This window comes from Amborella trichopoda, chromosome 12 (genome assembly GCF_054954075.1).
Source record: "Amborella trichopoda isolate Santa Cruz 75 chromosome 12, AtrichopodaSantaCruz75HAP2 v2.0, whole genome shotgun sequence".
In the NCBI taxonomy this organism is placed as follows: Eukaryota; Viridiplantae; Streptophyta; class Magnoliopsida; order Amborellales; family Amborellaceae; genus Amborella; species Amborella trichopoda.
The window spans coordinates 14,478,502-14,550,590 of NC_142347.1; the positions used below are offsets into that span (position 1 = coordinate 14,478,502).

The 72,089-nt window shown below is 35.9% G+C and overlaps 2 long non-coding RNA genes across 3 annotated transcripts; both read left to right on the plus strand.

Moving 5' to 3' along the window:
- Window positions 1-3,320: 3,320 nt before the first annotated feature.
- LOC148779456 (uncharacterized) lies at window positions 3,321-20,653 on the plus strand. Its single transcript, XR_016046036.1, has 2 exons — window positions 3,321-3,469; window positions 20,218-20,653. It is a non-coding gene; the product is annotated as an uncharacterized LOC148779456 (long non-coding RNA).
- A 12,771-nt stretch (window positions 20,654-33,424) lies between these two features.
- LOC110008554 (uncharacterized) lies at window positions 33,425-34,416 on the plus strand. Of its 2 annotated transcripts, none has more exons than XR_016046035.1 (3): window positions 33,425-33,536; window positions 33,613-33,701; window positions 34,345-34,416. It is a non-coding gene; the product is annotated as an uncharacterized LOC110008554 (long non-coding RNA). The 2 variants fall into 2 exon arrangements; XR_016046034.1 differs by having other exon boundaries at window positions 34,349-34,416.
- Window positions 34,417-72,089: the final 37,673 nt, after the last annotated feature.

A 72,089-nucleotide genomic window follows, 5' to 3' on the forward strand; every position in this document is an offset into this window, starting at 1 on the left:
CTTGTATATTTTCTAAATTTGATCTAAATTTAGGATACTGGCAAATACAAATCTCTGAAAAAGATAGATATCAGACTGTTTTCAATGTCCCATTCGGACAATACGAATGGAATGTGATGCCCTTTGGACTTAAAAACGCTCCTTCCGAATTTCAAAATATTATGAATGATGTTTTTAATCCTTATATAAAATTTATGATTGTATATATAGATGATATTTTGATATTTTCAGACTCTTTTGAACAACATATTAACTATATAAATATTTTCATAAATGCAATCAAAGCAGCAGGTTTGGTAGTCTCTGCTAAAAAGATTAGCCTGTGCCAAACCAAGATAAGATTTTTGGGTCACAATATATTCCAAGGAAGTATTATTCCAATAGATAGAGTTATAGAATTTGCTAGTAAATTTCCAGATATTATTTTGGATAAAATTGAACCGCAAAGGTTTTTTGGTTGTTTGAATTATATCTTAGATTTTTATGAAAATTTAGCCATTGATGCTAAACCCTTATTTGAAAGGTTAAAAAAGAATCCACCAAAATGGGCTGATGAACATACTTCAGCAGTTCGAAAAATAAACAATAAAGTTAGAGAACTACCTTGTCTCTCACTTTCCAATCCTGATGCTTTTAAAATTATTGAATGCGATACTTTCGAAATTGGATTAAGAGGTATATTAAAACAAAAAATAGATAAAACAGAACATTTAGTTCGATTCACCTCCAAAGCCTGGAATAAAACACAGAAAAATTGTTCTACAGTTAAAAAAGAGATTTTGGCAATAGTACACTGTGTTACAAACAGAGATAGACGAATAGTACTGAATACAAATACGAGTAAAGGAAAAGAAATAGTTTCATCCTCGTCTGGAAGCCCCCTAATACATTCCCCAATAACTCCAAACCAATTGTTAACAAGGCAAGTGCAAAATCTTGTCTCTTCTCCTTGCCCAGTTAAAATCTCAGCATTAGAAAAATCACTATGTATAGAAACTACTTTCATTTCTGATATAATATTAGAGGATGAACACATAGACATGGATCCAATTGATTTGGCCAATCTATATTTAATAAACCATTTAAACCTTTCCAATATCAATAAGACTAGGGAATGGTATGAGGCCATTCTTCTAGAAACCGACTCTATAACCCTAGTACATTTTTGCCTAAAGAATACAAATACAATTGCCTATTCCAAATTCCAGATAAGAAAGATAATTACTTATAAAGAATGGGGAATGGATCCCACAAGGAGCAGAAAGCTTAATGCATCATAATTTAATAATAACTATTACAGGTATTCTGAATATATAGATGCCTGGCATAAAGTCTTCTCTCTTCAAAATAATACCAATTCCCACACTTGGTTTATATAGATAAAACTACCAGTAGTAACTGGATTTCCAAATTTGTTTAAATATGGTTCCACGTTTGGGGATCTGGATCTGAGATGTTGCCACAAAAGATAAACCTTTCTCAACAAAAGTTCGCTGAATATAATAATAAAAACCCCAAAATAGATCCACACTTATATTTTATGGCTTATTATCAGATTCCATGGATCATGAAATGGTTCTATGCAATAACAGATGACTACACCCACAATTGGGAATACATCTCGAAATTGGGAAAACAAGTCTATATTAAATGGTGGGATATCTATGAAAATAAAGCAATAGACCTTGAAAATATAAAATTGAGAAAAATTCTTACCCGAGTACAAGAGAAAAAAGAGGACCACTTTGCTGATTGTATAAGTAAAATGTAGCAGCAGAACCCAACTGCTACTAAATTAGAATTGAAGAAAAAATTATTACAAATGTTCGAAGAACAAGAAGAAGCAATGTCAACCTCAACAGCAAATGAAGAAGAAGATTATGCAATAGAAAATGAAGACTGTGAGTTGATATAGCCAAGGATCGAATTTACCCGAAGCACCCAAAAAAGCCCGACATAAAAGCCCAATAAAGCCATCAATAATGATAAGCCATCGCTATTAGTAGATTCTCTTTGTCTGCCACCTGTTCGGCAATAGAGTCCATTTGTTGCCACTAACCACTACAAGACAAGCCACCGACACATCTTACTATTCCTGGATACGACCGTACCACCACCTGTCAAGATTTGCCTACAGCTGTTATTGTTCGACACACCTACCGACAACCATCGACAAACTTTTACTGTGCTGAGATGCTATTGTACGCCTTTTGATCACCTTCGACCACTATGCTACCCTCTTTTAGTCATTTCATCAGTCATGAGCTGGCATCTACCTTTAGGCCAGAAATAATTAGGACTTGAGGTCCGGAGGCCATAAAAGGGGACCTCGTCTATGCAAAGGGCATCCGAAGTTGGCTCTCTTCTGCTTTCTTCTCTCTGTTATGCAAATATACTGTTCTTCTCTCTGTTCTGCAAATATACTGTTCTTTTCTCTGTGATACAAATATTCTGTTTTTCTCTCTGTTTTACAAATATACTGTTCTTCTGTCTGTTATGCAAATATACTGTTCTTCTCTCTATTCTGCAAATATACTGTTCTTCTCTCTGTTCTGAAAACACTATTCCCTTCTCTGTTTTAATCCTCCCGATTGAACTGTTCTCTTCTATCTACCACTCTATTCTCTTCCCTAAAGCTAATCTCTTTTCCTTTCTAATCTTCTATATTCTCTTCTCTAAGCTCACTATCTTCTCTGAAAAGCTATTCTCTGTTTAAATACTGTATATCGGGTGGTGTGTCTATAACCACTCCGAATTTGAGTGTTTGATAGTTTATATGTGTGATTGTAATCTCAATAATTTGCCGAGTCATTATCCTGAGGAGTGGAAGCTCTTCACCAGTTTCTGTATCTGTAAAATGTAAGTACTCTTCTGTATTTTAATGAAAATTTTACCCCTATGCAATAAAGTTTATTGTTAGTATAAAAATTAGATCTATTACTTATATAAATTGGGTTGTTGTTGATATTTCTCCTTCATTATGGTTTACTCTGATAATTGCTTTCTTTTATATCAGATATAGTAGATATATGCTCAATTGATATTGTTATTGGATTTCATTCTAAGTATTGTAAAAATAGACCTAGAATTAGGCTTCAGAATAGATCTTGGGTAGTTTGGTATATATATATATATATATATATATATATTATAGATATATGTATATAGGTTTCAGCAAAGACTTTATTCAGATTATTTATGTACATTCAAAATTCTGTTTTATAAAACAGGCCCTAAGTAATTCATTAGGGTATTCTCAAATTTTGGTAGTCCTCTTTTCAAGGTCTTAACTTATGTTTTATTTTTAATAAATGTTGCAGATGAGATTTGCTAAGCCAAATAACTTTTTTCAAAAGTTTTTGGAGAGCAACAAGATTGCACAGTGGTGATTGCTTGGATTAGATGTCGGGCACCGATATGTTGGAGTGGCTATTTCTGATCCAGATAATAAGATTGCTTCACCTTTGAGGTATGGGAGGTTTCTTGCATTAAGTAAACTACGTTTTATATAGGAAGTAACTTCTTGGTTCTCCCATTTCCCACATGTGGGGCTTGTTTCTAATAAATTTTACTAATTTAAGGTTCTCTTGTTTCTTAAATTTCTTAAACAAAAAGTGAAGATTATGAAAGGGATAATATCAAAGCAATATGGGTGATCATGAGTCAGAAATGCTATTGAGACTCAAAATCAACAGCTTGCTAGTGGATATTCTTCCATTAGCTTATAGAATCCAAATCCTAGATCGCGGAACCCATAAATGTAATAAAGTGTTTGTTATATGGTACACTAGCTCAACATGTTTTTGTTGTTTATATTCAGCATTATATGTTTTACGTGTTGCAATTTGGATTTTTGATGATCTATGTGATGAAGAGAGGCTTTTAATCTCAGTCCACTAATCCCTAAATTAGCCATGACGATTAAGGAAAAATAAAGAAGATTTGTAGAAGCTAAATAGGTTGGGTTTTTGTGGCCTTTAAAGGCCTAGAGAGCTTGTAAGAAAAATGTTGTATAGTGAAATATGGTTTCAATGGGAGTGTGTGTTGACTGACCAAGAGTTGGGCGGTTTATGGTCCTGGTCATCTCTAAAATCCTTAACCCTGGGTATGTGGCACATCTGAAAAGGGTTTGAAGTAGGTCATCCCTTGTTGAGGTCGGAGAGATGCCAATGGATCATGTTTGTAGGCCAGGAGAATTGTATGGTCTCCTGTGTGCGATTGTAGGCCTGTGAGACTAATGCCCAAATCCTCAACAAACTTCCACATATTATGTACATATGACAGCCGCATGGGAATCAATTTTTTTTACAGGGACACGTGTACATGTGCATTGAGAGAGCCCATTTTACACTGTAGTGACAAGTGCTCGACTTTCTCTTAAAGGGGAAACTGTAATCCGCATTCCATGATCATAATCTCATTGTTTTATTATCCAACTTTGATAAGCCAATCATGAGCCCTTGCAAAGAGATTGTGCAAAGAGAATATTTGTGGATTATGGTTTCTGGGGCGAGTGGAGCGCCCTTTACTGTCGCTTATTTTGACCCTAGTATATTTTATTTTAGTATTATAAATGTTTTTTTGATTTTTATTTTTCTGCATTTTAAGATATTGTCTCTATTGTAAATTTTCATAAAAGGGTATTTCTGAAAATTTTTGAACTTTAAAAGAAAACATGTGGCACCAAAGATCCAGTCTCACATGTGACACTCCGTGCACCTTAGGGACCACACCCTATTTTTGTACAACAATATTTGGCACACCCTATTTTATTGCAATTTTTGGGAAAGGGTGGCCTGCCCAAATATGGACGCACGCCACTTTTAGTGGAATAGGCATACCCTATTCAATTTGATTTGTTTCAAATTTAAATTTGCTACGTTTGAAATCTAATGAGATATGGTTTCCCAAATATTGTGGGAAATGTAGATTAGTTTTATTTAGAATGTATTTGAATTTGATTGTAAATCTAAAAGGATAAAGTTGAAATTGGATTGGTTTTATTTTAAATAGGAGTGGATTGGATGAAAGTATAAGGAGATAATGTTCCTAATTTATTCACCCAAAGTCATGATAGCTGGTTTTTGAGATGGATGGTCCTGATTAATTTCTAACCCCATAGATTTCCTAATTATCTTAAAAGGTTTTGCTGAAAATTAGATGGAATTTGAACTTATTTGAGATCTAATCACTAGATCTTATTTCTCTCTCTCTCCAAAAGATCTCTTTCTCCCTCACACGCTAATTTGGGGAGATCTCTCTCCCCATCACGCGCCAATTTGGGGTGATCTCTCTCCCCCTCACGCACCAATTTGGGGAGATCTCTCTCTGCCCCACATGCACCAATTGGGGGACCTCTTTTTCTCTCTTTCACGCCACCTTCTATCTTGCTCTCTGTCAACCAAAAGAGAGGCACGTCACATCTTTCGCCCTCTTCCCTCTATTTTTATTTATTTATTGTCTTGGAAAGAAAAAATAGAGGTGACATATTTTTCTTGGAGAAACCCTAAACTAGGGTTTGCTGTATTTTTCAAAGGAAGAAGAGAGAAACTTAACTTAGAGAGATATCAACCACAAGATCAGCCTTATTTGGTTTCCATAGGATTTGTATAAACCTTAAGTTATTTTTGAGCTCGCTTAAACCTTAGAGAAAGAAAGATAGCCTACAAAGCTTTTCTATTTAAGAATTTCCAGCAACACTTTAAGGAGGAAAAATGTGCCATTGGTCAGCGAATCGAGTGTGGGGTGTACAAAGTCCTGGCTGGATAACTCTAGGCATTTTTTAGTAAGTATTTCCATTAGTTTTTGTTTTTTTTTTAAATTTTTTTTATTTTTAATTTTCTATTTTTTTTGTAATTTTTCAAAAATTTATATTGCCTTAAAAATTGTTAAAGCTAGTTTAAAGTTCATGGATGGTTTCTATTTCTCTTGACAGTAAAATAAAGATCTCACGTTGTATTTAGGGCAATTTTCTGGCACGTGTAAGTGGAATTCAAGTATTTTGAATAAAAGTAAAAAGAAATTTTTGAATTTAATACCGTGAGTTCCACATAGCCACACCTTTCATTGGTATCAGAGCTTCTATTATTTACTGTCATACTTTAGGATTTTGTTTTTTTTTTTGGTCAAAGAAACATGACTTCAAAAGGTTTCTTGGCTGAATTTTTTAAGACTGAAAATTTTGATGGCAAAAACTGTTTTTGTTGGCAAAGAAAAATTGTCCATGTCCTCTTTGGAGAAGGACTTAGCCTAATGCTTACTGAAGCACTCCCATCTGTCCCAAGAGGAAATGCTTACAAGAGGCAAGTCGTAAGAGATGCTCATGCTTAGTGGGGGCACAAAAACACTCTAGCAAGATGTGCTACTTATGGCCATGGATGACCCTCATCCTCTTGAGTATGAGCACCTAAAGTCTGCATAGGAGATCCATGAACGACTTGAGATTGATTATGCCTCACTGTCTTTCACAAGAAAGGCGATGGCTATGATGCAATATTCAGATTTGAAGATGAAGAAACGAGGCGAGTTAACTGAGCATATGCAATAGTTCAGAGCCTTAGTTCGTGAACTCGAAGCTGCACAAGTCAAGCTAGATGAAAATATGCAGATCTGCCAGTTGCTGAATTCTATGCTGAGCTCATGGGAAAACTTCATTTCAGGCCTTACGGCAAGGGAGAGCATGTCGAAGTTGGATGAGATCATCACCAAACTCAAAGCTGAGGAAGAAAGGAGATTTTCTCATGATTCTTCAGCCTTGAATGACTCCGTCAATGTGGTGAACCTTAAACCCAATTTTGGTTCATTTAAGAAGAAGAAAGGCAAAGGAAAGAATAGGAACAAAATGAATGAGGATCAAGAGGGAAATAATTGGCCAAAGAAAAAGAAGGAGTTTAAGAATACCCAATGCCATAATTGTAAGAAATTTGGGCACATTGCAAAGCCCCCAAGAATACGAATCCCGAGGGCGATAAGAAGCCTGCTTGAGTAGTCCTCCTAGAGTCTATGCTAGTTGACCCTAAAATAGGGTCGTGATGTTTTGATTCAGGGTCCACTGCCCATGTGTCAAATACCAGGGATGGATATAGAAATTTTCAGGCTGTTGCCCTAAGGGATCAATATATCTATATGGGTGGGAATCAAAAGACTGAAATTCTGGGTATTGGAGATTCCATCCTTCAATTTGAGATTGGCAAAAGCATGGTCCTAAAGGAAACTCTTTATGCTCTTGAGATGATGAAGAGTTTGGTTTCGGTCATTAAATTGGCTAAGGCAGGTTACTTCACCATTTTTACTGTTAACAAGGTGGAGGTCAAATATGGAGATGCATTAGTTATGATTGGTCATTTTGTAGAAGGTTTCTTTTCAGTTGCAATAAAGAAATCTATTTCTTATGTCTTGAGTTATGATGATAAGTATGTTGTATGTATATGGCACATGAAATTAAGGCACATAAACCCTACAAGAATGGAGAGATTAAAGAGAGGGATTATTGAGTAATCTAAATGGAGACTTAGCCAGAGTCTGTGAATCATGTGTTCAAGGAAAGCTGGTTAAGAAATCCTTTGTGAAAATGCAGAAAGCTACTGGCATATTAGAAGTTGTCCATAATTTTTTTTGTGGACCTATGATTGTGGCCACTAACAGCTGCAAAAGGTACTTTATCACTTTATCACTTATCACATTAAAAGATGATCACTTATCACATTAAAAGATGATCACTCTCATTTAGGCCATGTCTATCTATTAAGTGAAAAACTTCTAAAGCCCTAGATCGATTCAAAGAGTATAAAACTGAGATAAAACCCCAAACCAGCAGAGCTATTGTATATATGTCAAGATCAGTGGAAATAACATGTTTTTCCATCTCTTTATATGTGGATGACATGTTGTTAGTACTTCGATTGGAAACAAAAGTTTTCTTGTCACATAATTTTTAATATGAAGGACCTTTGAGAAGCCATGCAGAAAATTCCATACAGAAGTGCAACTGGGTCACTAATGCCTGGTATGCCAGAGACAAGACCAGTTTTATCTTCTGCCATGAGTTACGATTAGCAGGTCCCAGAATAATATAGGCATGAAGCACTGGAAGGCCATCAAATGAGTACTGTGACATTTGAAGGGAATCGTTAATTACACACTCAATTATGGAAGAGGCTCAGACATACATATATGAGGATATTCAGATGCGGACTATCAGAGCGATCCAGATGAGAGTAAGTCCATATTCAGATATATCTTCACGCTTGCAGGTGGAGTTGTTTATTGGTGCTCAAAGAAATAAGATATAGTTGCATTCTTGACTATGGAGTCAAGTATGTGGCAATTTGTTTTGCGGCTAAAACAAGCAGTCTGGTTAAAGAAGTTCTTGAATCAACTCAAATTTGATCCAATGAAGTGCCCGTGCGTGAGAATTTTCTGCGACAACCAGACAGCTATTTGCGATCAAAAGAGCCGAAGTTACTACTACATTCGCAAAGAAATTCGAGCAGGAGAGATTCTGGTTGCATATCTCCCGAGTGAGACCATGTTAACAGATCCTTTGATAAAAGGATTGGTGGCAAAAGTTTTTGCCAAACATGTCCATGGGATGGGCTTGAGAGAAATTGAGAGGGAGTGATTGTATGGCCTTCAAAGGCCAAGTGGGAGATATTGGATTTTTGTGCCCTTTAAAGGCCTCGAGAGCTTGTAAGAAAAATGATGTATGGTGGAATATGCACTTCAATGGGAGTGTGTGTTGATTGACCAAGGGTTGGGCGGTTTATTGCTCTGGTCATGTCTAAAACCCTTGGCCTTGGGCATGTGGCTCATCCGAAAAAAGTTTGAAGTGGGTCATCCCTTGTTGAGGTCGGAGAGATGCCCATGGATAATGTTTGTAGGCCAGGAGAACTGTATAGTCTCCTCTGTGCGGCTGTGGGCCTGTGAGAACACGAGCCAAATCTTCAACAAACTTTCGCATATCATGTACATATGACAGCCGCATGGGAAACGGGTCTTTTCAAAGGGACAGGTGTACATGTGTATTGAGAGAGCCCCTTTTACACTATCGAGACAAGTGCTAGACTTGCTCTTAGAGGGAAAAATTATAATCTATAGATCATAATCCCACTGTTTTATTATCGAACTTTGACAAGTCAATCATGAGTTTCTGTAAAGAGACTGTGGATCATGAGACTTTGTTGGGTTGGATAAGAGAACATTTGTGGATCATGGTTAATGAGGCAAGTGGAGCGCCCTTTAGTGTCACTTATTTTGACCTATTGGTGCCAGTCCACTCTTAGTATATTTTATTTTAGTATTATAAATGTTTCTTTTGATTTTTAAATATTTTTCTGTATTTTAAAATATTGTTTCAACTGCAAATTTTCTAAAAAGGTATTTTTGAAAATTTTCGAACTTTAAAAATAAAACATGTGGGACCAAGGATCCAACCCCATATGTGACACTCCGTGCAACCTAGGGATCACACCCTATTTTTGTAGAGCAATATTTTGCACACCCTATTTTATTGCCGAAGGCGGTGTCACGCCACATATTCTTATAGGGGGGGGCACTTTTTTTTTATGGAAAAAAGGGAGGCACGCCACTTTTTGTGGCACAAATATGGAGCAATGCCACTTTTAGAGGAATAGGCACACCCCATTCAATTTGATTTATTTCAAATTTAAATTTGAAATCTAATCAGATATGGTTTCCCAAATATTATTGGAAATCTAGATTAGTTTTATCTAGAATATATTTTAATTTGATTTCAAATTGAAAAGGATAAAGTTTAAATTTGATTGGTTTTATTTTAAATAGGAGTGGATTAGATGAAAGTGTAAGGGTCATCTTCATCAAAACTAAAATTTCTAAAACATAAATAAACCCAATTAAAAGAGAAATGAATCCATAGAGTTAGGAATATGCAATTACTAAGGCACTCCACTTATGTTAGTTCCCATCATCCTCGGTCTATCTTCTCAAACAACCCAACGGAATCCATCACCCAGTGTATCTTGCAGGGGCTTATGCTTGGTCCGTCAAATCTGGCCAATAAATGGAGGGACTACGGTCAAGTGCTTGGATTGCAGGTTCTAACTCAAGCACAAATCTGGTTTCCCTAGATATCTCACTATCGCACAAATCTGGTTTCCCTGGATATCTCACTATCGCAATGGGACATGGGGGTCTTCTCTTTAGCAGATGTACATGTCTTATCCCAATGAGCTGCTTCCCATAGATGCAGCCATTATATTTATATGCTGTGCGATGATAGTATTAAGTTTTTGGCCCTTGTCCTTATAAGCATTAAAAAACATACAAAAGAGTTTGTCTCCCTCCTGGCTAAACCACCACCAAGCATATCTCCGACCACAACTTTGAAAACCCTCAAAGGTTGTAATTTATGCCCAAGGCTAAGGGGAGTTTGGACCCCACTCCCCGGCCTAGACTGCCCATCCTAGGTGAGTCAATGCCTCAATGGAACAAACCATGTCTCCCTAGTCCCACATGGACCACACTCCTACGAGTAGAATATCATGCTCTCAAGCCCTTTAAAGCTACAACACCAACATGAAAACTCACTTAGTAGTTAAGGGATATACTCGAGAAGGCTTGAATTATAAGGAAATGTTTAGTCTCAAAGTTAAAATGGGCACTATTTGAATTGTCCTCTCCTTAGCCATCACTTATGGGTGGGATGTTCAACAACTTGATGTTAAAGATGCCTTTCTTCATGGTAATATTAAGGAAAATTTATATGGAACAACCACTTGGTTACTCATAGTTGACCTAAAACTTATGATCGTCAGGGCGATATACGTATTTAAGTGGGGGCTTCATGAGCATGATTTGAGAGTGTTTACAATGAAATAAACTCGTGATTTTTGGTGCAGTCTAGTGGACTACTCATTGTTCATCTGCACTTGGTCTACAAGGTATCACCGTCTTACCAATTTATGTTAGTGATCTTGTTATTATGGAAAGCTCGAGTGACCATATTCAAACCATAAAGGAGCTCTTAAATGCCAAATTTTTGATTACTTCGCTTCACTGGGGCGATGGATCACAAAAATATTTTCTTGGTGTTGAAGTGAACATAACCAATGTTGTCTAAATCAGACTGGATTGGTCGGTCTCTGCTGAAAGGCAGTGGTTGGTGGTTGTTTCGCCCTGGTTTGTCCCCATAGTGTAGAATGTCCACCGAACCTGTCATCAACCAAATTGCCTTTATTTTAAAAAATTGCCTTTGTTAATTTTTTTTGAATTTTGGGTCAATTTTCAGTTTTTTTTGTATTTAAGGCTTTTTGATTTTTTGTAAGGGCTTTTTGGCTTTTTTTTTCCAAAAGGGTGGGTTTTAGGGTTTTATAAAGCTTTTTTAAGAGAAAAACTTTGGCGGTTCTCCCGCCCCCCCACCCACACACCCCCCACCAAAAAAAAGCATCCCAACCCTTGCCCTATTTTCTGGCAACTTCCATGGAAGATTCTGACCATCATCACACCTGATTTGAAGCCCTAATAATGATTGTCTTGTTTTGTTTTTGTTTAATATTTAGAAAACTAGAAAACTTTTGGTTTTTTCTAGGGTTCCTATTGTAAACAATTCCTTTTCCATACCAATGCAATGAATTGTTTCTTTTGTTGAATGCAATGGTTGTTTTATCACTAAGTTTAACGTTGTATGTTTTTGCTTTTTAGGAGCCTTATATGGGTTTTTTTCTAAATAAATGCTATGTTTTTTCTTAAGGTGCGGTTTGTATAGAGCCGAGGCTCTAAACAATCAAAGTAGAACGCACCTTCAAAGTGTCGAGAAATATGGTTTCACTATTGGAAATCTTTGTAATAGCTTTAAAATATATTTTGATCTTTAATTATAAAATTTAAAGCTTCAAAAATAGTATAGATCGAGAAAATATATGAAACTTGAAAATCTTGAAAATTGGCAGTCCAAAAATGCATTATATTATTCCCAAAACTTGAAATCTATTTTTTCTTTCATGCCTGTGCATCTTGAAGTCGAGATGATCAATTTGAGGATATTTGGGCATCAAAACAACCTCTTCTAATGAAATTTTTGTGGTGCACTCAAATTTGATTGTTTAGAGCCTCACACTTATATAAACTTTTTTTTCTTTTTTAAATTAAATTTTTATAGCACTTCAACAGTTAAATTGCTAAAATAATGCCTAGTTTGATGAAGTTATGTAGCATGAAAAACATTTATACTAGGTCTATATTACTTTATTTTAGGTTTCTTTATCATGTGTTTTATATTTTCGGTTTAATCTATTTTCAACTGAATTTTTGTCTTTATGCATTTATTTGTTCCATTGATACTTAAAAGGCTAATATGGCACTATGGAAGTTGTTGAATTTACTTGTCATGAAAGTATCTGACTATTATTTTATTGCTTTAATACGAAAAGAATGGTCATGGATGCTGCCCACATGCTGTAAGAAATAGGGCAGTAGGAAACGCCTTACTGCTGTACACCAGTATACTACAGCAAACTAGTATAGTGCTGCAGACCACTATTGGAAGCAAAGCAATACAACGCTCTTGTACAAAATGACAAAATGAGACCAGGGTTCCTTTTTTTTGTTTTTTTTAGTGTGGGGCGGGCGAGAGAGAGAAAGAGGAAAGTGGTTAAGAGATTAGAGGGAGAGAGGAGGGACAAGGAGATTGCATTCCAGGTCGGCTTGCTGCCCCTTCTTTCACCAACACATCAGCTATAGGTGATTGGCCTCCCTCAGTACGTCATTGAAGATGGCCTGAGAGCCCTGCACAAAGTAATGGTCAAATAGATGCGCCAGTCTCCATGGGCTTAATTAAGTTTTGAGGTTCATGCACTGATATTTTTGGAGTCACCCTTTAAGTTCAGTGATGGATACATTAGCCTGCTGGGTACATTTGAGGCCTTCTGAATGGGCAATAGTCTCCAACATGGTGAAATCAATGTGACCTATGAAACCTAAGAAAGACAAAAGACGATCTCCTTTGGCATTACTTTGAACTCTTCAAAATCCAGATGGACTGGGACTCCCAAAGGAGCAACTGTCGACATTAATAAAGGACCCACTGGGAGGAGGTCCAGACTGCGTGTGTATATCGGGGCATGGGGTTCATTGAGAAAATGTTTTCCCTTCCATTAAGAAAAATGGAAGTTCCAAAGTTCTTAAGGTCTCTATATTCCCTAGCCCAAAGAACAGTGTCAGCTTTGATGTGATTGCATGCTTTTTGGTGTGGCTACTTGACGTCTGAATATCCCGGAGTTTCGCTCTTTCCAAATACTCCACAAGGTTTCCGAAATTGAGATATTCCAAAGGAAACAACCTATTTGGGCTAGGGACGGAGTTAGAAGGCTATGAAAAGTTGTGGGAGTGTAGCTGAGCGACCAACTGTTGGAGGAGGTTGGACCACTCTAAGGAGGCAACCTGCAATGTATGAAGGGGTGTCCGCTAGTTTAGGCACATGATGCATTTTGTGGCAGCTGAATGCCTCTCCTTCGTAGCTTTGTAATTGGTCTTCTCTATGATTTGATATTAGGTACCAGCTGAGTGCTTGAACGTTGTGGGAGACCTGAGTACCCCAGACCTTATTGAAGATGGGTATGGGATTCTGATTGGGCTGCAGAGTGGAGTAGAGTAAAGAGACCAAGAATTTCCTAAGGCGTCCCGAGAGTAAACTAGCCTGTGTAGGTTGGTTTGCTTAAAGAAGAAACACTTTAGAAGGTTAAGTAGGCCATTAGGTGTTCAATTTCTTGGTCAAGTAGTGCCCTTCTAAATATCAGGGAGTAAATAAGATTTTCTCCCCTCATTTCCAGTTTCTCTGCAACTGTACCCTCTTCATTCTTTGCTATCGAGAGGAGTCAAGAGGCTGATCACTCACCATAGCACCAGAGCATGTGGTTCAAGTCATTAAAAGCAATTCTGCCAACTACGCCCTTGGGGGGCAGTTACTGTTCGCCATATCCTTTGGATATCTTGTGCAGAGCATTGTTTAGATTTGATGCTTGAGAGTATAGGGATGTTCGCCCATGTTGAGTCAGTTATAGAGAAACAAAAGAGACTAGAAAATTTTTCTTCCACTATTGTTCTGAGTCCCATGAATAAATATACCAATGGAGGGAAGTTAGAGAGGAAGAGGGATGGGTTGACAGTCATGGTTACTTCATGAGGGTCTTAAGTGTAGCTTTTCTCGGTATGGTATATTCTCAAATTTTTCTATACCCAACACGGGAAGACTACTTACAATGGCCTTCTACAAACAATTACAGTAAGAAATACAAGACAAAGGTCACCAAACAAACTTGCTTATGGCTGAAACAATGCAAAAGAAGTAACACAAGCATAAATCACTTTTCATTTATTAAAACAATAGAGATTGCAATGTACAAGACAATGCAACTATACAAAATTTCAGCACATGTATTTAACTGCAAAGCACCAGCACAACTTTGGAAACCAATTGCAATCTCATTTACTTGAAACATAAACACATGAATGATAAGTCAATGGAACAATGGGAAGTCTACCTCAAAGGGACTTTCCAACACCCCATGCCAAATCGCTCCTTTCGATAGTGCATGAATCACGGCCCTTCTTGCTCCAACTGTGAAAAGCACTAAGAAGGGCTCTTAATCCACTCAAAGGTCACTCCAAAGGGCTAAAAAAATATGGGAAAGGTGGGCTGAGACTCCTTACTTGGTTTGTCAAAATGAGAGGGAATGGTGCTCCAAGGACAAGGCAATTAAGCATAGAAGTAATATGCTCCAAGGGGGTTATGGGACAAAAACATTCATGGTGGTTGCTGTGGCAAATTATGCACAATGGTTGTAATGGGAGGATGTAGTTTGGGCTAGCACTTGATGGGAGCAAGCTAAGGTTCAAGAGCACAACATCATAGACCAAGGGGGGGGGGGGGGGGGGGGGGGGGGAGAGAGAGAGAGAGAGAGGCAACCTAGGGATGGCATGGAGACTGAGGAGTCTGGAGAGATTTGACAGAATAACACAATTTGGTTGAGTGGTGAAAATGGGGCGCCCAAGAGCCCTATTTATAGAGTTGGACTAGGGTTAGTGGCAGTCTAGAATGTGCTTCTTAACTTGGAGGAATATGAGCCATTGGTCTTAGTGATTTATGGAGTGAAGAGAAGATTTCAATCCAACCGTTCATCCCTTGAGTAGCTATAATAGATCAAGGGTGCATATTATGCCCTTATTTCATGAAGGTTTCCAACCCTAATTCCCCTTTAATTCACTTTTTGAAAAAGTAGAACCTCATCGAAGTTGGAATATGAACCATAGGATTAAGTTTGTGAGAGATCATTACCTTGATCAAGTGTGTGAGAGAGAGATCTAGGGTAGGGGGGTGGGGAGTGCCATTTCTTTTAGGTCTTTTCTCTCTTCATCTCCTTCAATGTGAAAAGGAGAGCGAATATTTTGTGATTCCCTCAACCAACTTCCATGTCTTCAAACATTGGTGGGATGTGTACCATGGAATCATAAGTTGACTCTGCAAGTGTTTAAGGGATCTTACGACATGTGTCCCTTCTTGGAACCAATTATCAAAATTCTCGAAGAAATAGATCCCTTACATGAGAAGTGGGAATTGAAAATTTGACTGTGATGTCTTTATTATTGGGCGCTATGCAATTATAGATGAGTAGGGATTTCCTGTTCCTTTGGAGTTCAGACCATATTATAGTTGTTGGAGGTGGGAGCGGGGTGAGTTCGGGGAACACCAAACCACCATAGGGGGGAAGTTCCGTGGAGTTAGGATTGACATCCATACATTCAACAAGTTAAGGAGCTAGATCCTAAGACACCTGGGAGCTCGATCCCATGTCACTAGGATCAATTTTAACTTCGAGGGATATAAGTTCCACTATACATAAAACGATATCAATTAATAGTATATGACAAAATTAGGATCGAGCCAAGGGCCACTCGATCCATTATCATACACCTTAGTTGATTACCAATACCATAGTTATAGTACTCCAATTTACTCCAGTACCATAATATAATAATATCATAAATTGGCTTACTATGATATTAAACTGTAGTTTTTTAATACCATAATATTAGTATACTATGATGTGATATGCCGCAATTTAACATATTATAATTAAATAAATCTATAATACTAAGGAGACGAGTAGTATTTTACTTAATAGTATATCTCTTCCCCTTGGAGGGGTCCTACAAGCATGTAGACTGAGATCCCATTTAATAGCGAGCGAGATCCCTATATCTCTTAACCAAGCTTCCTTTAAGATCCCTTAGAGGAACCGCACGATTGAGTTTCTAAGGTGGAACTAGGGCCTTATCCTTTAAGATCCCTTGATGATCTTTCATCACTTAGCCAGGTGTATTCCTTTATTCAATGTGTGGAAAGTAAAAAATATATTATGCTGCCTACTTAAGTAATTGATCATTTTGTCCTTACCTCAGCTTCACTACCTCTCAAGAATAATAAGGTCAGATCAATTTAGGAAAGGGGGTTCTAATTAAGGAGATAAAAGTAAGTCGAAATCTGATCATTGTGGAAGAAATGATCATGTTAAGAAAACTTGCTTGGACCTAGTTGGTCTGACATCCAATTTAATCGTTTAGGAAATTTAATGCTCTTATGCTTCCTCCACTAGGGGTTTGACAATTGGGAGTACTGATCATCCATTGCACAATGCAACCATATCTTCATGTTTTTGCTCTGAAGGACATGATATATGTTCCTAAATATGAGATCGAATCTTCACCACTTGTTTGTCCTAATTAGTTGGGCCATCCACTATTTCTACTTCATTTTTTGCTTTGTCAGATATTCATGCTTCCGGTCATCATGTCTCTCTTTATCCGTTTTAACAATCCTGGATTATTGATTTTGGAATCTTAGATCATGTTAACCAGTATGTCTTCCTTGTTAATCTCTTATTCCTTTTTTTTTGAGTAAACCTCTTATTCCTTTTCTTCTTTTTGTAGAGAGAAAGTTAGGATTGTTAATTGGTCCTTCGCTTCTATCGTTGGCCATAAATATTTCTCCTCAATGTCATTGTTATTGGTTCTTCATCTTTCTTGCTTTGCTACGAACCTAATGCCTGTTAGTAGCATTACTAAAATTCTAAATTGTGGTGGTACCTTTTTTCCTTCCCCCTGTGTTTTCAAGACTTGGATACAAGAAAGGCGATTGGCAGTGGTCATGAAGTTGGTGGTCTTTGCATGCTAAATTTGCCTATTACTACTCTTCAAGCACTTCAACAAAACACAAATGTTTATAAGATCGGATTTTGACGGCGCATCTATGACTTGGTCAATTGTACTTTCAATCCTTGAAAGCTTTGTTTCTTGAGTTGTTCGTTTCTTGTAGTGTGTCGGATATGTAAAGTGTTCAAAAGATTGTCAAAACTCTTTTTTACCCAAAAATGATAAAACTCTTTTATCTTATTAATCATATGTTGTCAGGTGCTCTATACTACAATCTTCCGATAAACTTCTCCTTGATTGTCCATTGTTATGTGTTACTCCCAAAGTCTTTGGTTCCTTTTGCTTCGCTCATGTCCTTGGCCTGTGTCATACAAAGTTGAATTCTAAATCTGTAAAATCTTAGTTATTTGTCCTCTCGAAGGGTTACAAATGTTATGATCCAGTCTCAAGAAATGAATGTCACCTTCTTTGAATGGACTCCTTTTTCTCTACCTTCTTCAAGGGGAGTATAATGTGGAGGCGAGATCTTTTGTTCCTCTTCTTGTTTGTATTTTTCCTGGTTCTGGAGCTCAGAAGGACAGTGGAGAGCAACTTTATGATGTTGAAAATAAAGAATTACACAAAGAAGTCATACTACCTATGATCTAGGTGATTCAAATGGTTCTCAGTGTGATGATTCAGATCTGCCCATTGCTGTATAGACGTGTAGATGAAGTTATACTGAAATCTCAATTGAAATTTTTTTTTCTTCCTATCATGCTTTTGCGTCTTATTTGTTTTCTATTTCTATTCCTTTTTGTATTATAGAAGCTTTAGCTCATCTAAAGCGGAAAGAGGCTTTGTGTGAGGAGATGAGGGTATCAATTCAGAAATGTACTTAGGAACTAATAGATCCTCTTAAAAGAAGTTAGTTTGTTGCAAATGAGTTACACAGTAAAGCATAATTCAGATGGTATAGTGATTGATATGAGGCACAATTAGTCACCAAGGGTTTGACTCATACTTTTGGGATAGATTTTCAGGAACATTTGCTCCTATGGTGAAGATGAACTCCATTAGGGTTCTTTCATTCCTAGTAACTAATTTGGCATAATCGTTTCACCAAATGGTTGTCAAGAATACATTCCTTAACGGGGAACTACAGGTTGAAGTGTACATCGCGCTTTCACCAATGAATCTTAGAAATAAAGGATAATTTGTAGATTGAGAAAGGCCATCTGTTATCGAAAGCAGTCTCCTCGACCTTGGTTGGATAGGCTCATAGTGTGTTCAAAGATTCGGGTATGCTCAAGAGTCTTGCTAACTGTACCTTATTTGTGAAATATACCAAGATCAGTGCAACTAGCCTGATTGTATAACTTGATAATTAGTCGTAATAGGCAACTATATTAAGGAAATTTAGGAACTTAAGAGTTTTCGGCAAGGAAAAGGAAATTAAGCTCTAGGTCCATTAAAATAATGAATATTCTTTTAGAATGGAATTTTCTTGGTATAAGAGAGTAATCTTTTTCCCTCGAAGGAAGTATGTGGTGGATCTTCGTAAGGGAATGTGAGAGTTTGGGTTTAAGCCAATGGATACTTCTATGAAGCAAAATTGTAAGCTTGACAACTAAAGGGATGAAGCTCTCAAAGATGTGGGTATGTTTAAGAGATTAGTGGATAGATTGATTTATCTCTCTCACACATCTAGACATTACATATGCTATGAGCGTGTTCTGTCAGTTCATGCATGCTCCACGAATTCTTAGATATCTAAAATCATTACTAAGCAGAGGATTGTTATTAGTGATCATGGGCACTTGTGAGTCGAAACTTATATAGACACAAATTGGATTGGTTCTATTTTGATCAGATATCTACATCAGGCTACTGTACTGTGATTGAAGGTAATCTTGTATCTTGGAGGAATATGAAACAATAAGTTGTAGCCAGGTCAAATGCAGAAGCAAGGTATAGATCCATAACTCATGATGCATGTGAATTAGTTGGTTTAAAAATTCTTACGAGAACTTGGCTTTCCCATGAAGGGTTCAATGTCCTTGTAAGGTGATAATGAGGGGGCCATCGATATAGCTCATAATCCGGTCGAAAATGATAAAATCAACATAGAGGTAAATTGTCATTTCTATTTTTCTTTTCTCCTTTTTTTTTTTTTTTTTTTTTTGTAGTTCATCGTGGAAGGGGCCTCCCTTACCCATAGTAGAAATGGAACTCAATACATCACGGTTTGATGCTCCCTCCACATAACCACCTAGTTGTCATTTCATTTGAGAAAGAGTTGCGATAAGAGAAATATGCCTTCAATATGTTAACAAAAGATCAACTAGTAGATATTCTTACCAAGGAAGGAAGTCTTGATTGCAAATGATCTTAAGCAATCTGGGCAAGGTGACTATTTATATACTGGCTTGAGGGGAGTATTCTAAATGTCAAAGTCCATTATTATTTTATTATTATTCCTTTGCATTTAAGTTCCTCAAAGACTTACTCGTCCTTTCCCTATAATGAGGTGTATTTTTGTACTTCTTATAATTTATCACTAGAAATGACAATGAGAGGGGCCCGTGGGTGATGTAACCCTAATGTGATAGCCCCTTCTTGGTTCCCTCCTCAACAACACTTTTTTCTTTCTCCAACTCTTCTATCTCTAAATCTGTTCCTATTTCTCTAGACTTTCTCCTCCTTTTTCCTCTCTCCATATTTCTTGTTTCTACATTTTCAACTGTTTGTAATCGGCGACATACCCTATTTAGCACTTGGGGCTCCTTTTGAGGTTTTACAAGGTGGCAATCATTGACTGAGGATAATTAGCTTCTACAAAGGTGTATACTTGTTTCATATAGATTCTTCTTCTTCCTGTGATAAAATTAATGAAATGTTGTCATTAAGCGTTTTGGGGCATATCACCTTAATAGAAATTAGTTCTCTTTAACATTATCATTTTCTAATTTTTATATCTTTTCATGTCATGATTAATGTGGTGCTGTCTATAATATGAGAAGGTTTGCTAATGGGCCTTTGTCATAATACTAGGTGTACTTTGTGCCATCATCTTCATTACCTTTGTTGGCTTCTTGTTTTACCATACTGGAAAGATTCTGTAGGCCTATTCTAGTGTTCTGGAGCAATGGTTTATTCATGATTGCTGTGTTCCATTTCAAGTTCATCCCCTTGTGATCTCTCCAAAGAGATTCTGCCTTCATTAAGCTGTTGTGGATGTGAGGACACTTCCTCTTAGTAGCTCACATTGGTTGACATTTCACTTGGCTTGGCTTCTTCAGTTTAGGTTATGTGGTGATAATCCTCTGTTTCAATATTTTGTTTCTCGTGTGTGATTTTCTTTCGATAATGGAAGTGTTTGTTAAACATCGACACATAACTTATATTTATTGTTGAGCCTGACCTTATAACTAAAGGGCAATCCTTTGTGACAGTTTACCATGTATGAAATAATTAGTCCACTTCCACAAACTTTGATGTAATCTATTTCTACACAAAATAGATATTATGGGTTGCAGATTGTTTCTAGACTTTGAACCTGATGACATAGCTTAGAATTAGAAAGTTTATCTTATTGTCAAATGGTTTCAACAAACACAAGGTTTAAACTCTGAGCTGATCTTGAGCCTGTTGTGGAGTTCAAGTGATTCCATATTGGTTCTTCACCTTACTACTATGATATTTATGCTGAGCCTGTTGTGGAGTTCAAGTGATTCCATATTGGTTCTTCACCTTGCTGCTATGATATTTATGCTTTTCTCATGCCCTTAGGGAGCAAAGTGAAATGTTTTGTAAAAAATGCAGCCAAGAAATCCACTCAAGTAGATTTGTGTACTTGAAAGTTTCTTATCATCATCATTATTTTTGCCATTTCTCAATTAATTGGGGTCAACTACATGAATCCTAGTTCTCCCTTCCGCTTTATTAAAGGCCATATCCTCAGTGAGGCCATAAGTTCCCATTATTTTTTATACTACTTCCAACCACGTCTTTTTGGGCCTATCCTTTGTCCATTTCTGTCCTTCTACTTGAACTAACTTGTACCTCCTAAAAAGTGTTGTACTTGATCAGCGCCACACATGGCTAGCCCACCTAAGTCTACTATCTTTTTTTATCACCTATTGGTGCCACGCTTAAATTCTCTCAAATAGATTCATTTCGAATTCTATCCATTCTTGTCTTGCCACTCATCCATCTCAACGTCCTCATCTTCGCTACACTCATTATATGAGTATATTGTTTTTTGTTCGCCCAATATTCTGCCCTATAGATAAAAGCTGGTCTCACTGCTGTCTTATAGAGCTTTCCCTTCTGCCTTATTGGTATATGGCAATTACATAAAATTCTACATCTCCACTTCACCCACTTAACTCTAATTCTGTTTGCAATATCTTCCTCGATCTCTCCATTTTCTTGGATTATCGACTTAACATATCGAAAGTGCGGTCTTTTTTGTACTTCCTAGCCCTCAATCTTGACTACTTCCTCATCTATTCTCCTATTATTACTAAACTTGCACTCCATATACTCTGTTTTAGTCCGACTAATTTTAAACCTTTGGATTTTAGAGCATCCCTATAAAGTTCTAACTTAGTGTTGATGCTATTTTGGGTTTCATCAATCAAAACTATGTTACCTGCGAACAACATGCACCATGGTTAGATAAGTCATCCATAACTAAGACAAAGGTACGGGCTCAATGCTGACCCTTAATGTAAACCTATTATCACGGAAAACTCACTCGTCTCTCCACTAGTTGTTCGTACACTAGCTAGCACTCCATTGTACATACCTATCACCAAGTCGAGACGCCTTTATTTTCCAACACCCGCCAAATCAAATCTTGAGGTACTCTATCATAAGCTTTTTTTAGATCAATAAAGACCATGTGGAGGTATTTTCCCTTCGCCCTAAAGTTCTTAATTAGTTGTCTAAGTAGAAAAATAGCCTCCGTTGTTAACCTTCCTGGCATAAAACCAAATTGATTGTCAGATATACTTGTTTCATGCCTTAATCGTTACTCAATAACTCTCTTCTAGAGCTTCATAGTAGGACTGATAAGCTTGATCCCTCGATAATTTGCACAATTCTGTATGCCTCCTTTGTTCTTGTAAATAGGTACCCCAATACTTTTCCTTCATTCGTCTGGCATGTTCGTTGTTCTCAATACCTTGTTGAACAACTTCTTCAGCTAGTCAATGCCAATTTTCCCCATGCACTTCCAAACTTCTATCGGGATACCATCTAGTCCTACGTTCATCATTTTCAAAGCCTCTTTCACTTCCGACATCGTAATCCTATGAATGTATCTATGACCTCTGCCATCACTTGTACCAACAGTCCCTTCGACCACTATGTTCCCATTGTGTTCGTCATTTAATAATTGTTTAAAATAGACTCTCCACCTTTCGTTGACCTCGTCATCCTTCACTAAGACCCTTGGATCCTCATACTTAGTGCATTTAATGTGGTTTAGATCCCAACACTTTTTCTCTCTTATTTTTGCTAATTTGAAGATATCTTTTTTACATTCGCTTATTCTCAGTTTATTGTATAGATTATCATTTGCCTTAAGTTTAGCTTTATTTACTATTTGTTTAGCATTTTTTTTAGCATTTTTATATTCCTTTAAGTTTTGATCGTTTCTGTTATACTGCCAAGTTTTATACCATGATCGTTTTTCGCTAATGGCCCTGTGGACCTCATCATTCTACCACCAATTTTTCTTATCGAAGTTTTATTTCCTTGTAGAGTCTCCTAAAACTTTGTTTGCCACTTTACATTGACATCATGTTCAAAGTTCCATTTTCATTATTTAAGTAATTTATCCCTAAATATGTCTATTTTCTCATTTTTTAAATTCCAACACCTAGTTCTTGGACACCAGTTACTTTCACCTCTTCTCCTCCATGTATTTATACAGACATCCATTACTATAAGCCTATGTTGGGTAGTCAAACTCTCTCCTGGGGTAGTCTTTACATGATAGTCGATCTGCCTTCTTAACTAGGAAGAGGTCTATTTGGCTTTTATGTGTTCCACTTTTATAGGTTTTTAAATGTTCATCCCGCGTTTTAAAGTAAGTATTTGCTATTGCTAGGTTGTAGGACATAGCAAAATCTATAATAGTCTCACCCATGTACATGAAAGTTTATAACTTCGAAAAAACCATGACAACCAATGGTTTAAAAAACGGATCGGTGCTTTGGATTGGGCACCTTAAAAACCCATCCGGATCGATGAATCGACGATCCGAATCGAGAATCTGTTGAATCGGTCAGATTAAGCCTTAAAAAAAATCCCAAAAAATTATTAAAATTCATTATAAATGCTGTTTTTTTAGGAATCCAATAACAAATGGGGGAACTCCATTAAAAATTTTCATTTTTTTGCATGAAAATGCAAATATTGATACGTTCTTTCCTTGCATGAACTATTGTTTACCATTTAATTTATAGCACACAAAAGGATAAGCATAGAATTATCATGGATTAAGTACATCATCATACATGGAGTACAATAAAGCCTACAATTCGTAAAATACGACCTAAAAATAAAATAACATACGGCGTCGTTCTTCGTCTTGGTCATGCTGGTGCCATTGATTGAATTCGCGTGATAATTCATTGACTCGATCTAAAAACGAATCATCCAAATTAGTGGGCACTTGACTATACCCAAATCTCTGAGTGTTAGTGTTTTGTTGCGCTCCTAATCCAAAATCTCCGAAGGTTGTCCATCCTTTATGCTCACCTACATTATATAGTCATTCAAGCTAATATAATTATAAAATATGTATCAAGAATATACATACATTTTATAGATCAACATCCAATTTTTTGCATTAAAAATTTAATAATAACATTGAAAAATACAAGTTAATTTAATCACTGGTTTTCATGATAGCACCGCCTAGCCTACTCAAAACCTCTTTTAAAATTAGTTTCTAGCAAGTATATAACAATATGTTGGCACAATCCCAACTCAATTAAAATGAGCACAAATAGTCATACATCTCAATTACAAAAATGCAAGATAATATAATTAAACATGCATGCTCCAAACATGCCTACAACTCAATTATCAAGAATATATATACAATTTATGTATCAACATATATTTTTTTTGCTTTAAAAATTTAACAATAAAATTGAAAAATGCAATATAATATAATTATCATACATGCCATGATTTTTTTACAATGATATTCATACATTTAATACCAAGAATATACATACATGCTACAAATAATATTTATCAATAATATACATACATTTTATGCATTAAAAATAAAAAATACAATTTAACAATAAAAATAAAAAAAAATTTGCGTTAAAAATTTAACAACATGTATTTTTTTGCATCAATAATCTATCAACACACAATTTGTTGCATTAAAATTTTAACAATACAGTTTAATTCCTCATGATAATCAAAACCTGGTCACAATTTTCACAATTTTTTAGAAAATCACGATTTTTCAAAAAACTCGATCATCAAAATTTCAATGTTTAAAACACGTAGCAACAACTCCTCTTCGTCCAAAATCGAGTAATAAAAGTTGCTTAATCCAACAAATTATACCCAAAATCAATTGAAGAATAATATTACCTTAAAAAACCCTCTGAAATAATTCATAATAGTGCTTCAATTCGTCTCATATTTGTAGTTTGGAGAAGAAAAATAACCCCTAACTGTTCTTCATAAAATCGTGACTCAAAATCGAAAGTCCACTACAAATCAACCCAAAAATGGAAGATAAGATGCAAATATTTCGGAATAACATCATAAAGAAGTAAAACCCTATGATATGGACACAAACTGATCGAAATCAATTAAATGGCGGAAAATGCATGTTTTTCTGAAACCGACTTTTCAAATCCAAACTTCACTTCTAATCGACCAAAATCAACAAAAAAAGTGTGCAATGATGAATAACACAAACACGACTAATTTCCCTCTGATTTCATAAAAAATAGTGACCTATTTCTTCTGTAATCCAACGAATGCCTGAAAAAAAAAAAAAACACATACCCAACTTGACAACAGTGATTTGAACTAAAAAATCCACCTCAAATCGAACAAAATAGATCAAATTGGATACATTTTATAATAAATAACACTTTAAGGAATCAAAATCCTACACTATGAACAAATTATTTGCTAAAACTTGAATACAATCGATTAAATGGCGGAAAACCGAAGTTCTTACATGTTTTTCTGCAACCATGGCTTCAAACTCAAATCTGACTTGTAATTGATCAAAATAATCACTAAGTATGAATAATTTCTTTTTAATAACACTCTTAAGATTAGTAATCCTATGATTTTATAAAAAATGGTGCCCTATTTTGCTTGAAATCTACGAAATAGCGGAAACCTAATAAAATACTCTTGTTCTTCACAAATCCGATGATTTGTGATCGAAATTGAAGCTTGAAGCTCCAATATATCGGACAATAAGGCTGAAAATTTAAAGATAAAAGCTCAAATATTCTATTCAAAGGTTGAAAAAGCAAAACAATGATAAAAAAACAGCCAAAATTTGATGATCCATAAACTTTTTTACTGTTTACCTGTGTTTTAAGAATGATTCGGGCGATTCACTGTTCAGAATCACTCGGTTCTCTCTAGACAAGGGGTGTTTTGCTGGAACCAGCACGGGGTGCTGATTCCCGAGTCGAACAGGGCGAGTTCAATTCAACTCGCCGAATTTTTAAACACTGATGACAACTATAGTTGGATCTAAGGAAATATGATGTCAAAGAAATATCAAAAAGTACAATTTATGGTAAATAAATGTTGTTTTAGGATATCCTTAGTCTGATTTTCAATTGGTTGTTTATCTTACTTGAAACATAACAGAGTTGCATTGCCGATTCTTGTTCTCATATGGCTGTTCTTTCAAATGTGTAGCTTCTTAGTTCATTGGTATTTGAGAGTCTCGGGATAAAATCTCATCATCTGTGTTTAGTGTTACTCTTGCATTGTGTTGGTCCGAAAGAAGTCAAATATTGTTTAGATGGCCAAGGATATTTAAACCCTCGTGAGTTGAACGGTTGAGATTTTATAAAGCCATATCCAACAACCAATAATTGGTTGCATATTTTATTTTTTATTTTTTAAATAAAAATAATAATTAAAAAATATATTAAATAAAATAATGACCAAAATACCCTTAAATTTATTTTGATTTATATTTTTATTCAAAATAATTTTATAATTTTTATTATAAAAATGAGGCTAAACCCAAAGTTTAAATCAATATAATTTTTAATTTATAAATGATGAATATCATTTATCACGAATCCTGAGTCTATGTTATATTATCATGTTAGGGTGCTCCTCTTAAACAATGTGCTTTACTATGCAGGTGCAGTGAGAAATAACTAAAGGCCAGTTTGGATGTACTTAAAATTGGAATATTTTTGGATTGCAATTCAAAAATCTTGTGAAACTGACTTTGACCGTTTGGACAATTGCACGTTTTTTTCATATTTTTAAATTGAGAGAAAAAAAAATGTTTTTACCATATTTTTAGATTAAAAGAAAAATAAAATCTTATACCAAGACAATCATATTTTTAAATTGAGAGAAAAAAAAATGTTTTTACCAGCGTTTTAAAAAACGCCGAGTCGAACTGGACTCGCCCGGTTCGACTCGAAAATAGTGAAAAAGGAACCGGATCGCCCAAAAATCGGAAATCGTCCGGTTCTAGAGAGAACCGGACGATTCTGTACAGTGAATCGCCGATTCACTGTACGGAATCGGCGAGTCCGAACAGTGAATCGGCGATTCCGTACGGAATTTTTTTTTTTTTTTTTGGTAATCCATGATAGATTTTTTTGTAATCCATGATCGAATTTTTTGGTTTTTTGTAACCCATAATAGAATTTTTTGTAATCCATGATCGAAATATTTGTTTTCTTTTCTTGTAATCCATGATCGATTTTTTTGTTTTTTTTTTTTTTTGTAACCCATGATAGAATTTTTTGTAATCCATGATCGAATGTTTTGTAATATATGATCGAAATGTTTGTTTTTTTTTTGTAATCCATGATCGAAATGTTTGTTTGTTTTTTTTTAATCCATGATTGAATTTTTTGTTTTTTGCTTTTTTTGTAACCCATGATAGAGTTTTTTGTAATCCATGATTGAATTTTTTGTAATCCATGATCGAACTATTTTTTTCTTTTTTTGTAATCCACGATTAAATTTTTTGTTTTTTTTGTTTGTTTTTTTTTGTAATCCATGATCGAATTTTATGTAAGCCATGATCGAATTTTATGTAATCCATGATTGAATTTTTTGAAAATTTGTGATTTTTTTTGTTTAATCCATGATCGAATTTTTTTTTGTAATCCATGATAGAATTTTTTGAAAATTTGTGATTTTTTTTTTAATCCATGATCGATTTTTTTGAAAATTTGTTTTTTTTTTTTTTTAATCCATATTATTCAAAGAGAAACCGAGAGAGATGATGATTTTGAGGCCACCCTATCCCAGCCATATAATTCACATATCGAGTCCCAACAGCAACAGTGTAGGGATGAGCACGAAATACTGTAAATTAAATGCTGAATGGCGGTTCATGCAGGGAAAGAACATATCAATATTCGCATATTCATTCAAAAACATGAAAATTCTTAATGGAGTACCCTCATTTTTTATTGAATTCCTAAAAACCAATATTTATAATGACTTTTAATAATTTTTTCGAATTTTTTTGAAGCTTTATCATGACCGATTCACCCGATTCCGATCCGGATCGCCGATTCGCCGATCCGAATCGCCGATTCGCCGATCCGGATCGGTTTTTGAAAAGCCCGATCCGGATCACCGATCCGGTTTTTAAACCATTGGTTTTTACCATACTTTTAGATTAAAAGAAAAATAAAATCTTATACCAACGCAAAAATTGCGATCCAAAAAGTTTCAAGTTAAATTTGCATTTTTTTTTGGCTTGAGTCGTGTTTTTCGCGCCCCTCTCTCTCTCTCTAACCCTCACGCTGTTCCCTCTCCTTTCGGCTTTTCCCTCGTCTCCTTCTGCTCTCTCTCATGCGCGAGAAGAACTCCTTCTGCTCTCTCTCATGCGCGAGAAGAAAACTCAAAGCTCTGCACTCTCTCTCTCTCTCTCAAAAGCGCTTATCACTCTCTTCCTGGTTTTTCCCTGAAGGGACGTTACCATTTTTTGAACGGTTCATAGCCATGGCTGTGGAGGTGAAAGTTGAGAGCTGTAAGCAAACGGATTTCCATTCTAGGGCTCTTAGTGTTTCAGATTGGAGATCCACAGGAACCCTAGTCGCATTAGGGATTAATGGAGGGTTGGATGCTCTTATGGTTTTGAGGAGAAGTGGATTGCAGAGGGAGAAACTGTGAAATACATGCATTTTTACAGGGAAAGTTAGGCTATTATAGAAGGCGCTGTGGAGGTGAGAGACATCCATCAAGTTAGGGTTTTGAGAAAGAGTGGGCTGTAGAGAGAGACTGTGAAATACAGGGGTTTTTACATGGAAAATCAAGGTCTTGTACTGGATGTTATGGAGGTGAGAGGCATCCATTAATTTAAGGTTCGAGAAAAAGTGGATTGCAGATGGAGAAACTCTCGAGTACAGGGTTCTTGCAAAGAAAGTTAGGGCCTTGTCAAAGTTAACATTATCAGAAAAAGAAAATTAGGGCCTTGTAGAAGGTCTTATTGAGAGAGACAACCATTAACTTAGGGTTTTCAGAAAGAATGGATTGTAGAGAGAAAAACTGTTTGGATACGAGTTCCTCGTTCTAGAGGGGCTTTTCGATGCTTCTCTATCAAAGCTTTTCGATGCTTCTCTATCAAAGCTCCTCAAATGGTGGACTTGCTTCCATGTTGCAGGTCTCTCTCTCATGATCTTTGAATTCTGGCGAATTTTGGCCTGAAAATGGCGAGATTTTGCCGAAAGTTATGATAACAGAATTGGGTCCTTTTCTGGTCGCGAAGATTGGGTGTGGTTGATAGGGAACCAAGATGGTAAATGGTTTTTTTTTGACAAATCAATGAAATTAGACACCCAAAAAGTCTATCAACATAATAAAATAAGATGATAATGTTTTTCAATTGAGGTAGAAAAATTTGTAATTTTTTTGGTTAGTGAATATTTTTTTTTTTGACATCCAAACTGGCCTTAAGGTTTAGTTAGAGCATTGTTATATTGAGGGTACGATCTTTGATAGAGAAAAATGGAAGAACAAGATTTATGGAGTCGATCCCAAATAATTGCATCTTAAATAATGATGATGATGATTATTTTTAATTCAAAAAAATAAAAAATGGATTTTAGTTTTAACCCTTGGATGAGGATGGTTCAATCTGAACCATTAGAAAGTGCTTCTGAACCTTTTCAGCATCCACAACATGTCGACACAATACCAACCCTTTTTTTATATACAAGTTATACTTTAGGCTGTAAGTGAAAGTCCGTTATACCCTTAGTACCAAGGTTGTCTAGTTCGGACTGGAACTGGTCAACAGTGGACATTCCAGTTGGGTTCGGCCCCTTGGAGTAGATTGTCCATTGGACAGGTCATGATCAAGTGGACTAGCCAGTTAGTGGTTCGTTATCAAACAGATGGATCCCGATAACAATGTGACATTGTTTTTCGGCCCCCTTTATTTTTTCTTTTTCATTTACGTAACTTGTGGAGTTTTTTTGGGTATTTTTAAATTGTTCTTGGTCTGTTGGATGAGAAGGATGACTTTTGGGGTTTAAGACCTATTTTTAGAGAGAAAACATATATGGCGATATTCTCTCTCCCTCGCTCTCTACTGAAATACTCTCCATCCCCTCATTTTTTCGGTGACTTTTAGTGATGATTCTGGCCATCAACCTGCTGCAATTAATTTACAAAGTAAGTCTATTAAACCATTATTTTTTGTTTTATGATTAGAAAAAATAGATTTTTTTTTATTTTTAAGGTTTTTTGTAAACAATTTTTTCTTTTCAAGTCAATACGAAATAATGTTCTTTATATTGATTTTAATGGTTGTTTTTATCATTATTAAGTTTTTTTTTGACTATTTAATGGTTGTTTTATAGTTATTAAGCTTTTAGTTTGTTCTTTAGTACTTGTAGTTTTGGACAAACCTATGGCCCATGGGGTGGAGATTTGAGGATGTGGAGTTTATGAACTTGTGGGTTTGACTTTCTTTGATATATTTTTATGTTGTTCCCATGTTATATCCATTTTTTGTTCCTTAACTATGTTTCCTTTTTTATTTTTTTCTAAATTTCCTATATTTTTCTACTTTTTACCCCATATTTTCCCTACTTTTTCCCTTTTTTTAATTGTGTGACTATTCTGGACCGGCCAGTCTGACCGGACCAGTGCCCTCAATGGTTTGGTCATCGGTCTATACTGATAAAATTACTTAATCTCACTTTTTTTTTGGGTAAATCGAAAGGGTGAGGTTGTTTGGCTTGCCCAAAAGCATGACCAAAGTATGCTAAATATATTAAAGTCAAGTATATAAAAAAGGAAATGTATGGCACATTCATACTAAGAGCTTATGAGTTACCTCCATTGAGTGTGATTATGTTGAAGAGCATGAAACCATGCTATGATACCATGAAAGCAAACAGGAAATATGAAAGAAAACAAGAAATGGGACTGCCCACATGACTTTGAGGAAGGAACACAAGAAGAAGAAATGGGGGATGCATATCACACGACCTGCGCGTTCATAATATATCTTTTATATAAAGGTTATACACCTTAGGGTTAAAAGTGAAATTCCAGTTATATCCATAGTAAATTTCAATATTGCATTATATCTCAAATGTGTACATCATCATCATCATCAATTCTGCTCTATCAACAGGGAATGCCTTAGCATGAGTATGTAATGCTAGATCAAGATTCACGATAGAGAGGTGACAAAAGTTTTACGCTGGCTGCCAACCTAACACAAACCTCCTTTATCAAATAGTGGCGTTATCTCAAATACGTGCAGAATTAAGGAAATACCGTCGAGGTAATATGCCATCCTTGATAGGAAGAATGTTGAAGTGTTTAAGACTTTGTTTTGGAAACTGGACTAGATCAACCTCTCAGGAAACAATATGCATAATAATGGTCCAATCCAAATAATAATATAATTACTGGCCGGTCTTATTTTTGAAATCAACTCAAATCCTTTATTAATCTTGGAAACAGGGCTTTATATAAAATGTTCATATATCATCTACGCATGATTGGAGGAGGATGCAGCCTGCATTCCTTGAAGATAAAGTATGACCCATTATATTAGGGGATTGCCACCTGAACACATGGTTTTCCTATTCTCTACTGCAAATCATTGGGGCAAAATGTAGACAGGTCAAGTTTTCTTATCCCTGCCTGTTTAGGAATAACATAAAAAGGTACAAATAGCATAAACATAGCTGCAAATAGCAGCCCCATATCTTTATATATCAAATATATAACGGTTTAAAAATTCTATTTAGAAATTTATTTGGTAAACATCTCTGTAGTATTTAGTACTTTCAAACTTTGTCTTGATTCTTTGCTCTTTTAGAAGTTTGTTATTATTTTGCTATTGATAATAATTTTATTTCTATAATTAAATGTCAGAATGGTAGCATTCCCTAACCATTTTGAATTACTTGTCAAATTGGAAAAGACTCCATCATCTACTTTATTGGTTCAACAACTGGTTCACTGTTTGGAGCCTCAGTTCAAAATTTAAGTCGAATCCAGTAACATCAGATTCTTTCGCTCATTCTCATAAAATGAATCCCCATACTTCTACAAATATTCATCAAATAGTTTTTATTTGTACAAACCAAAATGGAGTTTTGAAAATGAATATTGTGATGATGTTCGAGATGGGGCACTCCCAAACAATAGATAATTGGAAGTATTTAATTCGTTGTTCTTGACAAAATAATAGTTCTTATTTCCAGTGTCTCAAATTGTTCTCATTTCGAGCATTAGGTGCCAATCTTCTAGATATTGTTGCTAGAAAATTTTTTCTTTGTCTAAAGAGCATTTGTTTCTCAGTTACACCTTTCTCAGTATGATTTCAATATATGCATGAAAGCAATGATTTCAGTTGAAAGGATTACGTAGGGCATTAATATTTTCAAAATATTTTTTAATACAATGATTTCAGTTAGCAAGAGTTACAAGTAGTATTTACTTTGATTTAGCATTCAATGTATATATAGTCATTAACAAAAACATTCTGTGGGTTAGATGATCGGATACTCTCAAAAGAAAAAAGTATTAGATGATCCAATTTCCGTACATAATATAGCATTTTATCTGTGTTTTTGTACATATTTCAAGTTATTAGATTGCATTTGTTCGCATCGACAAAAATATTCAAATCCACGCAAAAACTCTTGTCACCTATAAGTCTTTGCTCTTCAAATTCTTTATTGTTTTCTTGCAGTAATGATTTACGTAGTACTGTTTGGGATCCCAGGATGTTGTTCCCTTGGTGATTCCTGATGCAAAATCATAATCTGCTCTCTTCTCCATTGATGATGAACCAGTTTTTTCCATACTCATACAATCTTTAAAGGAACAGATTACAATTAACAATAAAAGAAATTAGTTCTTTTCTTTTCTGTTTTTTTAAATGTATTTCTAGATGGGCCTCTTACTTCGCTTTAAGATTTACATTTCATTCACCAGTTCTTTTAGGTTTTCAATTTGATCTCAGTCTTATCATAAGGCTAAACTACATTTCTCACAGTTTTAATCTGTTCTGACGATATTCTTAAATTATTTGTGGAGCAGAGTGAATATCCCATGTTTGTCGATGGTGATCATGATTTTCTTCGTTCGTGATTTCTAACTTCTCTAAATCGTTAAATTAACCTCTGATGTGACTGGGTGGGGAGCAACCTAGGTCAGAGGAATCTGGGTCTCAACTTCTCTAAATCGTTGAATTAACCTCTGATGTGACTGGGTGGGGAGCAACCTTGGTCAGAGGAATCTGGGTCTCAACATTCAGAATCCATTGCAAGTAACCCAACTACAATTTTCTTCAGTTAAGAGTTGAGCGCACAAACTTTTATGCAACCTAATCTAATTTCAGGAATGGCAACCCATATACAGGTCAAAGAGTTCTCATTGATTGGATTGGTTGTTGGTTACCCGCTAACTCTGCAAGGGACTGCAAATCCACAGTACAATTTGCTTGTGGTGGGAATTAGGAGTGTGTGGCATGACATTGTAATTTTTTTTCTTGAATGCAGTTTGTTTTTGGGTTGAAATAGGTGCAAGTAAAGGTTTTTGTGGAGGAGCTCCACTGGACGAGGCAGCTCGATGGTTTGAGCTACACATACTGGGATGAGTGATTTACATCAAAGGTGAAAAGCCAAGTTTTGAACTTTCTGTGACGAGGTGTTATCAAAATGGTACTGAACAAATGTTTTTTCCTTTCAGTCTGTTGAAGCTCTCTTGAAACCTTGGACGTCCACCCAGTGCTGTCTAAACCTATCATAGATAAGTTTGCTGCATTAGGAATACTTCAGGTTGGTCTCTCTCTCGTAATATATATATATATATATATATATATATATATATATATATATATATATATATATATATATATATATATATATATATATATATAAAACGGCTATAGACGAAAATGAACAGTGATTTTGCATACTTTCATCATCGTCCAAAGTTCATTGTACGGTCACGATTGTCTTGTAGTGCTTTATTTTTCATTTTTTTCTAGAAATCGAAATGACCTGAAATTTGGTGTGTATGTACATCTTAGTGAGACGCACCTAATAAAAATATAAAAAAATAATACTTCAAGAAAATAAATTGACTAAAATACCCCCGATAAGTTTTGGGGGTATTTTGGTCAATTTGTTTTATCGAATTGTTATTTTTTTATATTTTTATTAGATGCGCCTCACTAAGATGTATATACGCTCCAAATTTCAGGTCATTCTGATTTGTAAAGAAAAAATGAAACACTACCCGACAATCGTGACCATGCGATGAACTTTGGATGGTGATGAGAGCAAACGAAATCACTGTTCATTTTCACCTATAGGCGTTGGGAAGATTTTTTCCCTCTCTCTACCTCTCTCTCTCTATATATATATGCACTTGGTTCTATGGAGAAATAAAGCTTGTGTTGACTGTGGCTCATGTTAGACAGGGCTACCTGGACCATGTACACAGAAATATGAAGGCCAGTGAACCAGAATCTAATGACTAAAAGAAAAAGAAGGACTAGAGCAAACCTGAAGCATGACCATTAACGGTGGCTAGGCTAGAATAGTAGATTGCAGCTTAGAGATTTGGGCTTTTAAATCCTTTTTCTCGAGCATATTGACTCCTATGGAATTCCTCACTGACCTAGTGAATATGTGAGAGACTAATTGCTAACATCATTACTGGAAAGCTAGAAAGCTTTATGTAATTAAACTTGCTGTGGCTTGTGCATTAATGGAAAAATTAGTTCATACTGGGTGCGTATTGCAAATTGTTGGCAACAAATGCGCAATAATGCTGTTATATGAGAGCGAAATTCATGCATTAACATATGAGAGAGAGAGAGCACTTTCAACCATGTGATGCATTATCCAGTCCATCCAATCAATGTGGGGAATCAGTGGAATCATATCTTCACAATTGAATAGAATTGGAAGATCCAAAATCTACCAGCAAGATTCCTATGGGTTTTTATATTAGAATATAGTTACTTTTATTTTGGGCAAATTTTTGATGAAGTTTTATGTGCATCCCATGTATTCCTCACGGTTTTCGGATTTAGGACCTGAAACCCTTCTTAGACCTTTGCAAGTCTATTTCAAGCGCAAGATGTTAATCTGGAGCACCAAAAATATTTAGGTCTGGTGATCTTAAGAATCGAGGACAGTCTAGATCCTTGATCATAAAGGCTGAGGATAGATTTGTACAGAGTTTTGGGGTCCTCTATCCATTCAAGATGGATTTTGAAAATATGGACGCACCCTAAAAGATCAAATTTTGATGAGTACATAAGATATAAACATTTAATCGGATTGGATCGCCTGGTCCGATTACCAACTGGTGCCTTGGCTTTCTGGTATAAAATAAAAAATTGGTGTGGTAAAAAAGTCATGAAAACCAATATTTGATACTTGTTGGTTTTGACTAGTTGAAATGCTTTAACAAAAAGGTGTGGTTTGTATAGAGCTTAGGCCTTAAACAATCAAATTAGAGCCTACCTTCAAATAGTGTCGAGAAATGTGATTTCAATACTAAAATTTTTTGTGATAGACTTAAAATATATTTTTATATTTATTTATAAAGTTTAAAGCTTAAAAAATAGTGCAGATCGACATATCTATGAAAACTTGAAAATCTTTAAAATTGACCGTCCAAAAATGCATTACAAAATACACTATTTCCAAAACTTGAAATCCATTTTTTTTTCATGTCCATGCATCTTGATGTCGAGATGATCAATTTGAAGATATTTGAACATCAAAACAATCTCTTCTAGTGAAAGTTTTGAGGTAGGCTCAAATTTGATTGTTTAGAGCCCTCGGCTCTATATAAACTTTTCTCTTAACAAAATTGCTATCTTTTATAATATACTTTATATATATACACTATTATTCCTTCTATATTATTTTTCAAAAATCTAATCCAACTTGTTTGATAAGCAATAAGCTGGTTTCAACTTGATTAGACCCTCACTAATTTGGTGGTTGATCTGACCCTGATAAAATTGGTCTACGTTTTGCAAAACACTAGCAAGTTATATTGTTCTTAATTGTCACAATCACCAAATATACGGTGTCTTCTTTTACAACCCATGATTGGGGAATAAATCATTTTTTTTCGCAGTTGCAAATATTCGACGTGATATAAGTATCACACGTTAATAATTTAGGAGTGGCAATGGCCTAGCCTGGCCCTCCACTGCTCTAAATAACCTGGCTTGGGGGCTCAAATCTAGGTTTGGCCCACGGTTGGTCTGGGTTGGGGGCTCAAGTCTCGGTTGGTCTGGGTTGGCGGCTCAAATCTAGGTTTGGTGGCCATGCTGGGTTTGAAACAGGGGTTAATAGCTTAGCCTGCCCTGGCCTACTACTAAGATTATAATGTACATATTGTAGACTAGACAATGCTGCTACAGTCTCTTTACTCAATGGACAATTATAGCATATCGACAACGAATTTAATTTCATTATACGCCGTAGACACCTCTTTTGAAATTCTGGTTAAGGGAAATTTTAAAAACGTCAATTATGAGATCAAAAGACCACACAAACCCCAGTAGGCTATAGATGACCTAGACACAATATAATTATCTCAAATTTGTCCAAAACCTCTCCCAAGTCGTAGTAGACCCCGAGAGCTTTCAAATGGTCCAAGAATCACTTGAATCAGACTTTCGATTAAAAAGTTCCAAAAAATAACATTCCAGTCCCTGCCTAATGGGCATGGGGCATGCTGGCCGACCGATGCTCCACTCATCGTGCGGGTCACCAGGTCCCGTGTAGAATGGCCTGATGGACCCAGCCCAGCCCACTAACCTTCTAGAAGGTTTTAGGTTGGTTTCAAGCCCCAAAAAAAATTGAATAAAATTAAAAGAAATATGAAAAAATCCCTAGATAAAGCCTAATTAACCAAAAAATTATTTGGCTTAATTTCAACCTTAACCCTACTTCAAACCTATAAATAACCCCTCAAAAAGTAGAAAAGTAGCTTCATAAACTCAAAAAAACCCTTAGATTTAATATTAGGAAAAATAAGCAAAATCCCAAAAAATCCCAGAAAATCTCAAAATCCTAGAAAATCTCAAAATTTAGATTTAATATTAGGAGCCCCAAAAACCTTAAAAAACTAAAGAAAATCCCTCATTAACCCCATGAAAAGCTTAAATAGATTTTACCTAAAATTTCCGACCTTTTTCCCCTGCCTTAGAAAGCCTAGATCTATTTCAAAGAATCTTAGATCTACTAATTTCAGCAAGCATATGCATTAAAAAGGATATGATGACGTAAATTAGAAGAACGACTGGATCCAATATCGAAACTCTTGGTTCTGGGTTCCCAGAGGTAAATACCTTTTTTTTATTTAATTTTAGCTAATGTTAATATTTAATTTAGTTTTTTTCTTTATTTTTTGTTATTTCTTAGTTTGTAAAGTTTTAAAGAGTTTTTAATGCAAATACACAGATCTAGAAGTTGGTGCTGCAAGTGGCCCCAAGAAAGAATTAGATCTGAATAGAGTTGTGCCAAGAATTAGATCTGAATAGATTTGTGTCATTCTTGGACCCATAATTCAAGCGACTCCACTTTTTTTACCCTTTCAAATTTAAATTAGTTTTGTTAAGATTTGAAAAAATTTCATCCCAGAGAGCGGCACAGATCAGAGCGTAAATAGTTTGGTGCCCACCGTGGGGCACTTGTGCTTCTAAATGTGTATTTTTTGTATTAAAAACACTTTTCAAAATTTACAATTATTATTTAAAAAAAAACAAAAAGTAAAAAAAAAATCTAAAAGGGAAAAAAAGCAGCAGAAAATCCACAACATACCCTTGGATTTCAGTCTAGGGCTCACTATTTTGCATGATACAAAGCATGTCACACTACCGGATGCGCCCCGTGTCGTGCATAGTTTCCCGACAACCCCATGTCGTGCAACAAACAGGCCGTACGGACAGCTTAAAAAAATTTCCGGCAGTCCGTCACCTCCTTTCCTACCACTTTTAGTGATTTTGGCATATTCAATTTCTTTGTTTTTATTTTCTATAAATTCTAAAAAAATTAAAAAGATAGCATAAATAGATTTTCGTAGATTATTTCTTGTTTCAATCCATTAGATTAGATTTTTGCCTTATCTGCATGCACCTAGTCTTTTTGTTTCATCCCTTCAATATAATATTGATCCTTACTTAAAATAAGAGAAAAAGATAAATTTGAAAAATAGATTTTCTTTCATCAATATCTTCTTTTAGATTCATCTTTATCTTTATAGATATCTCTCTATTTTTTTAAATCATATTTATTGATTTAGATCTTTCTTTATTTTTTTTAGATCATGTTTATCTCTTTAGATCTTTATCTATGTTTTCAAATCGTGTTTTCTTTTTGGATTAATCTCTATGTTTTTAGGTCATATTTATCTTTTTAGATTCATCTGCCTTTTTAAACCGTGTTTATCTTTTTTAGAATGATCTCTATCTTTTTAAATTGTATTTATCTTTTTAGATTCATCTTCATATCTTTAAAGCGTATTTATCTCTTAAGAGTATATATAGCCCTTTAGATTGTGTTTATCTCTTTAGAGTATCTTTAGATCATTATCATCTCTTTAGTGCATCATTACCTTTCTAAAGCCATGGTCATCTTCTGTTTTGAATAGATAAAAGAAAGAAAGAGAAAAATTCAAATTTATTTTTCCCTATCTTGTCATGCTTAGATTAGAATTTATCTTCTTTGCTTCAATCTAGTATTGTTTTGTCTGCTAGTTTAGATATTTTTTCTTATCATACCTTGATTAAAACTAGATCTCTTCATGCTTATCTAGCATTAGATTCTAGATTTTTTTCGCATGTTTTTTTATCTCTTATTGCACGCACACTACTGCTTTTCCACACCAACCACACATGTATCAAACATATCAAAATCTTCAAAGTTTTTTAAAAACCTACACTGACTCTGAGGAAACTTGACCACTAATGCAAACCCACTTCTTAGTAAGGACCGACCTCTCGTAGTCACTGTAGCAGGACCTTATGTGGGCACCTATATCAGCCTAACTCATTTAAGCTTTTTCTCTAGCTAGGAACACAACTTGGCCTAATCCACCCGTAGTGACATTAGGTCAAAAAAGAGTCTTTCAAATCTATTTCGCTTGCTTTTGGTGTTGCATAGTCATGTCTGTAATCCATGGTGGCTCGGATACTGAATCCACCACCTCGTCTAGACCTTTTAGGATGACTAGACTCACATGACCTTATGGCTCAATTCCTTGGGTCTAACCTATTTCATGTCAGTCGAAATCAAGTTCTAGTGGGTCTATAATCTCACACACTGGGCTAAGCCTAGCTAGCCCAATTGTAGTATGTTTGTGTTGTGCAGTCCAGCAAGTTAGCATAGTTCGAACCATCCTAAACAATCAAGGCATTCAACCCGGGGCTAAAGAGCCAGGGTCGGACCCCCCATCATGTTTTAGGTCTAAGGGAGGGGCTGCCAACTAGGGTCACATCACCAAAAAATGTCCAGTTCTAGCGGGCATGCTGCCCATTCGACGACTCAACCCCCTTCATCCTCTCAGCTTAGGGGGCATGCTGCTCAATCGATAGCTCACCCACAAATGCCTGAGTCTAGGGGAAATGCTACCCAACCGGTAGCTCATCCATCACCATTATCCAAGTCTAGGGGTGATACTGTCCAACTAGGGACACACCACCCATATCTGTCTAGCTCTAAGTTGATGCTTCATAACTAGGGGCGTACCATCCACCTCCACAAAAGTTCAGGTCTAAGGGAGGTGTTGTTGAAATTTACACCATTAGCGATACCCTAGTTCCCCCTAACTCACATGGTCAACTAGATCCGAGCCAACCTCCTCAGGGTGAGGGCCAAACCTAATTAGATCAGAGTCCTCAAAATACCAATTCTAAGGGTGTTAAAAGTCAGAATCCAAGTCGTCATAGCTCACCCAATGGGAGCATGCACCATGAGTTCCATTACTTTGATCTAGAACTCCTGAGTTCCGTGACACCTTTACATAGAAGAGGTTCAAGAACTTACCTTCAGTCAAGGATTTCTTGAGGTGTGTTGAACTTGTTAAGCCACACACCTCACCTAAGGCATTGATTGTTAGTTATATCAGAGTCAGAGAACCTCTTTAGCCTTGACCAACAAGGTCACGTGAGTTCCACCTCATTGGAGAGCCAGCACAACTAATCTTCTAGTTCTCTAACTCCTATAGATCTGGCTTGACCATATGACCGTATATCCCGTAGTTAGTCAAGACTTGATCCTCCTCAGGTCATGTATCGTGACTCACCAGCACAGTCTCTTCAAGCTGCCCCGGGTCGTTACCATCAGTCGCAGGCGGCCTATTCAGCATCTATTCCAACTCAGTATCCCCTGAGTCAGCCATACCAATCGACTCCATACCCTCAGGTCACACTTTTAGCCTCTAGTCATCCTTACCCAGGATATCCTGTGTAGCATGCCCTTGTTGTCCACCTCCAAGCCTCGGCACCGGCTTAATCAGCTCTCAACTTCTTCAATCTAGGTCACTCCTCAGACCTACCTATACTATCCTCTAGTCAGCTTGGCTCAGGTACCATTGCCTATGCCTACTCCATACCAGGCTCCAACCGCCCTAACCCAGGCCTCTTTACTTAATGTCGGTACATAATGCGGCTCCAACCTTCCCACACGCTCACCTTGCCTCTAGTCCGGTGCAACCCTTATCCGGTCCATCTCCTGCACCACAAATTATGCCATTAGTTCTGGACAACTAACAGGCCCCTGAGGTTAAAACCCCTGAGGCACTTGAGCTTGCACAACTGAAAGGTGAACTAAATACATTTAAAGAGACCTTGGCTAAGATTGAAGTTCCAAATATACTCCCTCCATGATCTTATGTCAAGGATGTTCTCTAGGATGTCGAACCCCTTCCTCCGAGTTTTGTGTTCTAGAAGTTTGAAAATAAGTTTAGCGGGAAGGGTGATCCTGAAAATCATGTCAACACTTACTTGTTGACTGTGGCTAAGGCTGCCAATGAGTGGGCTCCGGGCTAGCCCTGCCTAAGGCTTGGGAAGCCCAAAAATATTTCGGGCTGGCCCAGTTACTCTCGGCTCAGAAATAAGCTCAACAGGGCTCGGCCTGTTAAAAGCTTGAAATTTCATGCGTAAACCAGGCCCATCTGCTAAGGCCCAAATATGCATACATAGGGCCGGCCCGACCCTATTATTGCTATAATTGTTTTTTTTCAATCTCTCTTTAGACTTTTCAATTGAAGATTTGAAGTAAAGAAAAAAAATTGATAATTAATTTTTTGAAAATTCAAAACTTCTTTAAATAAAAAATACTAGAACTACACATTTAAAGTACCCACAAAGAGAGAGAGACTCATAAATAATTGTCTAGATAGATCAAATGACACCATAAAACACACAAAAGCAAATAAGAGAGGGATGTATCCCGAATGTTTACATAAAACCTCTTTATACATCAAAAAGGGTAAATAAACAATAAAATAAGAGAGAGAGAGAGAGAGAGAGAGAGAGAGAGAGAGAAGAGGGAGAGAGAGGGAGAGAGAGGGAGATGTATCCTAAATATTTTCTTGGCTTATTATTGCTTCAAAAATGCATCCAAGCGGTACCACCTAAACCATTCAACAATTTCATCAAACCAGCCCCAACCTTCTGAGGGGCAGCCCATTCCAAATAATAGGCTCAAACAATGAATACAACCTATACAACATGCACATCAAGTAACTTAGCAAGTAACTAGACAAGAGTTTAAAGGACATAATGATCCTCATGCATTAGCTGAAACGAGATAAAAATATATTTTAAAGATATCACAAAGATTTCCAGTATTGAAACCACATTTCTTGGTACTATTTGAAGGTGGGCTTTACTTTGATTGTTTAGAGCCTCGATTCTATACAAACCTCACCCAAAATATATTGATAAGAATAATTTGAGAAATAGTGATCCAACTAATGCTACTATTTTCTTCGTTTCTATTTAATGATCATTGGAGGAATGAATTCAAGGAGTAAATTAGTATATTACAAACTGTTCATTCACGATTGACAGTTAACACAATTGGCAGTTAACACAGTAAAGCAATTAACAGTGTGTTAACAAAGCAATTAACAATGTGTTAACTTCATCAAAGCAAAAGTTACTTCATCAAAGCAATTACCAATGTGTTAACACACTGTTTTACCTTCAGGGCAGTAAACTCGGAGCCAGTCATGCGTACACATCAATGCCTTCACAGTAGCCGGATGCAGGGAACTACGATTTTGATTGAGTACTCGGCCACCTATGCTAAAGGCTGATTCTGAGGCACGATGGACAACTAAATTGCCCGAATATCTCGACCCAATTTAGAAAAATAGGATACTTTGGTGCATTAAGTTTCCACCAACATAAGATGTCAAAGTCCTCGTCTTCACGTCGAGGAACCAAATCATCATCTAAATAATGACCCAAATATGAGTTTTGGGGATGAACGACTGAAATTAGGTTGAGGAATTGGTTGAAGTTTAAATGGAGCCTCCTTATACCTCTATCAACCAAAGAGCTTGAACTCCCAAAACTACTTGCTTCTTTTTCTATATTAGAAGTAAGTTGTCTGTATGAAACCCATATACTTCTCATATAAACAATAGAGGTTATCCCAAACAATCTTGAGTTTCACCTCACTTTCATCATAATCACCATAACTTGTCAAAAAACAATATTCTATAAACTTTAACTAAGAACTAGGATCCAAAATTGTTGCTATTGTCATTGTCAAGTTGCATTCACCCCTCCAATACTTGAAGAACTTTTCTTGCATTACAAAATTATCGATGTTATGGTTTCATCTTGACTATTTGCTGCTTCCATTAACATATCTTGAATACCCCAAACCTCTGAAAAGTAAATATGTGCTGCAGGATACTTGCTTCCAGAAAATAAATTTATAGTTTCCTTAAAAACTTTTAAGAACTCACAAATTACTTCAGTTTTATTTCAATCATCAACAGACGTAGGATTATCATAATGATGACTATTTGTATATCGAGCAAATACCTCTTTATAAGCCAATGCACTTTGAAGCATGTCAAATGTGGAGTTCCACCTTGTGGGAACATTCAAGACTAGACCCTTTTTACTTGGCACTCTTAACTATTTTGTAATTTCCTTAAATATATGCATGCGAGATGGAGATGGCTAAATATATTTAACAATCTCAAGCACTATTTTAATAGAACTATGTATTACTTTCAACCCTGCTTGCACTATAATGTTCAAAATGTATGCACAACATCTCATATGAAAGTGATTTCCTTCAAGTAAAATCTTTTCAGATAAATTCTCTTTTAATTTTTTCACAACCACATCATTAGTAGTGCAATTATCGATAGTAATAGCAAACAATTTATCCTTCAAATTCCAATAAAAATAAAGTTTCTTTTACTTTTTTCACAACCATATCATTAGTGGTGCAATTATCGATAGTAATAATAAACAATTTATCCTTCAAATTCCAATAAAAATGCATCCTTCAGTTGCATAAAAAATAACTAAACCTGAGCACTGATATGGACCACCTTGAAATTTATGATTTTTTTTCTTAAAATCTAATTACTATCTATATAGTGTGCTATGAGACACATTATCCAAGAGATTGATTAGATGTCCAAAGGTCAGTGGTAAGACTCGCTTGACCATTCGATCTCTCTAAAACATCAAAAATCAATTTTTTTTCCACTTGGTATATAACCATGCAATAAATTTTTTAATGTAGTTCATCCTACCATATTAGACTTGGGTTGAAGGTGGTCTTAACAAATTCTCTAAAAACTGGGTGCTCAACCAGACGAAATGGGTACTCTTGAATAATTATCATCTTTGCAAGCTCTTTACGACTTAATTCTTGGTCAATCTTAAATGTTTCAAGGTGCCCAGCTAATGTCTATTGAAAATCCTGATGTGGATGCTTAAAACAACCCTAATATGATGAATAAGGTGGTTTGTCCCATCAATATTGTTTGCCACCAAGTGACGATTACAATGCTTACACCTGGTTTTACTTGAACCATCATTAGTTTCTAAGGTAAAATCATTCCAAACTTTAGATCTCAACTTCCTTCATGTTGGACTTGTTGGAGACAGTTGGCTTTCTAGAGTGTTCTCATTCTCACTAAATTTAAAAGTCTTTGTTAACAATTAGCTTAACTCTTAAAAGTCTTGATTAGGGGATGGACAACCTTCAATCATGTATACAACATGAGAAAAAAGGAGCATATCATTCAAACATCAAAATAACATCCATAAAACTACATGTAATATAATTAAGAATGAATATAAAAGGTTGGATAGCCTTCAGTCATGCATACAACAATCAATAGTACCTCACCCTAAAGAAATGAATTGTGAACAATCAACAATACTAAAAAATGAACCGCCAACAGAGCCTTATCATTTAAACTTTAAGTAAAGAATGACATTGTGAGAAAGGAACTGCAACTGAAAAGATCTTTAAATTCAAAGTAGAATGTCCATTTTATTAAAATTAGGGCATTTTAATAAAAATTACAAACATATCATCACATGCATCCTGATCTGCCTCTCAAACCATTAAAACTAGATTTTAGGTCTTCAAGGAAGCAAATTGTATTGGGGGAGCTTTATGCTCTTGACCACCATCTACAATAACTTTTCCACATTATTCCAAATTTTTACGGAATTCATCAATTTAATATTGTCCATACTCAAGCAAGAAAATTACCCTAGCGTCATGATAAATTGAAAAAAGAGACATACCATATTCACATTCAAGCCCCATGTATGTTAATTGTCACTTCAACTTTCATGACATGTAATTTACCCATTCGAGAAAAAAGTCAAAATAAAACACTTGCATTTTTTAAAGCGCTTCTAGCACTTCTCACTTCCCTTTTAGCTTCTATTATTTTAATGTTCATCTTATGAATTTCAATTTGTATATTCTTAATTTCTTCTTGCATTAGTATAAGTGCCTGCAAAAAACTCATGTTATCAATGTTCTGATTGACATCAAATCACCTTACTTCATAAACTCATTAGTATGGCATACATATTTGACCAATCCCAACTTCACAAATTTGTTGTGAATTGAAAAACACTAAGCTATGAATTTTTGAATAAACTAAACAAATACGTTTTTCCTCAGATTGTTCATATACCACAAAAATTATCATAAGCTTGATAATTCTACCAGAGAACCTATTAAATTGGGTCATGAAACACATGAAGCATGAAGAGATCGAATTCACAAAGCAAAAATAGAGCAATACAACCAAATTCAAGGAGCTCAGAGAACCATCCAAGTCGAAATGAATATCATATTATCAACACAATTCAATATAATACAAAGATTACAACATTAACAAGCTCCAAGAAACCAGAAACAGTAACAGTAGAAGTTAAAAGTACTAGTAACACAGTTCCATCGTCACAAAGAAAAAACAAACAACACCACTAATTTTCTATGGATTGATATAGATAAGTGTGTCTTACCATAGTATATGAATTTCTTCAGTCATGGGCTGCGACCTTTTTCATTTCAATAGATGATAGATCAAGTCATCTTTTACAAAAGGTCGAAGGTCATTGCCGCCAATGCAAAATTAGAGAACCCGACAGTAGTCGTACCATCACAAGCTAAACCAAGGGGCAAATTATAACAATAACAACAAAAAGAACAATACTATTGTCCAGAAAGGCCAGATTGTCGTGGCACCGGTTCCGCCCCAAGCTTAAAAGATAAATAACCAGCCTAGTGGCACTGATAGGACTAGTAACTTCAATGCAAATATTGAAAACAGGAGGCCCTTTTTGGAAGTTAACCTTCCACCACTGTAGGAACCTCTCTCCACAATATTAAGTAAGAGTTTGCAAGTGGGGCTCATTGTTCTTCTAGACCTTGTTTAACCAAAGTATGTGATGTGGATGCCATAGAAACCACACTCATAACACTGAAGACTGCTATAACCTGAAGCACAACATCCGAGAACTCCTAAGTAATGGTGTTATAACAACCAAACATTTTAAGAAAAGTATAAGGAAAGAAACAATAGGTTAAAAAATACAGGAACTAAGCTCTACAACCAAGATACTAAACAAGAACTACTAAAATGCTTTTTATGTGGTCAGCTAGGTTACTTCAAACCTACTGCTCACAGAATAGAAACTTGCAAAGTCCAAGGTAAAGTAGAAATGTGAGTAAGAGGCGTGAAGTTGTTTATGTGGTCTATAAGTTCTTCCTTGCAGACCATGACATCAAAGGATGGTGGATAGACTCAGGCCTTAATTAGCATATTGTAAGCTCAAAAGGCCTTTTCAAAGACTTAAAAGAAATAAAAGTTGGGGAGAAAGACATCTACACTTATTCGTATGCATTAAGTGTATGAACATGTAGATTGTATGTAAAGGCAATTGATTTTATATTAACTGATACATATTTTCTCCTCGGTATGAGACAAATATTGTATTTGTCCTCTTGCTCATTAAAAAGGGCTTTGAAGTCTGCTTCCGATAATTGAAAGTATCAATCGGAAAGCGTGGATAAATTTATGCTTGAGACACTTGGTTGATGACCATAATTTATTCCTTCTTCTTGTAAGTGAGAACTACTTATCTTGGTTATGTTGATTGTGCAATGGTTATTGATGCATATACTTGACATCTTAAGCTTGACACATAGGAAAAGACAAAATAAATAGGTTAATAAAGAAATGTATTATTCCAAACCTAAATTATGTAGAATTTCCAACGTGTCAGCATTGCTTACTATGAAAAAAGATTAAGAAATCATTTTATAAAGGGGAGAGCGCTAATGAGTTATTGAATGTGGTATACTCAAACATTTGTATGCCTCTTAATGTTAAAACTCATAGAGGGATGTCATACTTCATCACTTTTATTGATGATTTTTCTAGGTTTGGATTTGTTTATCTAATCCCTCATAAATCAGAAGCCTTAGAAATATTTAAATTATATAAAAAAGAAGTAAAAAACCAATTGGATAGGAATATCAAAGTTCTTAAAATTAATATGGGAGGTGAATACACATCTGAAGCTTTAAATACATATTGCCAAGAAAATGGTATTAAAAGACAATACCATATAGCAGAAAGGCACAATAGAACTCTCTTAGAAATAACTAGATCCATTATGGCTCATGCTAGTTTACCTATGACGTTTTGGGGAGAAGCAATAAGCACATCCATATGTATTTTTAATAGGGTCCGAAGTAAGGCAATAGATTCAACCAATTATGAATCATGGATAGGTAGAAGACCTGATTTAACTAGCTTAAAGAAGTGGGGATCAATTGCACATGTTCTAATTCCATATCAACAATGAAAATTTTTTTTAAAAAACTCTGGTTTATAATTTTATAGGATACCCAAAAGTTTCAAAGGGTTATATATTATATCATAAAGATAAGGGAGTCGTTGAAAGCAGAGATGTTGAGTTCATAGAAGACTTTAATGAAGAAAACCTACGTATGGTGGATTATGATAATCCACTAAATATCATATGTGACTTAGAACCACCACCTACAATGGATATAGACACCCCTGATCAACATGATGATGTTGAAGTACTCACAAACGCTATGTTAAGTGGTCAAAAGAGGTTTAAGCTCCTCCATCATACCTTGATGATTTCTATGTCTATATGAGTGATGATATAAACAACCTTATTGACCTAGATGAAATCAATGATCCTTTTGACTTCAATGATGCAATGAAATCACAAGAATTTTAAGAATGACTTAATGCCATAAGAGAAGAATTAGATTCTATTGAGAAAATAAAATTTGGGATCTATGTGATTTACCATCATATAGGAAACCTATAGGTTCCAAATGGGTGCTTAAAAGGAAGCTAAAAATCTGATTGATCAATTGATAAATTGAAAATTAGGTTAGTAGCAAAGGGTTTTACCTAAAGAAAGGGAGTCAATTGTGGTGACACTTGTTCCTCTGTTGCAACATTTATTCCCATTAGAATAATTTTGACAATCATTGCATATTATGACCTAAAACTTTACTAAATAGATGTAAAGACAAAATTCTTGAATAGTGAATTAAAAGAAACCATCAATATGAGAGCTTCATAATTAAGGATCAAGAAAATAAAATATATAATTTGAATAAGTCTTTATATGATTTAAAACAATCTTCAAGACAACGGTACTTAACATTTTATAATGCCATCTTATAGATGGAATATGAAGTAAATAGATTGAACCATTGAGTGTATGTCTTGACGAGTGGGAGTAAATTCACAATATTCTCATTATATGTGGATGATATCCTGTTAGCTGGAAATGATTTAGAAATGATTGATAAGACTAAGTCATGACTTTCTTCTTAGTTTGAGATGAAAGATATGGGATAAGCAACTTATATTTTAGGTATAAAAATAACTATAGGTAGAAAATCTAGAATGTTATGCTTGAGCCAAGAGAGATAGCTTGACCATGTGCTTAAAAGACTTGAAATGAAAAAATATAAACCATTGTCTACTTCTGTTGAAAAGGGTGTGAAGTTATCTAGGAAGGATTGTCCTATAAAAGGACATGAAAAACCTAATGTTCCCTATGCACAAGCTATTGGTACCTTACGATGTATAATAGCAGATTTGAGCTATACTATAGGTCTTATAAGTAAATTTTAGAACGCATTGGAAAGTAGTCAAAAGAATTGTAAGGTACATTAAGGGAACAATGCATCTAAAATTGTGTTTCAAAAGTGTAAACTTGATGTTTTAGGATATTCAGATACAAATTTTGCTGGGGATAAGGACAATAGTAAATCCACCTCAGGGCATATTTTCCTCTTTGGAGGAGCAGCTGTTTTTTGGTCTAGTAAGAAATAGGGTTATGTTGCTAGGTATACACAAGAAACATAGTAGATTGCATATAGCAATGCATGTACTTTCACTGTCTGGATAAAGCGTTTCAGAGATGACTTGAAGCTGCAAATAATCGACAGACCGATTTAAATGTTTATGATAATCAAGCTGCAATTAAGTTAATACAAAGTAGAGTAAATAGCTCCAAATGAAGACATATAAATGTGCAATATCACTACATTCAGGATGTAGTTGAGAACAATGAAGCAATTGTTAGTAACTTGCCCTCATTAGATATGATCGTTGTTGACATATTGACAAATGATCTATACATTGAACTACTTTCTAAGCATGCTAACTTGATGAGACTTAAAAATGTTTAAGTCTGTTGGTTTCATGAGTGATAAATCAATATTAGCATGAAAGTCCTCATGATGAAAATCATGGGCATTTGTTATGAGAGGCATATTCGAGAAAGCTTGAGAAAAACTTCATGACAAGATATTGTCTTAAAGGACATACTAAAAAGTGGAAGTGTACTTGTGACTTATTATTGTGCTCACCCGTCATGGCCAAGTGAGAGATGCTGGCATGTGCGGCCATGAGCCCTCACGTTGTCTTACCTATTTCCATGGAAATCAACTATTTTTATGGGAGTTATTCTATATATGTTTATCCATTAATAAATAAGTTTTGTTAATTGTAATATAAATAAATGAATAATTTATTTCTCAATAAATAAATTGAATAGGATCAATAAGGTTGTGCTTGCTGATTTTGCTACCTTAACCCCATTTTTGCCATTAAAACTTTTGGAGAATGCTTCATGCATGTGTACTTCTAGCATATAAACAACTAGTTTGTGTCGCTTTTAATAGTGACTACAATTAATTTGTACCAAATAGTGGGATTTGCATCAGGGAGGCAAACACTCACTTGATGACGAGGATTAGAGTCTCAGGCTTCTAAATTTGACTTGATCCTGATTACTATCAGTAGCCCCTTTATGCTTGAGAAAATTTCACTTCGAGCCATTTTGGATGTTCGACTTTCTTGATGACTTAAGTGGCTAGATACCTTAATAAAGACAAGGGGCAATTCGTATAAGGTCGAGGCTCTAAACAATCAAAGTAAAGCGCACCTTCAATTAGTATCAAGAAATGTGGTTTTAATACTGGAAAACTTTGTAATAGCCTTAAAATTTATTTTCATCTCTAATTCTAAAATTTAAAGCTTAAAAAATAGTGTAGATCGAGCGTATCTATGAAAACTTAAAAAATCTTGAAAATTGAAAGTCCAAAAATGTATTATAATATCCACTATTTCTAAAACTTGAAATCCATTTTTTTTCTCATGTCCATGCATCTTGAGATCGAGCTGATCAATTTGAGGAATTTGAATATCAAAACAACCTCTTCTAGTGATATTTTTAAGGTGCGTCTTTTAGTGAAACGTTTTCATACATATATGTGAATGCATGCAATTTATTGTAAATTTTCTTTTTACATTCATTACATAGACTTCCAGGTCATCAAAAAGACGTAGCGAACACCTTTAAAGGGAAAGGCTCAATAGTAAGAACTTTGATATGGGGCTTCCACTATCCACTTGATGCTCGTCTTGGAATGGACGCTTATCAGACATGTCCTAAAAGGATAATTGTGCGCACTTCACTAAGTAATATGTGTCCTTACTTAATTGGGTAGTTTGAAAGCTTTCCCATGTCCAGGCAAATCAGATTTGGTCTCTCTAGCTACTAGTATGCACTCATTCACATTGCCATTTAAGGTGTACTAAATTCTACAAAATGTCTCTATGACTGAGCATTTGGGAAAAATATCGCAAAGATTTATTATATGAGTGTTGCTGGCAACATTTTGAGCAATAGCAAAATATAATGGTGCTGCTCTTCTCATTTCCTCCTTCTAAGGAATTGGAGATTCAAATGATGCATATTAGGAGCATCACTTACAACATTTAAAGATAGAATGCTGCTCTATGCTTGATAATGGTAGTATCATGCTATCCAAGTCAGGTTGGCCCAAAGGTAACACTCGAGGGTAAGCCTAAGGGCAACATTTCCAAGATAAATGAGGAAATGAATGTTGATGTTGCCAAGGGTATATAGAGGAGAGGTAAGACAACAATCAAATTGATAAAGTCAGCCTTTACCAACTCTAATCAGCTACTTCACTGGTTAATGCACTGAGCAAAATGAGGCACATACCATTTACTCCTCTGCCTATGCTAGCGTATCCAGGGGTTGTTGGTTACTCTTTCAATTTCTATTTTTTGGCTTATGGATTCAAAAGTGTTAGAACAAATGGCAAGGAAGGTTGACATGTTTGTTAAGTTTCTCTTTTCACGTATGAGGCATAAGCACTTGATAGGGAACAATGTTGCCAAGTATGTGGTGGGCCATAGGGTGGTTTGACAATGTTGTTCCATTATCTTCTCTTAGCTCCTACAATGAGGAGTATACTCTCAATATCCAGATCATCTACAATATGATATTTATCTTTTTGTTTCTCAAAGGAATAGGGCTAGAAAAACCTTATGTGTAATTATTGTTTTGTGGGCTTTCTTGTAAATGGATAATTTGTTTTGGACTTCAAAAGATTTTTTATACACCATTTAGTTTTTTTTTTTTTTGCTCTTCTGTCTATGATGGTTTTCCATTGTGGAATCCTAGATAAGATCATCTAAGTAAAAGATAAGATGCTTAGAAGTGTTTTTGGGGTCATTAACCAAAATAGACCTACCAACATCAGAACCCTCCGTAATGGAAGTATCTGGTAGAGAACCCTTTATAAGGCATAAAGATTGAAAGAGCTATTAGATGTCTTTGATCTAAATGTTTTGTCCCTTTAACATGAAGGCTTGCCACCTACTTTGATATGATTACTTGTGCATGGAAAATATTTAAAGTTGGAGATTCAGAACCAGTCATGGAAGAGAATTACAGTTCTTAGAACTGATAGGGGCATGAGATTTTATGGTGCATTGTTCTCTCATAATCATAGGACAAGAAACAATTTCCTAGGCTCCACAACAACATGGTGTTTTAGAGAGAAAGTAACGTTTCCTACTTCACATGGTGAGGTCTTAGATAGCATGAGCAAGTCTCCATTTGAACTCATGGGAGAGACTTAGATAGCATGAGCAAGTCTCCATTTGAACTCATGGGAGAGACTTTTTAATTGCTATAGGCATCATGAATAGGCCGTGTTTAATATTCGTATCCAAAATACCTTAAGAGTAATGAATCAGTAGGAAAATCCATCTGTGCCATTTGAGCTCTTGGGTGTCAATTGTTCTTATGAAATTAGAGTTCCATAGAGAAAACCTTCACAAGATGTCATGAGAACTCTAATGTATATATACTAGGTTATGATTTTGAAAAGGGTGGAATGATTGAATCCCACGAAGTGGACTTTGTTGAATTGATGTTCCCAAGCATGAAGAGGTCTTGGATAACTTTGGATTTGTGTGAGATGGTTAGGTCTCAAACATAGAAAGGTGAGGAGATTCCTTCAATAGAAGATGTTGGTGCGAGCTTTTTCATGGTTATCAAGGATAGTAGAGCTAGCCACCATTTATTCCTACACCTCAAACTAATATACAATGGATAACTTTGTAGAGATTTTTTAAGATTGATTAGGAGGGTCTAACCTCACTGATAAGAATAAACAAGGTTCGTATTAGGAAGTACTGTGATTCCTTTTGTAAGCATTTGGGTTGTCGCGATGGATGAGGAGATTAGTTTCAAGAAGAAGAACCGAGCTTGCGAATTTCCCCAAATAGAAATGCCAACAGGAACATGTGAGTCCTAAATATTAATAGAAAAGTTGATAGAATCATAAATAAGTACAAGGACCAATAGGTGGCAAAATGACTTAACCAATTGATAGTGTGGACAATGGTGATAAATTCTCCCTGGTGGTGAGGATTATCTCAATTCGCCTCAAACTTATCATTACAATGAATTTGCCTCTGAATCTTAGCCAAAGTGGATGTCAAGACAACATTTATTAATTACAATACGTCACCATGGACATTAGCAATTCCCTAAACTTGTTATTATGAATCAATGAGATCATTGCGGCAAGAAATGACAAAGAAATGATTGTTTCTACTTAATAATAGTTATCTTCTAATTTTAATATGTAGGATTTGGGCAAAGTGCATCATGTACTCAATACTGAGGTCAATCACAATCCTTTTAAGAGGCTCCCTAATCTTATGCGACTTACATAGGAAAATCCTAGAATGATTTGAATCACTATCCATAGATAGAGGCTCATAAAAGGAAAGTATGGTTTGCATACTCTACGTGCCATGTTATGTACATGTCTGAGGTTGTAGGACTTGTTACTCAATTACTAGAATAATCGGGGTTTGAAACATAGGTAGGCCATGAAAAGGATACTCTGATACTTCTAAGAAAACGCACACTGCTCGTAGATCTTCTTGGGAATGATCTATAGTTATGAGGATTTAGTGAACCTGATAGGCTAGATGTCTTGGATGAGTGAAAGATTGTCATAAGGATATGCTTTCACTTTGGGAGTATGAGCAATTTATTGGTGCTACCAATAACAAACATGCGTGGATTTATTGTTGCATGTATTTTTAGTCGTAATACAAGATTAAGTACACTTGGAGAAGTTTACATACAAGCTTGAAGGTATAATGCAAGAGATAAGTATTAAATGGACGTCAAACAATGATTGCAATGATATAGCAAAAGGTATCAAACAACCTTAATTTGAGACAAGTTCTAGGTCATATATCACCAAAGCCACAAAATGCCTTTCCACACAATATTGAAAGAGTTTTGATAGGTACATTACACCTTCAAACCAATTGTTGGTCAAAAATGTGCCGGTCATAAATGACTATCCAGCCATCTCAATTTGAGACAAGTTTTGGTCCATGTATTCACGAGACCACAATATGCCTTTCCGCACTATTGGTAGAATTTGGATAAGGTACAATACGTCTTTGAATCCGTTGTCTGCCAAAGGACTGTTTGACAACCGGATCATAAGGAAACCTCATCATATGATACCATATTGAGGTGTGCCCTTGTGTATATATTAAATGTGGCCTTATATGCCTCCAATCCAAGAATTATACAAATTGAACAGCATTTGGTTCATCGTCTATAATTCGTCGACCCCAAATATGATATTTTGGAGATTGGTCTAAAACTCTTGAGAAATAATATTTGAGGCATAATATCCATCATCCTAAAGTTTTATGTCATTCGGAGATGGTTTAACCCCTCATCTATATTTATCGGCATCCATAATGACCTCTAGTCACCAATTTTGAGATTTCTCTCAATCTATAAGGAGTTTTCTCAAGGGACCTAGACTATTGAGTTCTTGACTAAATGCCCTAACAACCATATAAGTACAGCATCCTATGGATCTCTCATACGAGAGTGGCAAACTTTGCAAGAATAGCCATAAAAACTGTGCAAAGGCTTGGCACTATTGCATGATTTCTCCCAATATATGGAGAATTTTGAGCCCAGAGTTTATGGAATGTATGCCATAGTACCCTCTACAAAATTATTATACTCGCAAGGTTTATAATTCCATGTGGTGGAGCGATTGAGCTCGCAATCATTATGATCTACTGCAGCATAAATAAGTGTATGTATTTCCCTCGTATGTGATCCATCTTAATTGAGGTTTGAACTTGTGTTTGTTTCTGAGTCCTCTATCAACCTACAAAATTTCATGTTAAGAAGATTCATAATCAGAGAGTGGCAATGAAAATACACGGACATGTTAGAACTGTTGTGCAAATTGATAGATGACATATTAGAATTGACCACTTTCCTTGATTTTCTCATTGAATATTGCAGTGAATTTGGGTAGTTACATTGTCAAATTTAAACATCAATACAATATCGAGATCAAACAAGGGCATAACTTCTTACTAAAGCCACCTGGAGGTGTTTTCAAATTCGAACAAGTATACAACCTTATCATTTCAAACCAAATCATGAGAGATAATTGGATATAGTCAATGATTTAGATATGCTTCATCAACATCACTTCAGAAAGTCTATTTAAACCCACTTCTCAAGGATTGAACACCCCCCCTTTGTATTTTCCATCTTTGCGTGTGATATAGACAGAGGGAGATACAAGAGAGTGACACTATATACTAATTGCATTGACAGTCAAGAGATAGGCCCCCAATAGTGTCATTCTTTGTTATGTGGTGCAAAGATCATCAAAGCGAGATAAGCTGTTGATTACTTGACTCCCTTGAAGCCTCAGTTCAAGAAGGAGTAGACCTGTGATTATACCTCTATGTAATCAAGTATACCGGCCCTCATATGCCCCTTGGTATTAATATTCACCATTTGTCTGTATATTTTCATTTTATATATGTGCATATGCAAGCTTCAAGACCCGAATCAAGGGTGCTCAACCTCGTATAGAGGGGATGTAAACTATAACAGGAATTGGAAGTTCCTAGAAATCCTCACGTACCTAGTATATATGTTAAAACCTTTATAGTTTCCATATTATGAAACTTAAGGGGGAATTTGACTGCGATTGTGTTAGTTCTCTGGTTTATTTCTCTAATATAAAGTCATAATATAACACATTTCTAGGCAATCATTTGTCTATGAAAAATATGAGCATGTAGCTTGTTGTGACATCACAGGAGGGCATGGGGATTAAGAGGATCATGTAAAGAGTGGGGACCATATTGATTGTTACAGAGCATGTGAGTGTATGTTGTGATAACATAGTAGCACTAGTTTTCACAAAGGATCCCAAGCATCACAAAAATAAATAGAATGTATAGATTGGATATTGCCATGTGTAAGAGACATTATTGAGAGAAAAGAGACAGCCACGAGAAATAATCCAACTAGTAGCATGGTAAAAGTTCTCATGACTACACATAAAGCTTAATAGAAGTATAGTGCTTATTTCAAGGAATTCGGAACTGGGAGTCCCTAATTGATTTTATGCTCTTTCAGTACATGGATCTTATTTTGAATTAGCATTTACCATTTGTTTGAGAGGTTTATAGTAATATGGTTTGTTCAATGCACATACACATGGTTTGATTGCGCATTTACACTTGTGCACTAGAACACATGTTCATTGTTAGATAAATCATAAATAGGTAAGATCCACTGCACTCATAATGTTGACAGCCCTCGATGTTAGGGACATTGGAAGAGGAGACACACACATGGTTTGTATTGCCTTGATGAGTGATCAAGATAAGATTCCATAGTTACGAGTTAACATGGTCCATATGATATCTCAACAGAACTGCAACCAGTATAATGGCCAAGTGTGAACAATGAGGCTGTTCAAGTTCACTACTTGGGCATGACCTCAGGATCCATTAGCTGCAACAAAGCATATGGTTGCATCTAAACTAGGACCTGCATAGTATGTATCTGTCATAGATTCTAGTATTTTTATAATTATACATTGCATGTGACTCATATTGCATGTTCTAAGCTACAACACCTTTATTTATAGATATATGTATAAGTTGAGCCCTTCTCCCTCTTACACCATGCGAGATATAACCTATCAACAATGACCATGATTGCCCTTAGAGACCTTGGTCCTCTATTAAGAAATGGAAGTTTCATGTCTTTAATTTAGCATGCCATCCCTATGGCCATGTGTGATTCGGCCGGGTTCAGAGAGAGCTAGGAAAGCGTTAGATCAAAGTGAAAGACAATTGGCAATGTACAATAGTTGGTGCTAGTGCACACCATGGCATTCATCAGTCATGGCAATATAAATGTTTTATAAAGAATATTCTTTTGTAAATATTTTAGAAAAAATATATATTATTCTAAAAATGAATTTTTGGCTTACATAAGAATAAAGTTTTATTGGAAGAGTTAGGTATGTATGCAAGAAGAGGTTGACTGTTCTCTTGAGATAAGAGAGAAGAGTTGTTCTTGGTTAGTTTGATGGACACTTAATGTGTTTCTCTCTATAGTAATTCATTCTTTCTCAAGGGTCTCACGACGCATCTCATGATAGAGTATATGTCAGTCTTTAAATTATGATGTATCGCTAGATGATGATGGGGGACCGACATCTTTAAGTACACCCACTATGGAACGAGTGAGAGATGTTGATTTTTATGGTCTAGACATTGTGGGTTGGGACCTAATCACGTTTCCTTGTGTTGTTTTGATGTGAGAGACAGTAAGTAGGTAAAAGAATCTAAAGTGTAACGATTTCCAAAGGATAAAGTATATGAAATCCTATTATTTTTTTATGAAAAAATATCCATATCGGAGAGATGGCATCCTCCTTGTGAGGAGTTGTATAGAGAGAGAGGTGAGGTCCCTTTAATCTTTTCTTTTGGGTTTCTAGAGCCCATATTCCTTTCGTCCATCTATATTCTCTCCTGAACACTTTATTGAAAAGGGAAACGACCCATATGCAATTCAAGAGCTCTTAGGCCGTCCATCAAAATTTTGGGATTTGTGTTGTGTAAAATTTGTTTTTAGTTCTAATAATTTAAATCAACCTAAGGATGTGAGCATCAAAGTTTTGACTTGAATGAACAACCCATAAAAATAGAAGTAAAGATACGAGAGAATTGAACCAACTGAAATAGGGTACTTTGATTAAAAAAGAAAAAAGCAGAAGAAGAAAAGAGATACATAATCGCTATTTGATCACTACATTTTTTGTATTTCCACTACGTTGGAGTTCACCTATTGAATCCGATAAAAAACCATAGTGAAAGCAGTTTAAGTGAACCTTGAAATGTGTTATTCTCCCTACTCTTTTCTACGTCGAAGCACCATCTAGTTACCCTAAGTTCAAAATTTCATGCAATTCTTTGGCCATACTGGGGCCTCAAAAAGTCTCTCTCTCTCTCTCTCAATCTCCCCGCCACCCCCCCCCCCCCCCCCCCAGGGGTTACATCATGTCCAAATCACTTCAGCTTCTAAAACCTTCTTCATGTTATAGGGATTGAATACTATGGGACCATTTATCATTGTTACTAGAAGGTTATAGTCACTCCTAACCTTTAGATGTAAAATTAAAATGCTTGGGATATATAACAAAGCTCGAGAAATTATTTTTTGAATTTTGGGTCTAATCAGTGGCGCACTTACAATTGCACAATTTTTAATTGATAAATAATAGTGATTATGACCTCATTGCACTAAAAGTAAATAATGTTTTGAGAAAATTATATAAATATTCGTTATACTTTACATTATTACAGATGTACCAAATAGTTTCCGTTATTACATGTATGTCTGTTTTTTATATTTTACAACGTAATTTTTTAAAAAAGATTATCTCTACCCTTTTTCAGATGTTGAACAACAGAATTGGAGGGTTTTTCGAATGTTTATCGTCCGAAAATAGGCCGAAAGTTTAATGTTCACATTTTCATTTTCGTTGAAGGGTTATGTCGATACATTGTATTCCTTGTGAAAACGGTTTCGGATGTTGGATGTCCAAAAATATCATATTTTTGGATGTTCATCATTCGAAAATGACTGTGAAATTCCAAAGACTTTTTGAAAATTCAAAGTCATATTTTCAGATGTTGAACATCTTAAAATATGACATTTTCAAATGTCCAACATCCGAAACGATTTTTGGATGTTCAACATCTGAAAAATTCAACACCTGAAAATGAGAATGTGAATGTTAAACTTTCGGCCTATTTTCGGATGTTGAACATTCGAAAAACCCTTCAATTCGGTTATTCAATATCCAAAAAAGGGTAAAGTCGTTTTTTTTAAAAAATTGCGTTATAAAAGGTAAAAAACGGACATACATGTAATAACAGAAACTATTTGGTACATCCGTAATAACGCAAAGTATAACGGATATGTATGTAATTTTCCTTAATTTCTTTGTACAATTTTCCTAAATGATATGTTGTTGTTAATCTTGCTAAAAATATTATCTAATGCATAAAAAATGCATCTAATCAATTTAAGATTCCAAATCCGCAAAAACACTTGGATTCACCTTGTGATCAATTTTTCATTTTGAAAGACATATTTAGACTCTTAGAACCCTAGATCAGATTATTGCACAACACAAATGGCACTATAGAAAAGGGCGACCTAGTCTATGCAAAATTTCACCCTAATGCTCTTATTATTTTACCTTATCATATTGATCCAAGTATTTAGAATAGCAGCCATAACTTCTTCCACCCTGAATCACACTTGCATTCCAAATTGGCCCTCTCTTTCCAATGATTGAAGAACCCAGCCTTACCCTCTCTTTCTCTCTCTCACTCTCTCTCTCTCTCTCTCTCTCATGTTTTGTGTTCCACTCACCCGTTGTGTTCATGAGTTGTTTGAATGTGACAAGTGCATTTTGAGATGGGCTGGGCTACTTCCTATTTTTTTTGTTTTTCTTCCTCTGTTAAGACTCCTTTCCCTTTCGTTGGTGGGAACAAGAACCACATAAAGAATAAGGACATGCCACTTCCCCTCTCTCTCTCTCTCTCTCTCTTTGATATTCTTTCATCGTCGCCGACTTCTGTTCTTCACCTATTGCTAACCCCTCTGTTTGTTTCTCGACAGCCCTTTGAAAGTTTGTGGATTTAAACTCGTTGAGAAGTGGACCCTAGTATTTTCCATTGATCAAAGAATCATTGCTATCATTATTATTATTCTCATTGTTACGAAAAAAACAACCTATATAGTTTAAGCTTATTTTATAGAAAGTAAAGTGGCATCTCAAAACCCTATCAGAAACTGTAATTATGGAGTGTGAAAATTTTAATTTTATCATTTTCATCTTGACAATCAGGAATCTGCAAAATGAAAGATCTCAAACCTTGGAAATGATGCATTTTGTAACATGTTTAATGGATCATCCATTTGACATGTTTGCAAATTTGTCACACCTTCATTGTTTTTAGGGCTTAAAATATCCTAATTACGAATAAAAACAAGGAAAAATTATGTCCGCACCGCAATTGAATGTAGTAATTATGGACCAATATAGATGCACTTTTTACTAATTTTTTTCAGGAGAATTTTTTATTCCAAAATTTAAAGTTTCTAGTGGAAATTTGAACTGAGGATAACTTTCACCATAAATAAAAATATTTTGATAGGGTTGCGGCCCCATCAAAGTAATGTCTCGCCACTAAACTCATTGAAAATTGAAAATTGTAGTTTTGGAATTGAAAAACCGTCAAATCAATCATCTTGCCTTGATCATTGTGGTTGTAAAAAAAAAAACAAAAAAGGATTTCAAGCATAAAATAGTGTTATATTGTAACATATTATCTTTATTGTCTATTTCACCCTAAAAACAAGTGTTTGGATGATCTGTATCATTTTTTGAACTTCAAGTTTCATAGTTAATTTTAAAAATCGATTTTGTACCCATCATTAAATTTTTCGATGCCCAAAGGGCTTTTCTGACAAGATTTCGATGTGAGGGTTTTTTTTTTTGCGTTTTCATAAAGCCTATGCCCTAAAGAACCTGCAACCTTAACATAAAGCTACGCCACCACACTCAAATCATTATTCCAGTGGGAAAGCTAGGATTCGAACCCTAGGCAAGCTTTCAAATACTTCGTCCCTTGCCAAAGCCCAGGGCTTATTGTTGGTTTTAGAGAGAGAAAGAGTATTGATGGCTTTAGAGAGAGAAAGAGAGATTTAGAGAGAGAAAATGAGCTTTGACTGATCCATTCTGCACCACAGGAATCGTATCCAAGGCATGGAGGTGGGGTTCAATTATTCAGCATCTACCAATTTCCTTTCCTTGTCAACCCTCACCTCACCCAACAAGATCTAGGGAATAAGTACAAGTGGTTCTCATCTTTTTTTATTTATTTTAGTTTCTCTCTCCTATAGATGCACCACCACTGTGCGCACACATTGCCCACTTCGGGGCATATGGAGACATTAGAGATATTCCTCCCAATTAGGCCAAGACCCTACTATTTAACATTGTTGGGAACCCACACCTAGCTTTTTCAGTGCCATTATTGCTTGTGTGGGCCAGTATCATTTTGGAGAGAGAGAGAGAGTGCTCTCTCCCTCATCTACTCCCTATTCATACCTTATTTACTTGATAAGAGTTTACATAGAGTCCAGGCTCTAAACAATAAATAAGAGTTTACATAGAGTCCAGGCTCTAAACAATTGAATTAGAACGCACCTCCAAATTTTATCTAAAAGAGGTTGTTTTGATGCTTTAATCTTTTCAAATTGATCATCTCCACATGAATATGTATGGACATGAGAAAACAATGTATTTCAAATTTTGGAAATAGTGCATCTTATAATGCATTTTAGACCGTCAATTTTCAAGCACTACTTTTTAAACTTTAAACTTTACTATTAGATATGAAAATATATTTTAATGCTATCACAAAAATTTTCAATATTAAACCGCATTCCTTGACACTATTTGAAGATACGTTCTGCTTTGATTGTTTAGAGCCTCGGCTCTATACAAACCGCACCCTTTACTTAATAGGCATCTCAAAACTGGATATTCTAACCTCACAATTCATAACGGGTAGAGAGAGGTTTCTACCTCATCTGCAACCTATTCACACTTCATTTACTCAATATCAATAGCTCATAATAGGTGGAGAGAGGTTTCTACCTTATCTGCAGCCTATTCACACTTCATTTACTCAATATCAATAGCTGGATATTCTAACCAGGCCATAAAACCACGACTTAGGGATGGGAATCGGCCCATGTCCAGGGCCGAGGTACTCAGCTCGGAGTGGCTCTTGGCAAACCAAAAATTATTAAAAAAATAAAAGTTATAAAAAATAATCTCAACAAATAGGAAAATATGTTAAAATAAACTTAAACAAAATACAACTAAATAAGGTTAAAAAAATAGTAAAAAAAAAGTATTTAAAAAAAAAAATCAATTTGTGATGGGGGCATTTTAAAAAGGAAAAAATTTATATTAGGATGCAACCTTATAATGTAGAATTACGGATGCACCTCAAAAATCCATCGGAAAAGGTAGTTTTAATGTTGAAAAACCCTTTGATTGATCATCTCGACATCGAGATGTATGACCATGAAAAATAAAAAGATTTAAGTCTCAGAAATAGTGCATTTTACAACATATTATCTACACCGTCCATCTTCAAGATTTTCATATGTTTAAAGATCTACTTGATTTTGACCATTTTTGAAATTTAAAATTTTATAATTGATATAAAATTAGATTTTGAGATAATCCTAAAAATATTTTACATCAAAATTATATACCATGATAAAATTTGAAGGTGCACTTACTACCTCTAGAACTACGAATGCATCCACATGCTAACTGCACCCTTTTAAAAATAATCCCAAAAGATGGAAAAATGTAAAAATAAGTATTCATGGCCAAAGTCTTTCCAATTTTTGTCAAAATGATGGAAAAATTAAAATATTTATTACGAATGATTTTATTTTTTACTTTAATTTTTTGAATTTATTTTAAGATCCACCGAACTCGGGATACACGAACTTACGAGGGTGGCAAATCCGAGTTACTTGAGAGGGCACGAGTGGGTTCGCCAGAGTTTTACTGCGCTGAATTCTAACCTTAGGGAAATAATCGATGAAATGAGAGAGAGAGAGAGAGAGAGAGAGAGAGAGAGTTACATTGAAGTAGAATTCAATGAGCTAATATGGGGTCTTAAATGCTTGTCTTTTAATGAAGACTAAAGTGTTGTCTCTACAGTGGGGCACCTTATTTGGAACAAAAAAGGACGTTATGGGTACGAAGTAATGAGTCCTGTTCCTTGGTCTCCACCATTTATTGACATATCATTCTATAATTTCTTGGCATGAAAATGGCAAATTCATTGCTTGCTCTTCATATTACTTGGCACCAAAAAAGAAAAAAGAGTGGAGCTCAATGAGAGTCTTTTATCTTTTTCTCTCTTTTTTCTCTTTGTCATTGACAATAATTGTGACCATCCCATGAGAATACAAAACAAACACAAAAAGTTGCTTCAGTTCGTAAGGAGAAATGAATGAAGTCCATGATGTGTCCAACAAGGATGAATAGTAATCCCATTGATGAAAGTGAAAGATAATTGATTATGAAGAGGAGTGAGAAAGAATGATAATGAGGTGTGAGATAGAAGGAAGAGGAAAAGAATAAGGGGATTGAGATAGACAAGTAACATCAACACACAAACAGTGTGATGACACAAGCTATGCCCCTCTAATGTGAAGCATCCATGAGTGCCCCACAATTATAAATAGACAAAGAAAAAGTAGAACATCCAATAGAAATATCCCCACTCCCCAAACATGATTCCCCACACTGCCCTTCTCCCCTCCCCTTAAATCCAAAAAACCCACCCTCTCTCCCTGGTTTTAAAATCCAAAACACCCACCCTCTCTACCTCCCTGGTCTTTGAGAAACCAGAGAGAAGAAATAAGAGCCCCCCTCCCCCTCTCTCTCTGTTACTTCCTAGTTCTCAAAAAAACTGAAGGAAAAAGAGGAAGAAACACCTCCCCAGCGTAGCCCCTCCCCCCCCTTCTCTCTTCTTCCCTTCCTTTTTCTTCTTCTCTCTCTCTCTTAATTCAAATTATCATTATTATCATCAGAGCCTTGTCTCAATTATTTGAGGTCGAGTCTCTCTCAATTCAAATAATCGTCTAAATAAATAACAGGGCCCTATACTTTTCTCACTACCACTTCTCTCTCTTTACCTCTTCAAACAGAACATCTAGAAAGAAAAGGACCCGAGTTCATGAGTGGAGGGGAAGAGGGAGAAGATTCAGCTGGGTGGCTCAACCTCAGCCTATGCAGCGGAGGCAACAGTGACTCCGCCGTTGACAAAGATGGAAGGGTGTTGGGAAAGAAGGTCTTCTCATGCAACTTTTGTGTGAGAAAATTTTACAGCTCTCAAGCACTTGGTGGCCACCAAAATGCGCACAAACGTGAGAGGGGTGTTGCTCGACGCACTCAAAGAGCAGCGGTGCCACCACCGCTCTCACTCCGAACGCTCGGTGTCCATCCCCACTCTCTGTTACTGCAAAAGCACGGGCGTGGGCAGGGGCCTGCCGCACGCTTTGATCCTTTGCCATGGGCACGCACGCCTTTCCTTCTCTCTCCTGACGACGACACTGCTGCTATGGACTTGGCGTGGCCTGGCAGCTTCCACCATCCCTCCACAACCACGACATCGCCGCTTCCTAACCTTGATTTGTCGCTGGGTCTCTGATCTCTCTTCTTCTTGGGGTGAAAATTCGAAAGGAATTTTTGTTCGTGGATTACAATTATAAATAAAATATAAATTTGAGTGTATGTCTCCTTTCCTTTGGGTGACTTAAATTAGTTTTGATCCAGCAAATCTCAAGGTTTTTTAGCTCAACTGCTTCCTTAGTTGAGCTACGGGCTTGAACACCAGAAAGGTAGATTATAATTAGTGGACTATAAAAACCATAACCTATTGTATCATCAGCAGCTCAATAGAAGAATAGTAATGAAGTGAGCTCATTGAGATAGGGTCCACTCTCTCCATCACTGCGCACCATTTGATTGGAATGTGATTGATGCTACTGCATTATGTCTTACAAAACAAGAGAATTATATAATTTTTGGGTGGTAGGTCTAGTGGTATTCAGCTCCACCTTGGCCAATCCTCTGCCGGTCATGTCGGTCCTAAGCCTAGGTAAAGGACAAGGGTATAGGAAGACAACTAACGTAAAACGTTGTCGCAACTTTCTATAAATATATGGAAGGAATTTAGGTGTAACTTCAATAGGGGATAAGATGAGGGAAAGTAGTTTAGGTGGGCGGGAAGGGGCTAAGGACGTGGTGGTGGCACCTGTTGGGTTTATTTGGCATTTAATTGCCATGAACATTTTATGCAGTGAAACATAAACTCAGTGCGAGTGTGGTCCTCTTGTGGACTATACTATGCCAATGTGATTTGTCGATACTCGAACTAGGCTCGACGTGCTAGGCCAGCCGAGTTTGGAAATACCCAAGATGCTTGGGCATAGGGATCTACTGAGAAAGATTTAGTGGGTTATCCCTTCATGATGTCGAAGTATGTCTAGATGAGAGCTGAGGGACTGTGTATCCCCTGTGTGTGATGAATAGCCTTTAGAGACAGGGCTAAAACCTCATCGTTATATCATCACATGACATGTACATAGATATCCATTTTGAGATTCGCCAATGAGGGTGAAGCGCATACATATGCGAGAGATTACCCCAATACACCATAGAGTCATGGTTACATCATGGTCTGGAGGACCATGATTTTTTTGTCTCTAGGGGAAAACCTGAAATCTATAAACTGAGAATGCGCCCTCTAGTCTATTGACTGACTTTGGTGGTTCAATCATGAGCCCCTGCAGTAGACTGTGGGTCATGAGAACTACTGGGTTAGTTTGAGAAAGCTAGCTAGATCGTGGTTCGTAGTTGAAGGTGGAGTACTCCCGTATATTGATAAAGTTATAGATCTAACAGATCCGATTCCCATAAAAATTAATTAATTTTAATTAATTTTATGATATATAATTTTATATTGTTTATTTGAATTTTTGTGAATCTTCTGGTATTTTATTTTTATCATTTGAATTTATAAATTAAGATAAATTAATTTTTCAACGTTTAAAATAAAATATAAGATTTAAAAGTTCTAAATACAAATTTTTTTTTTTTTTAAAATTATATAGTTCCCTCCATAAATATGGGGGCCCAATTTAGAACATGTGAGATTAGGTGAGTGGCTACCAAAAGGTGGCACACCCTACCCATAGGGACTAGCTTGTTCTCCAAGATTGAGTGAGAATTATCCCATTGTTTATTGGTTTATCTTTTGGGTACAACCAACTAACATGATAAGGTTGAATATTTGAAATATTTAGTAAATTTTTGAATCATGATTGGTTGATCCAAGAAATAAGGATTTGATATATTAAAATAGCAAGTTAGATATATACTTTCTTTATTTAAAGATTTGATGATAATAGATTTAGGAAATTGATGATAAGGTTCTAGCTCATATATTTGAATCTTAATGGTGGATCAAAGAGATGAATGTCTCAAATCTCTCAGCCTGTACGTCTTATTAGATTGACAGTTAATATTTGACCTTACAAATTGAGGTAAACCCCAAGTCATAGAAAATCTATATAAAGAGGCTCTCCCACCTCATAAAAAAAAGACACCTATTCTTTCCTCTCTCTAAGGGTTTATCTCTCTCTCTCTCAAAGATGTCTCTATAGGTGGCATGCCCCACCCAGAGCTTCAAATCTCTCACAAGTTTATCTAAAAGGGGCACACCCCAACCAAAATCTCTCTTAAGTCAAGTAGGCACGCTCAAGTAATCCAAGGGGGCATGCTTAAGTCATCTATCTCTCTTATTTTTAAGTAGCACATCCAAACTAATGTTAGCTTGTGGTGATTTGATTTTTGGGTAGCAAAGACGATGATCGCCTAGCTAGTAGATCTCTCCCTCTTTCTTTGATCTATCTCTCATCTCTCTAAAGATCAAGCCAAAAGGGCTTGAGCAAGATTAATGCATTGAGGTTTTAGATAGTTGGTTTTAGACCGATATCCATATACTATTGAGAGAGTTTTTACCATATATAGGAGAATTAAGAGACCGATCATAGATCTTGAGTACCATTAGAAGGAAGAGACTCAGTGTGAGGTATATTAAGCTCGATTGAGATAATATCTATCAATTTTATTTATTTAAATCTTTATTTGTGATTTGATCTTCTCTTCTTATAAAGCAATGATTTAAGGTTTTGATTTAAGGAATTATGTTCAATAGTGGTAGCAAGTGAGAATCATGTTTCTTTTCTTTTCTTTATTTGTTTCAAGAGTTATTTGTTTGTAATTGGACATTGTGAGTGATCTTACAGGTGTAAGAATAAGAAAAATAAAAAAAAGTTTATTTTATATACACCATGCTTGATCACATAGTACAACTTTCAGCACCCCACACCCTGGTCACCACGTTGTGGTTTCCATTCCTACCATTAACACCACCCCACTAACACCTTCAAAAGCTAACTCCTAATCTACTTGAAAAAACCAGTAGGGCCTGTCTTCCCCACTGAATTACCAAAAAAACAGTAGTTTAGGTGGGCAACCCATGGGCAATGTTGATGTAGTACATCGGTTAGGAAGTGTAATCTGGTTCAACAAAAAGGCTCTAAAAAGGGCAAGAGGAATGCCCAAAATGACATGGATAAAAGTAGTGAGAAAAGACACGAGACTTAATCTTAACCATTTGGGCCAACTTTGTGCGTGGATCATCCTTTCTCCGTTTGGCCACAGCAGAATTTTCCAAGCAAAAACTACATTTCGAGAAATCCATAGGGTTTGCTATAGATTGAATTCTTTAATTATAAATTTAACCTAAATGAGTGCATAATTATGATAAAAATAAAATCAACTGTTTCCCCTTTTTATATGGTAAGGTTTACTATATTTATGAAGTAAAGTATACAATACGGCCATTTAAATTGCACAAGAAATTCACGATCATTCTCAGCAGTCAAACGGAAAATTGTTGTGCACTCTTCACTGTGTTCAAAATCTCCAAAGAAATAAAAAAAAAAAAAATGGAAAAAAAAGATCCAACTTTAGACACACTCAAGTATAAAAAATTGATGATTCATATCATAATCACCTGATCTAGATCGAAAATTATTCTACCTGAGCTGATTCTTACAATATTTCGGGAACCGTCTCTGTACCCCTAGAATCAGCAATTCCACTGTAGCGCTACACTGGAATTTGTGATTCCACTTTTCAACCACGGACAATGCACTTTGTTCACAGGTTTTCATTGTTCGGTTGATTTTCTATCCACTCAGGACACTTTCTTGGAGAATTCTTGCTTTGTAATCAATGAAAAATTGTTTATAAAACCTCTATTTAATCGATTATGAGTAACAATTTGGGATTTGTGGATTGAAAGGGTTTTTTTTTGTTTGAAGGTTTTGTAAAAATCCGCCTTCCTTGAGACTATTGCCTGTTAAGGTCTTCGTTACAACTCGTAAGAATGCCCTACTCCGAGATTATAGCCTAATTTAATCTAAATTTTAGAAAGCAATTGGATATAGGCTAACCAACTCTTAAGTATACTCAAAATACTAAAAAAAAATTATATGCAGCGCCATGCGAAGAGGGAGAGAGAAAAAGAGAGAGAGTGAGGTGCCTGGTGATCAAAGTGTCCTAGTATTCTGGGTAAATGATCATAATAGTGGGAGGAAAAATCTTGGCATTATCACAGCCTATAAAATGGACTTTTGGATCTCAAGAGAAGCTAAAATGCATACTAATTTTTGAAGTAATACAGAAAAATCAGTGAGAAATAAATCATGCAAAAGTACTCAAAATGGTGCCAACATGGAGCATCAACTAGGAGTGGAGGCAAAACATGCAAAAATAATAGGGAATCAAGATGCTAATGAAATGGAACCAAGGAAGGGATTATACCTTGCTACTTTGGTGAGGGGAGCTTCTTTGTTGACTTGAGATCACACTACACCATGAGCATCATGAGATGAGTAATAGAAGGCCAAGGGCAATGGGCGTCTCTCCTTCCTTCTCTCTTTCTCTCTTAGGAACTCTCTTAGGGACTCAGTGACTCACATTGGGCTTTGGAAATTGAGTGAGTGACCAATTAGGTTTAGGGTTTTAAGGGGTTATATATTAAAGCCTAAGAGATATGAGTAGTTAAGATTTAATATGGGCATTGATTCAAGGGTATTGATGGCTTGAGAGAGAATTAATCCTAGCACTACATCATACTATTACATCATACTACTACATCATAACTTAAATCACATTACACATTTGCCCTTAGTTTTAAGTAAATTGTGTGAGAGAGAAAACTTAGAGTGGGGTATGCTCCACAATTCTCTATGCTTTCTTACTATACCTTTCAAGTTTAAAACCATATGTATTTCTCATTGAGTTTCTTAATCCACGTGTTATTATAGATCACACATTCGTTATCATAAAACACATGTATTATCATAGACTACATATGTGATTAATCACATTACTCCACCTTATACAAGCTCATACAATCTAAATATTATAAGATTAAACCCCCTAAAATAAGCAAAGATCTTGACTGACTTAGCCTAAAAATCCCACACATGTCACTAATCATAATTCATTTAAAACAACAATAAGGGTATAAACCAAATACTCCCATGTTGGCTTGTCACCCTATGTGACTAACATCATGTCAGCCACATGTTGCTGATGTGGCACTAATGTGTGGCCATGTGGGACCATCCTACAAATTTTTGAGGAAATCAAGAAGATTTTAGTACTCATCATGTCATGCAAAGGAAGACCTAATTTCCTGAAAAATAGAGCATGTATGCATCCTTTTATTTTCACAATATATAGAAACTTGTACTTTAAATTTCATGCTTTGATAATTAAGAACATGCAAGGTGTTGATCCACTTACCTTGAGTGCAATGGTGCTCTCAATCCCAAACACAACTTACTAACAAGCTCCTCAAACAGTCCACCTCCTCTTCACTCTAAGGCATCAAAGGGGGCTAGAGTTTGGTATTTCAAGAGGGAAGAGTGGGTTCAAAACGTGAGGCAAAAGGGAGAGAAGGGACTTTTGTGCTCTCTCACATGGGAGATGGCATCCTGGGCTTGCCAAGTGGCAGACACAATGGCATGTAGATTGATAGGTGGCAGATGTGGCTGCATGCAGTAGGCAGGTGTCAACCATAGACCATGCATAGGCTCAGCAGCATCGAGCACGACTGCACTCTTCTCTGCTTCTTGCCCACTGCCGCGTGCACTTCGCCGCGTACACTGTCTCTTCTTCTTTCTACTACCGCATGCGTATTCTCTCTTATTCTTCATACTGCCGCACACAACTTCTCTCTTTTTTTTCCTACTGCTATACACGTCTTCTCTCTTCTTCTGCATACTGCTGCGCACGTCTTCTCTCTTCTTCTTCCTACTGCCGCACGTGTCTTCTCTCGTCTTCTTCCTATTGCCACGCACGTCTTTTCTCTTCTTCTTACTATTGTGCGTGCCTACTGTTGTGCACTCTTACTACTGCGTGCGCCTTCTGGTTGAGAAAGTCTGGGTCGTTACACTAGGTCTCAATAATATAAAGGATTGTAGGTGGATCCTCAAGGATATGCACTATCGAGATGTGAGGATATTCTCTCTAGCACATGTGCATGTCGCTCTCCAGTAAACTAAATTGTAAGAGAACAACTTCTTATTTGAGACTATTCATACACACGTTGTGAGAGGGTTTGATGTTGGGGATTTGACATGTTCCCTCTCAAAAGTATTAAGAATACAGATGTTCTACTGACTAGTGGCAACGTTCAACAATTTTAGTTTGTTGCCTTTTCAATTTCACTCCACATGATCGAGTTTTGTGATTCTATGGATACCAACTCCAAATCGCAATTCACATAGATTTGACAAGTCTCATATTCTTGATCACTCCTACTGTGACTAAGGTCTTGAAAAGCCATAACTCCAACAATCACATGATATAATTGTTTAATCCCTATCTCTCTTACTTTCAGTGGTGGACTCTCACGTATGTCTCATAAGTTTAAGGAGCATATGTTTCTTTTCAAATATTATAATGTTTTTAAGAGGACATTGAGTTCATCAAAATCTCTTTCCACTGGGGAGAATTTCGAGAAATTGGCTTTCTGCCTTAGTTATAAATCCCCCTTCCCATGAAATGGCAGAGACTTTCCGTTGGTAAAAAAATTGGTAGTGAAATGGGGGCAGAAAATGGTATGATTTTAAAAATAAGATCTCTAACTCTTCTTGTTTCAGGTATGCAGGAGCGCTATCTCAAGACGATATTTGCCCTCATTTGATATAGTATTTAATGTGCCTAAGGGAATTCGTCCTTGGGATACAAGAAAATAGAGAGATATTTTTCAATCTTCCTAAGCTCTATGCACCCAAGCTTGGAATTCACACACTAGACACCAGAGTCTTGAAGTATTAGAGAGAGAAAGAAGGAAAAAAGAGTAGAGAGAGAGAGATTAGCCCACTGGTTTTTTCTCCTTGGAAGTGTAGAGAATGATGTGTTGTCGAGAGGCTAAAAAATTGTTCTAAGTGTCTAACTTGTATGGTAGGAGGGCCCTTATTATAAAGCACCAAGAGGCTGCCCATTTATTATTGTGGTGGTTACATGCACCACCCAACAACTATAGGTTACATGCAGTTGCTCAGTTAGTGTATTTGTAGTTACGTGCACCATTAACAACTACAAGTTACATGCACTTAATGGCTATTGTTACTAGCCTCCAACTCATCAATGTCTAGATTACCATTGGATGTCCCACGTGCATCAACGGGTAGATGACCGTTGGATCTCCCATACGAGCCAAGTTCACAAAAAGATATCGATCCACGGGCCTGACCAACACACATGCTCGGACGAGGGGTGCCTCAAGCGAGCGTGCGAAGTGCGCCATCAAGCAATCTTGTGCCCACTCCCACACCCTTGCACACGCATGTGCACATGCACGTCGCATGTTTCTCGTGCTCCACACATGCACCTTCTCTCCCTTTTGTACTAAGAGTACATGGGAATGCATGCTCTTAAATACAACCAATAAACTCTCTCATCTTCAATGTGGGACCATACCTATCGCTCTCTATAAAACAATTTAGGAAAGAATTATAAAACCATATTGTTATTTTGAAATACATTTCAAACGAAAAATATTAACACTTTTCACCATTGTGTCCCACTGAGATTTCTTGGAGAAAAGTTTCCCTTGAACCAAACATGGAAAATCAACTTGGTCAACAAAATGTCTTTTTTATGGAGAGACATTTATGACAAAACAAACATGCCTCTCATAATGGAGAACACTGTGGTTCATGGTCAAAGCTTTGATAATTGCAACCCCACATCTTACGTTCAAAGATCTTCTTGCTTACTCATCTACTAGCTATGGCTAATAGTATATATTTTTCACAATACTCCAACTAAGAAATTAGAATAAGTAGAAGTTCAGAATTATTTCATCTAATTAATATGGAAGTATTTCATATAGATAAAAATAAATGTACCAAATTCAAATTCTAGTTGAGCGGGGTGGGAACCATCAAAATATCCAACTATTGAGCAAAAATCAAATTCAAATTCTGGCAAAGCAGGGTGGAAACCATCAGGTTCCTGACTATAGAGCAAAACCAAATACAAAATTTGGCAGAGTAGGGGAGAAACCATAATACTTGACTCTCGAGCAAAAATCAAATTCAAATTTTGATATAGTAAGGGGGAACCATCAAGGTACCCGACTATCAA